Source organism: Arctopsyche grandis, chromosome 3, assembly GCF_051622035.1.
Source record: "Arctopsyche grandis isolate Sample6627 chromosome 3, ASM5162203v2, whole genome shotgun sequence".
NCBI lineage: Eukaryota > Metazoa > Arthropoda > Insecta > Trichoptera > Hydropsychidae > Arctopsyche > Arctopsyche grandis.
This window is the reverse complement of record NC_135357.1, coordinates 32,664,170-32,736,258: the sequence shown is the minus strand read 5'-3', so window position 1 is coordinate 32,736,258 and position 72,089 is coordinate 32,664,170. Positions and strand designations below refer to the sequence as shown.

General features: G+C 36.4%; 5 protein-coding genes and 1 long non-coding RNA gene across 8 annotated transcripts; 1 reads left to right on the top strand and 5 right to left on the bottom strand.

Moving 5' to 3' along the window:
* Positions 1 to 4,206: 4,206 nt before the first annotated feature.
* Positions 4,207 to 6,177, bottom strand: LOC143909202 (uncharacterized). Its single transcript, XR_013260325.1, has 2 exons — positions 6,023 to 6,177; positions 4,207 to 5,933 (listed from the first exon to the last, which is right to left on the bottom strand). It is a non-coding gene; the product is annotated as an uncharacterized LOC143909202 (long non-coding RNA).
* A 20,997-nt stretch (positions 6,178 to 27,174) lies between these two features.
* Positions 27,175 to 32,826, top strand: LOC143909628 (uncharacterized). 2 transcript variants are annotated; one of them, XR_013260353.1, is made up of 4 exons: positions 27,175 to 27,337; positions 27,431 to 27,724; positions 29,195 to 31,140; positions 32,526 to 32,826. XR_013260353.1 is itself a non-coding variant. In XM_077427708.1 (3 exons), the coding sequence occupies exons 1-3, from the start codon at positions 27,230 to 27,232 to the stop codon at positions 31,082 to 31,084; spliced, it is 2,292 nt and encodes a 763-aa protein (XP_077283834.1). In that variant the 5' UTR covers positions 27,205 to 27,229; the 3' UTR covers positions 31,085 to 32,820. The 2 variants fall into 2 exon arrangements, 1 of the variants encoding a protein (XP_077283834.1); XM_077427708.1 differs by having other exon boundaries at positions 27,205 to 27,337; positions 29,195 to 32,820.
* Positions 32,827 to 34,359: 1,533 nt separating this feature from the next.
* VGAT (vesicular GABA transporter) lies at positions 34,360 to 39,729 on the bottom strand. The gene is made up of 4 exons (XM_077426859.1): positions 39,543 to 39,729; positions 39,300 to 39,471; positions 38,809 to 38,938; positions 34,360 to 37,198 (listed from the first exon to the last, which is right to left on the bottom strand). Exons 1-4 carry the CDS (start codon positions 39,670 to 39,672, stop codon positions 36,014 to 36,016), a joined length of 1,617 nt encoding a protein of 538 aa, XP_077282985.1. The 5' UTR covers positions 39,673 to 39,729; the 3' UTR covers positions 34,360 to 36,013.
* Positions 39,730 to 42,007: 2,278 nt separating this feature from the next.
* Positions 42,008 to 42,943, bottom strand: LOC143909627 (uncharacterized). Its single transcript, XM_077427706.1, has 2 exons — positions 42,476 to 42,943; positions 42,008 to 42,303 (listed from the first exon to the last, which is right to left on the bottom strand). Exon 1 carries the CDS (start codon positions 42,907 to 42,909, stop codon positions 42,586 to 42,588), a length of 324 nt encoding a protein of 107 aa, XP_077283832.1. The 5' UTR covers positions 42,910 to 42,943; the 3' UTR covers positions 42,008 to 42,303; positions 42,476 to 42,585.
* Positions 42,944 to 43,593: 650 nt separating this feature from the next.
* LOC143909624 (uncharacterized) lies at positions 43,594 to 45,905 on the bottom strand. Its single transcript, XM_077427703.1, has one exon. The coding sequence runs from the start codon at positions 45,862 to 45,864 to the stop codon at positions 44,269 to 44,271; it is 1,596 nt and encodes a 531-aa protein (XP_077283829.1). The 5' UTR covers positions 45,865 to 45,905; the 3' UTR covers positions 43,594 to 44,268.
* A 2,523-nt stretch (positions 45,906 to 48,428) lies between these two features.
* LOC143909626 (uncharacterized) lies at positions 48,429 to 60,341 on the bottom strand. Of its 2 annotated transcripts, none has more exons than XM_077427705.1 (8): positions 60,198 to 60,341; positions 56,791 to 56,947; positions 56,525 to 56,641; positions 54,304 to 54,361; positions 53,196 to 53,293; positions 52,915 to 53,123; positions 52,583 to 52,833; positions 48,429 to 49,080 (listed from the first exon to the last, which is right to left on the bottom strand). In XM_077427705.1, the coding sequence occupies exons 2-8, from the start codon at positions 56,935 to 56,937 to the stop codon at positions 48,536 to 48,538; spliced, it is 1,425 nt and encodes a 474-aa protein (XP_077283831.1). In that variant the 5' UTR covers positions 56,938 to 56,947; positions 60,198 to 60,341; the 3' UTR covers positions 48,429 to 48,535. The 2 variants fall into 2 exon arrangements, with proteins under 2 accessions (XP_077283831.1, XP_077283830.1); XM_077427704.1 differs by lacking the exon at positions 60,198 to 60,341 and adding an exon at positions 58,643 to 59,116 and having other exon boundaries at positions 48,464 to 49,080; positions 52,550 to 52,833.
* Between the last annotated feature and the right edge of the window lie 11,748 nt (positions 60,342 to 72,089).

The window sequence follows — 72,089 nt, the reverse complement described above, 5'->3', positions numbered from 1 at the left end:
TTGACCACTATTGGTATTCCTTCTGCTCATTTTTTATTTTACTATACGAGTATAGTTGCAACCAAATCTTCGTATCTTGACATTTTCATACTTTTTCGTTTCGAAGGACCTGCAGAACTATCACAATCCTCTCAGGACATCTTCGACGTCTGATTTGTTTACCTATTGTTATGGCCACGTACTTGGATATGTATTTCCACGACATTCGGTCCCACGGTACCATGGTATCGGTCACTTCTGAGAAGGGACCAATAACGGCCATTGTTTAGCCTACATGCATTCAGAGTCTAGATATAATCCTTGAAACCAATTATAACGGTCACACAGTCTCTGGTCACCCGGCCTAATCCGATTGCAACTAACCGGCGGCTCTTTTTAGTATACGTAACAATAGCAAAGAAAATAATTTCACACAAAGTATTATAATTGATAATAATTAAAAATACGTATGTTCGAAAAAATCTGCTCGGAATACACGCACTTGTTACTTCTTCGATGAGAAAATGCGACTGAAAGAATTGACGCCATAGTAAAATACATTTAATGGTCTGTTCATACTCAACAGCACTGCACGACTCCGTTTCAAAGATGTCATTTTATTACATTTCTATTCATATCTACCTACACGTCACGGTCACGTCACGCTTATAGCAATTTGGCCGAGTGCAAGGCAAAATCGGCTTACTTATACATTACTGGCTATGACGATATGGCGCAATATTGCTTACGTTGCATTGTCGAGTACTTACAAAATGAATGCATACACGTGCATTCGTAGCTACGCGTCAGAATACAAGTCAGCAAAAATGTTTCGGCGTTTATCGAACGAAAAATTATGTATAATCGCGTTTTTGTTGGAAGAAGACACTCAAGAAGGCAATAAAAAAGCACGGAGGCGTTTTGATGTGCATCCCATGTTAAAAAATAGAAAAACCGAAGGAGAGTTTTGGACACTGTATAAGGAGCTTGTGGATGATGGACAAAAATTTTTTAAATATTTCCGTAAAAAATTTAAATTTTTTTTAAATATTTGCGCCAAAACCATGTCGAAAGATTGAACAGCTGTCAACTTTCACTATCGATAATTGGTCCAAAATAGCAAAGCTGCAGACTCATGGCACGTAACTAGCGTGTATGATGACCACGATGGCCAAAAAAACGGATACGATACGTTGACGAATGTTGCTGTTAAGGGTGCCATAGACGCTCCGGATTATTGGACCGGCCGTCGGTCCGGCGATCGATGTCGACGCAGGCCGGAACGTTTGTAGGTGAATTCATCGTCAGATTGAAACTTTTTCAGCTGGCCGGACGTCGAACGAAATTCTGTATTGTCGCCGGACGGTGGATACCCCCTCTCCCAGCCCAGCCCAGTGTGCGTGATTTGTTTTTTATTACATACCTCTTTTTTTACTATTGTTGTTGATGACCTTCTATGAAACTCTGTAAATAGCGTCACGGGTTTCTGGAACAATAGAGCCGAGAGACTGAGGTGATATAATAGTTGAAAATTTCAAATCTTCGTGCAGAATGTACAAACATGCAGAATGAATTTCTGGCAACGTCCCATTGGCTCCGAAGCTGAGAAACGAAAACGACCTTCTTTTTTAATATAATTAATATTGTAACAAGTAAACATAAATAAAGGATCCTCTTACAATCAGTGTTTTCATAGACCTCCCCGCGGTGAATTAGGATTAGTGATTTGACATTCGAACTGTCAAAGTGAAATGAACGCAAAAGCGATTGCCAACCTTCTCGGCGTGGCTAGAGGCTAGAGAGCGTCAGATGAGCTGTCACGAGGGCCTTTGGCTCGAACATATGTCTAGTCGATAGTAATAAAAATTTCGTAAATAAAAACTATTTGAGAATATTTTTGTTTGTGTGACCAATTTTAAATTTTTGGGTGTGACCAGTTTTCTCGTGACCAGTTTTATCGTGTGACCAATTTTCTCGTGACCAGTGTAGGCGGGGTACTGTGTGTTGACCGTATCCCAGCCTAACGAAACACTGTTGTGCTAGTTTTATAAAGTTTTATTGTTTGCCTATGGTTGTACAAAGGTATTATATTTGGGCAAAAGTATGGCGTTCAGCGGTCTCTGGATATGGTAGTGTCGCTGGCTCGGCATTCGTTTATGTTCAGAAGGTCTCTGGATGCGGCAGTGTGTTGTTGGCTCGTCGTTCGGCTATGTTCAGAAGGTCTCTGGATGCGGCAGTGTGTTGTTGGCTCGTTGTTCGGCTATGTTCAGAAGGTCTCTGGTCTGCTGCTGTGTGTCGACGCTTGCTGCTGTGGGTCGACTGGTCTGGTGCTGTGTGTCGACGCTTGATGCTGTGGGTCGACTGGTCTGGTGCTGTGTGTCGACTGGGGTTCGTTCCGCTCGAGTGTGAGGGGTGGAACATTCTCGAAGGATTTGGCACCGTTCCGCTTGAGTTGGATTTGGCACCGTTCCGCTTGAGTTTAATATAATGGCTGCAGGTGTGCGTCGTCTGGGTTTCGTTCCGCTCGAGTGTGAGGGGTGGAACATTCTCGAAGGAACTGGCGATTGATTCCAAGAAGTGCACGTGTTGTGTGGTGAGTTCTGCGAGGAATGTGGTTTGTTGTTGTGGAATATTCTCGAATGTTTCGATGACGATGACGATGACGAGATTCCTACACCAGTTTTAGCGTGACGGATGATCACGAGTGACCGATCTAGAGCGATCAGTTGTCCTGTGACAGGTTCACATTTGACTAGTAATAACCGAACCAATTCAAACTGTTTTCCGATTTTTAAACTTATTTATTAGAGAACTCGGTTTGGAATTAGCTATGTCCAATATTGTAAGGAGAAAAAAAATTACAGTAAAACTCCATAAACAACAACAGGATGGTATTGATATGGTTATATCGCAGTATAATCGACAATCACTAGAAGCACATTCCACCAACATTCCGCAAGAGGGCGTATCGGAGAGTACATCTACCATTTCTAGAGTGCAAACGAGAAACTGCAGATTCTGCCCTTATCCAATGATAAAAAAAAGGACTCGGCTATTGTGCCATATCTGTCAAAAACCTGTATGTATAACGCACAGAATTTTACAAAAAAATATTTCATGCTCTGATTGTTATGTAATGGACACAAATGTTTAATTTTATTTTTATTTGGTTTTCGTACATTTTTCATGTTTTTTACTTACATTTACATAAAATTTATATTTTTATCATTCATGTAAATTGTGTAATTGTCTACTTGTATTATAGCAAGGATGAATACTTATATTTATCAATTAATTTTCAACGTTTTCTTATTATCTTATATTTTTTTTTATTTACGTTTACTTCTCAAAAATTTTTTTTTTATCAATTTATGTATTAAAATTATTATTGTAAAAATAAATACTTTAAAAGTACATATGTACATATTTTATGAAAAAAATTAAATATACTTTTGCGCAGAGGCTTTGGGACATTGTATTTTTTTATGGCGTGAGTCGTCGGAGTGGGGGGTCAGAGTGCGTCATGAGTAGTCACCGGACCCAGAAGGTGCCGCGTATTGTTCAAAGGTTGTAAATGCATTGTTAAAGGTTTGACGAACCTTTTTTACAAAGGATTTACAACAATGGAACAGTGGATAGCACTGTGACTATCCTACCTCTAGTCATCAGTCAGAGGCGGAATACGCGCTGTTCTAGAGGCGTTGTGCGCGCGTCTTCGTTTTCATGGTATTTAGATCGTTTTTAGCAGTATATTACCAATATTGATACGGACTATTACTATAGTCATAAATAGAAGGAAAAATGGTTAAATATTCATATTTATCCGACTTTAAAATCACGAATTTCTAGAACGACGAATTCGACATCACCGCTGCAAGGGGATAATTTTTTAGCACCGTAAGGGAAAGGTTAAGAATGTTTATTTACATATAAGCTGTATGTTTCGTTCACATTTTGTAAATCTATCGCGTTACGGACAGATTTAAGAAACATTTAAGTACATACATACATATGTATGTTTTCATTGCATATACTTACTTATGTACTGAATAGCCGATTTGTAATAAAACAATAATTCAGATGTTCAATGAAAATGTTTGTATTGAAAGAATGAATATTTGGTTTGCCGACCCCTGGCTTAGGATGATGAAGAATGTTTGCCAAAATTATCTCAATTTCATCCAATAAATAAAAATTATAACATTTAAAATAAATAAAACAAGTAAGCAAACTAATAGATCTGTGTATTTAATTTTCAATTATAATTTCTCTTAAAATTATTTAAATAAACTGCAATGAGAAGAAATTTCATGAGAAGGGGGCACCAGAAACACCATGGCACGCATGCAGCCAAAATGTTGAAATTTTAACAGTATTTATATAATGACAATTTTTTACAAACCTCATGCAATTTTTTATGTTTCTTGAGGTAAGATTTAACAGAAAATGATTTTAAACAAATTTCACACTTGTAAAGCTTTTCCCCCGTGTGAATTCTTAAATTTCTGACAATTGTACTTTTTCGAAGAAATGATTTTAAACAAATATCACATTTGAACAGGTTTTCTCCTGTATGTGATTTTTTGTTAAACATAAGTTCGGATTTATTGGGAAATGGCTTTAAACAAATTTCACTATTCTTTCGGTGAATTGTTGGTAGTGAAGGCTCATCGTCCCATATTAAATCTTCTGTGGCGGCTCGCTTATACGACATGGCCGAGTTTGGTTGCCTTCCTGCGAGTGGGAACCAACTCGGCTGGGTTCGGAGAGCTACTACTCACTCTGTCTTCAGCTGTCATATAATAAATACGTGCATTAACATGCCAGTCGTCTCATTCGTTCATCCTCCATACTGGTGACCCCCGACATCGAGCCACGCAGCCTCGATCATTTCAACATGCCGCTCATCCCTGCCTCGCCGAGCCAGGCGGGGAAGCTACCCGCCGCGCCCCCATCGCCATCAACACAGCACGCCGCGGCCCGCGGGTGACAATAAACGAGCAGACACGGCTACCTACCTACCTACCTACCTACCGACGTCCAGCCACAACGTCGATGACAGGTGCTTACAAAATGGGGGAGCGAATGAGACGACGATCTTGACAGCTGGATGTGGAGTCATGCGCGATCCACTACACATAGAACGGTCATTCAGCACCACAAGACATACACCACCTCAGCACCATCATCATCATCATCATCATCATCATCATCAAGGCCCCGTCCGTCCCCACGAGCGTCGTCACGCCGAGACGGGCGGTAGCGCTACAACACCTCCACGAGCCACAACGACTCACAGTCCAGCTCGGAGTATCATCAACCACATCGATGCCCCTGCCGCCCCCGCCGCCCCACCAACCGACATCAGCCTCGGAAGAGCGGCGCCGCCGCAGCATCGCATCGCGCGACCATCGGACCACCCACCGTCCTGCTCGCGACGTCACCGCCCTCGAATCTACCGACCATTCAGGGCGGTACACCTATGTACACAGCGGATGACCCACGTCAACAATTTTTTTTCTCCCCACGTAATAATTTTTTCTCTTTCTTTGTGTAACAATATTTTTTTTTCTATTGTAAAATTTATTTCTTTGTAATTTTGGTATCGCTGATGCTGGGGGGGGAGTGATGTGGCGGCTCGCTTATACGACATGGCCGAGTTTGGTTGCCTTCCTGCGAGTGGGAACCAACTCGGCTGGGTTCGGAGAGCTACTACTCACTCTGTCTTCAGCTGTCATATAATAAACACGTGCATTAACATGCCAGTCGTCTCATTCGTTCATCCTCCATACTTCCAATAAAACTTCTTCAGTCTTGATCTTCAAGCAATCATCTAACCTCAGTTGAGACTTTTCGTTGCTTCGAAAACAAGCCTTTCGAAAGCTGATCAATAATTCCAGATTGGTTTTACACGAAAGACACACCGCGTCTGGAAACCCATCGCTTCTTTTAACCTGCAGATGAAAAAAGTAGGATCGAGCGGTGAGAAGAGTTAACCACAATAATTATAACCTGAATATTATAACCTATAAGCAGCACCGACCTGAATTTGACAGCAGGTCCGAATGCGTTGCTCCAGACGCTCTGGATGAGGATCTGGTGTGGAGCTGAAGATGGAGACGGAAGATTCGGCCGGAGCTGGTTCAAGACAAAGCCTGCACTCCAACGTCCCTGCACTCCATCGTCCCTGCACTCCATCAACTTTGACAGCGACGACTCGCCTACGCCTTGCAACTTATTTTTGGTCTAAATTTGGTACTATTTATACCAGAAAAATGGGTACTAAACGGACTACTAGTCAGATGTGAACCGGTCACACGTGATCACCCGTCACACTAAAGGTCTGTTCATACCTAGTCAGCACGTATCGACTTCAGCAAGTATCCGGCCGTACGAAAAGTATTCTTTGGTACATTTTGTATGGGTATATTCATACTAACCGTCACGTTTACGCCACGGCAGGCTTACAGCAGTACCCGACATTTCCTGTTCATACCTTACAGCAACATCCGTCAACGTATCGTATCCGTTTTTTTGGCCATCGTGGAAATATACACGCGAATTACGTGCCATGAGTCTGCCGCTTTGCTGTTTTGGACCAATCGATAGTGACAGTTGACAGCTGTTCAATCTTTCGATATAGTTTTGTCGCAAATATTTAAAAAAAAATTTCCATCATCCACAAGCTCCTTATACAGTGTCCAAAACTCTCCTTCGGTTTTTCTATTTTTTAACATGGGATGCACATCAAAACGCTTCCGTGCTTTTTTATTGCCTTCTCGAGCTTGTAGGCGGGGTAGGTATGTGTTGACCGTATCCCAGCCTAACGAAACACTGTTGTGCTAGTTTTATAAAGTTTTATTGTTTGCCTATGGTTGTACAAAGGTATGGTATTTGTGGGCAAAAGTATGTCGTTCAGCGGTCTCTGGATATGGTAGAGTGTCGCTGGCTCGGCATTCAGCTATGTTCAGAAGGTCTCTGGATGCGGCAGTGTGTTGCTGGCTCGGTGTTCGGCTATGTTCGGAAGGTCTCTGGATACGGCAGTGTGTTGCTGGCTCGTCCGGCTGGTTGATCTTCCAAGTCCGCGTAGTGTAGTGGTGGCTGGTCAGGAGCTGTATGTCGACGCTTGCTGCTGTGGGTCGACTGGCGTTGTTTGGGTTGTACCTCCTTTTATAGTGTTTCTGGAATCGCCTGACCGATGGTGGTGGTTTGTTGATGCGTAAGAAAGGAATGCACTGTTGTCGAGGCGTAGAATTTTCTGGAACGCTTGATGGAAGTGGTTATTGATGTGTGCAAGCATTTAGTTGTTGATGCGTACGAAAGGAATTTGCTTTCGTCGAGGCGTAGAATTTTCTGGAATGCTTGATGGAAGTGGTTATTGATGCGTACGAGAGGAATTTGCTTTCGTCGAGGCGTAGAATTTTCTGGAATGCTGGGCGCCGTTCCGCTCGATGTAATTTAATGGTGGCGGCGTGTTTCGACCGTTTTGGTTCCACTCGACTGGTAGGGGCGTTCCGCTTGAGTTTAATATAATGACTGCAGGTGCATGTCGTCTGGGTTTCGGGAATGTAGTTTGTTGTTGCGGAATATTCTCGAATGTTTCGATGACGATGACGACGACGAGATTCCTACAAGCTTCTTCTTCCAACAACAACGCGATTATACATACTTTTTCGTTCGATAAACACCGAAACATTTTTGTTGACTTGTATTCTGACGCGTAGCTACGAATGCACGTGTATGCATTCATATTGTAAGTACTCGACAATTCGACGTAAGCAATATTGCACCGTATCGTCATGGCCTCTAATGTATAAGTAAGCCGATTTTGCCTTGCACTCGGCTAAAGTGCCGTAAGCGTGACGTGACCGTGACGTGTAGGTAGATATGAATAGAAATGTAATAAAATGACACATTTGAAACGGAGTCGTGCAGTGCTGTTAAGTATGAACAGACCTAAAAAGGGAACGACAAGCATTTCTGTGTGACATAATTTGTTTCAAATAACACGTATGTTTACGGTCGCAATCAATCGGTACGTCTCATTATCATATAAGAACAAAATTTAATTAATTGAAAAAAAAATAATTAATATTTTTCAAGCACGGATAATCGAGAGTACACTGTACTTGTATATCCGCTGTAAAGTAATATCCTATGTCCGATCCCAAAAACTAGTCAACCATCGAAAGGATAAATTTACAGATGCAGTGCATGGCTGGAAATTGCGTTAATATAGGTCACATCTCGACAAGATTTTTTTGACAATTCCCGGCATTAGTTGTTTTGTTTATTACATATGTGAGCGTTTTGTTCAATTTGAGACATTGCTATCAGCAAGAAGTGAACGGTAAACTATGGAGTGCAGACTCTGTCTTTGTTCTGCTCCGGTCTCGTCTTCCGTCTCCATCCACGACAATCCTGAACCGCTGGCGCAACGTATTTGGACTTGTTGTCAGTTGAAGGTCTGCTACAATATATTTACCATAATCTACATGGGTTTTTTTCATTCATTTGCAACTACTTTCCGAACTAAAGCTTTTGTCTTGTTTTTCTAAAAAACCGTAATTTCCATCAAAATTTCAGCCTTTTTTATTTATGTAACTAAATATTAAAAAAAAATAATGACAAACTGTAGGTTATATTTCGCCGTGAACCTTCATTGAATACTGTATGTTGTATATTAATGTGCCAAGAAGAAACAATTTAATGTGAACAAGCGTTAAGTTAAATATTGGACTCATCGACAGAACTAGCCGATAAAAATATATCAATTTGTTGGTCTTATGAATTCGGAATGATTATCACATTTTATTTTTCAACGGTCTCATTTTGTCAAAAATGTTTTATTTTTGTTCTTTATTTCGTTAATTTTTGTATTTTTTTTCTTTTAGGGATGTAATATATGTACCTACGTAAGTATAGAACTTCTCAATCTTAAATAAGTGCAGTTATTTATTTATTTTTTTAAGAAGACAACAAAAAATCGTCGATGATAGACAAGAATAGAAAATCCGACGAACCAAGTGCGAAAAAAATGTAAAGTAACTTTAAATGTATCAACTAATAAATCAGGAATATATAATATTATCATTCAAAGTAATTCATTGAAATGTTTAATAATAAGGAATTGAAAGAAATCCACGTGAGAATAATACATACATGAGACAATGTAAAATGCTACATTTGTTTCTTCAAAAAATAATAATAAAAATTGCACCCTTTTTAGGATGAGATTTAATTATTCAGTTTTATGTATATACTACTTAATATTTCCAAAAGAACAAAAAACAAACAATGAAAACTATGAGAGTCTGCGTATTTTTTGCAAACGGCAGAAGTAATAGGTTTTGTAAATTCAATATAACTTCTGAACGTTTCCATCAATTAAATTAAAAATTGTAATAAAGTCTTTTGACGAAATGAACTTGTTATGGGCCAACGACGACTAGTGTTTACTGTTTTTAGTTGAGAAATAAATAAATCTAAATTTTTCAGTAAACTGATTACCATACAGATAATTCACTACTATCTTGATTATATTTTTCAGGTTACGAAAGAAGACGGACTGCCAGGTACGATATGCCTTACGTGTGAAAACAACCTGGAGTTGTTCTGCCGTTTTAGGGACATTTGCATTCAGAGTGAAGAGGCGTTGAAACTCCGGCAGTCCAAGTGTTTAGACATCAAAAAAGAAGACTCCTTTCTCAATGAAGTGCTATGGTTGGAAGTGAACGATAATAATTCGTTACCGGACGTTAATAATGATGTTATTGAATGTGAATCGAGCGCCTCGGAAGAAATCGAATCAAAGCCAGACATCCGCTTAATAAAAAATGAATATAATGACAAAGATGCATCGGTAAAGGTACTTAGATATGAATTATTTAGTATTATTTAGGAATACTTCTAATGCTGAATCCGTATTCGGACTACCATGGGCAGACATCGTTTATGGCCCGTGCGAATTCCTCTCTATCATGGGCAAGTCATGACCTGATGTTCCGGAGCCAAGTGAGCTTCTTTCTCCCAAGCCACTGTTTGCCTTCTAATTTCCCCTGTATGATTGTTTGTAGAAGGCGATATTTGAGGCCAAAGTATCTTACGGCGCTTTACTGTGTCAAGAAGCTCTCTCTCTCTGTTTATGAAGAAGCTGGACGACCGTTTCGCTCCTTACATGCTCCTTCCATGAGATCATTAGCATCCTCCGGTAACACCACATTTCAAAGGACTCTATCCTGTTCAGGAATGCCTCTACCAGCGTCCACGTTTCGCATCCGTACAGCAACACCGACCAAACATAAGAGTGCAGGATTCTTAACCGTTTGCCCGCGGCCGTCTTCTATGGAAGCTTTGGGCGACAAGTCTGTAGGGCGGCTGTCTTCCATAGAATCTCTGAACTTTGCACGGGATTTTGAGCCTTATATGCGCCTATTTCAACTGTTTTAAGGTTCAAAATTGGTTGAATATATTACTGAGAGTTGAATGCCATCTATTCAATTTGCTTAAAATGAATATATACCAGTCAAAATTAGTTTTTTGTTGAACCATACCGAAACCTCGTTTATGTGACGTCACGTCTGTTGAACAATGGCGACGATACGTCTCAATTGTATGAAGAATGATTATTTGACAATTAAGCCAAAACTACGAGATATATTATGTATTTTATTGTTTAAAATAATAGTTTATGTGTTAATTAACATATCTGGTTACTTGAGTAAATATTAAAATCTGTATTTAAGGTCGAAAACTCGATTGCCAAATTCGCGAAAAAGGTGCCACGTACAGGGCTTGTTCGCTATATTTATTGCCGCGGGCAAAGGGTTAAGCGCAATTTCATAGACAACATAAAACATTTTTCATGCTGCCGAAGGCATTTCTTGCTATTTCGATCCTTCTTCTTCTTATCTCCATTTCGGAACTGATATCCGTATTGATCATTGCTCCTAGGTTTGACCTGTTCAATCACTTGAGACTTTATGTTCCTAATAATTATGTGCGTGGTAGACATTATCATTTGATGGTTGTACCTCCTGCTCGCACAGTTCTTTTTCGAATGGCACCTATTCCATTTTTTTATACAGTACGTATATATTTTTTGTGCATTAATCATCTACGGAGAAAAATTTTTTACAGCGTTTTTGTATACAATGGGCGAACCATGAGACACTGAAAAACTCAAAGTTTTCGATAGAAATTGGGGAGGAATGCTAATGTTTACAGGAACCGTTTCAATTAAAATCAAAAAAATTGGCAAATTCTAATAAGAAACGATCGACCTTGACAAACGAATGCCAACAACGTGACTCTAGCGGGAATCGAACCCGTTAAAATTATTAATCTGTCATGTTCCACTCTATCGAATGCCTTTTCGAAGTCGATGAAACAGACCTCTTTTTGAATTCCCTACACTTCTGTAGTAGTTTAGTATTAGTCAAATTAGATAATATTTTTAGTATTAGTCAAATTCTTGCAGTGTCATCAGAGAATCTGTATGACGAATTTTTGCCAAAAATGTTAAAGTTCCCCTTTTTGCTTGCAGATTCACAGGGAAAATGTTCCTTTTTGTGACAACTTAGAAGAAATTGTAAAGAGCTTTAAAATTTCAAATACAGAAATAACATTGAGGAAAATTTCAAACGTCAACTCCGACAATTCTAAAGCGAACTACTTCAATGGCCCGAAAAAGCTCATCAGCAATTATAAAATATTACAATTGGACCAACCACAACACACCCAATACAAATGCGAAATTTGTTTGAATTCTTTCATTTCCAAATCGTACCTGGTGGCACACGTCAAGTCTCACTGTGCGGAAAAGCCGTACAAGTGCGATATCTGTTCAAAATCATACCAAAACAAATCCCTCCTCTCCAGTCACCTGAGATGGTGCGCCAAGCTAAAGATCCACCATTGCAAAATCTGCATGAAGTCGTTCACATTCAAATGCCACCTCGTGTACCACATGGTGTCTCACACCGACGAAAAACCGTACAACTGTCACATTTGTCTGAAAGCGTTCGCTTTGAAGTCCACCCTGACGATGCACGTGAGAGCTCACTCCGGGATGAAACCGCACGTGTGCAATGTTTGCTCGAAAGCATACTCGTGCAAATCGGCGCTCGCTATCCATATGAACTCCCACACTAGGGATAAACAGTACAAGTGTGAAACGTGTTCAAAGGTGTTCAATCGTATGGCGTGCCTTGAGAAACATTTGAAATCACACACAATGGAAAAACCGTACAAGTGCAACATTTGCTCGAGTGTGTTCACTCACAATTATTCCCTTTCGGATCATATGAAAACTCACAATTGGACTAAAACATTCCCATGTGAATAATACTTTAAAGTATTCACTACATATGAATCTAGTCTGAACAGTTGAAAGTCAAGTTCCTGAATTATGTGTATAATAGAAGTAGAGGGATTTGTCGGTGATCAAAACCACTTTGGGGCTGTATCTAGAGATCCTACTATGTAGGTTGTGATCTTCGTTACGCTCTTGGAGTCCTGCAATCTTTATGGAATGCAACTATCGACGTTTCTCGTGCCATTCGAATGTTATTTTGAGTATTTAGAGCAACATGTGAAGTCTCACGATGAGGAAAAACCTGCACTAGGGTGAGATTTGTTTGAAACAGGGCTGTGGAGCCGGAATCGCCGACTCTTAGCATTTCGAGCGGAGTCGGAGTCATAAAAAAAATCAACTGAATCGGACTCCTTTTTATTATTACAAGGCTCTTTTATTTATGTTTCACTTTGCAAACGATTGAGCTGAAATTCCTACAATCTTCCGATCGTTTTGAGACTTACGATGGATATTTTTATATTATTTTCTTTTTATAATTGTGTATAGGGCCGGACCTACATAGCTTACTCGTATTTAGTGCTCCAGGCAAAAATCTTAATTTGCGCCCCCCTATGTATGTATATATATGTTTTTTAATATTTCGCTTCGGTAACCCTTTGAGTGCTGACGTCTTTTCTGTTGAAAGCCCGCCACGCTGAAAATTTCGTCAACATTTGCAACTAGAATTGTTTAGAAATCCAATAGAAAGCAGGTATAAAAATTGTAGCTAACACAAACAAACCCTAGATAACTACTGCCGAGGATTTCGAGTTTTATAAAGGTGTGTATAGACTCTCTAATGTATCTTACAACAATATAAAATAAGCCAAAGAAGTCTATTAATGAATGTATTTTTCCAGAACTAGTTCAATTTTCTTCATTGTTGTTAAAATGTAATGCTCACAATCTAAATTCCAAGCCACAATAAATGCTGCTAGGGTTATAAATTCAGAAATTCTGGTGTAAACCAGTCTTTATAAACATTGGTACGGATTACACGACCCATTCTATGCCTTTTTTTCAATGCTACCTGGAAAGGCTTAGCGGTTAGTGTTCTTGTCTACTTTTTACATACCCATAAAATAACGCCTATCGGCGTATTTCAAACTCATGGACTAGTTGGCAAAACGCCGATCGGCGCTGGTCAGCATCCAAAGGGTTAATGTAAAATTATTATATACATATAGTATACTAGTGGTTTTACCCGGCTTCGCTCGGTATTTGTGATATAAACTGCTTAAACATGACTAATCTTATAGTAAACATTTTATTAAATTTATTTGAATAGCTTTATTTCATATAAATTTATTTGAATATTCATTTGTTTTTTTATTAAATAGACTGTCACGAACAAATAAACATATATACTGTCTCGTTCGAAATTATATGTAGACCAGAATCCGGCGCCGGCGTCTGAGCCTTCGCTGCCGGGGGCGAATTTATTTGAATCGAAAAGAAAATATATCGTCATAGAAACTTACCTGTTTACAAAGTTCCCAACGACAGTTACATATATATACATATATACAGTCTCTTTCGAAATTATATATAAGATTTTAAAAATGTGTTAAAAAATTAGTATATGTTGCAATTTTAAACATAAATAAAACAACTATTTCTGTGATGTTAAGCTATTTAAGATTATAAGATTATTTTTATATATAAATTTTGCCATCAGACAATTTCAATTATACTGAATAATTTATCATAATTTGACAAATTTTGGTTTTTAGCGCCCCCCTGCCTGCCTGCCTCTCGGGCTGGCCCTGATAATTTATCATGTTTTTATTATTTTTAATATTTTTATGTAAATCCACTAATAAATTGATATTTAATAATTTCTTTATAAAAATCATGAATTTAAATTATATTATGAAATTAATTAGTTGAATTGCTTGTACATATGTTGGGGTTTTGTGGCCATAATACATTGCTTCCCGAGTCTCATACTATTTTTTATTAAATTGATTTGTTTGTGTATTTAATTCATACACATACACTATGAATGCACTTAATTTTTATTTTAATGATTTTTTTAATTCCTCAAATTTTTTTATATTTAGAAAATCGATATTATTTTATTATTAACAATTTTATACGTTGGCGAGAAAAGTAAGATCAAGTCGGAGTCGGAGTCGGTGAATTCTGAAGTGACTCCACAGCCCTGGTTTCAAAGTACTTATTACCAGAGACCGACAAACACGATGCTTGACGGCTAAAAAAAGATGGTTCACTATTGTCAACCATTTTTTTTACTCTCTTGCTTTCTCGGATAATGAAGAGATCTATTGTTATTTTATGGCAGCATCCTCACCCTCCAAGTCTGCTTATTATACACCTGTTTGTACTTAGTGGATTTTGTTGATCACGGATGAGCTAAAATTTACTGTATATATACTTATAGACTGTCCTACATAAAAGGCCCTTTTTACAAGCTTTTTATTAGCTCCACTCTGTTAGTTGGTGTTTAAGTTGATTGAATGTGATGTTATGTGTTACCGGGTATTCATTTATATAGATGCGAGTTACCCGGATTATTGTAAAAAAGTATTTTATCATATATGTATAAACGAATCGTTGAATATGTGCAATTTTAATATTATATACTGTTCATTTGTCTGCAATTGTATTTGTCGAAAATATGTATTTAAAAATATATGAAGTAAAAAAATAAACTTGAACAAACAAACCCTAATTTTCACAAACACATTTTGCGCATATGTTTAAGCCACCCTTCTTCCCCCCTTCTAAAAAAAATCCTGGCTACGGCCGTGGTATATTTACTTATTTATTGTACTGTAGTGTGTAATTTTTATTAAAATAAAGAGCATTGCTGAGACATTACTAGCTAATTTAGCTAAAATTAACTACATACATTAATACAGTCGAGGTCACGAAAAGTGGAACACCGAGATTGTGCGTGAAATTTTAACATTAAATGTGTAACGTACTTAAAATCAACACCCAAAGTCGTTAAAATAGTAGATGATATCGCAGTGCACTGTTTAAATAAAAAGAAGAATTAAAAATATATTAAAGAAAAGGGCCGAGACAAGTTTTATGGCTATTTGATTTTAACGACGATGTGCAAGAATGATATTTGGAATTAAAATAACAGTTTACATGTATGTACATTTTAAATTTTATTTCGATCATATAAACTATTTAAAAATTAATATTTGGTTCTGGCTCCTTTTGATTTTATCACAGCTTTTATTCTAGTAGGCATGGAATCTATAAAAACTCTCAGAATTTCAATCGGGAATTCATCGTACCACATTTTTTCTATCGTTTCCTTAAATGAGGGTAAAGATGTTATGTTATGTTTGTTAATCCGGCACTTAATGGCCATCCAGAGGTTTTCTATCGGGTTCAAATCGGCACTGTTTTTTGGCCAAGTTAATGTGGAAACTCCCAGTTGGTGCAAATAATCCTGTACCTGCACAGAAAAGTCACGAAAATACTTCAGTATTTTGCTCGAAATCTTATTAATGACATTAAAAAAATAATGATAATTACCGTTTTAGATCCATGACAAGGCGCGGAGTCATCTTGAAGAATAATATCATCAAAATGTGAAAGGTGGTCTTCCATCGATGGAATGAAACATTCTTCCAAAATTTTTTGATACATTAGTCCGTTGACTAAACCTTGGACGAACTTCATGCGACCAATTCCTGAATAAGAAACGCACCCCCAGACCATTTGACTTTGACAATGCTTCACTGTTTTCCGAGTGCAATTTGGTTTGTATTTTTCACCAACTTTGCGTCGATCATATTGAAATCCACCAGAGCTGGACAGGTTAAATTTGGATTCATACGAAAACATCACTCGTCGCCAATCCAATGCCGTCCATTTTTTATGCCTCTTCGCCCATTCTAATCGAGTCACCATCATTTCTTTCGTTAGAGGAGGATTAATCGCGGGTCTCCGACGTCCTGCTTCTCGAAGTCGACTTCTTATGGTTTCGACACTTAATTCGATCGAAAATTCACTGGAGAGATCTCTTCTTATCTCTACAGCAGTTTTAAACTGCTGCTGTAAAGATAAACGTGTTATCAATCGATCTTGTTTCTCATTTGTGCCTCGCTTCGGTCCCGATCCTTTCTTCCGAGCTAACGTTCCCGATTCTCGGGTTTTCTTTAATATTCTTGACACTGTTGATACCGAACATCCAATTTGATCAGCGATTGATCGCATTGGAAGTCCGCAACCCGCCAAACTCACGATTTTCACTATCTCTTCGGACGATCTTTGGACGTACGAACTCATGTTTTAAAATTGTGATCCTTCCAAGACGAAGTGTCGAACGAAAATAACCTCAAACCTTCTAATACATCCATATTTTTTAAAGACACGGTCGTTAAAAACCCAACACATTAAAATTTACGTGCGATCTCGCTCGCACGCGTTAAATCCATATAGTGCTGCATATTCCCATAAATGATACGAGAATCACCACTCATATACACCTCTCACTCGTGCACATAGTGAGGTATATCCGTAACCTCCACGGAATTGTCATGCTACTACTCGCCACCGGTGTCGCGTCGATAGCTCACACACACACACTAACAGACATTTGTTTACGTTTTTACATTTGACATTTGACGTGTGTGCATTCATACCTACCGCGACATATATAATCCATTCATGACTCAGTCAGTCAGTCAGTCACTTTTCTTCGAAGCCGCTGATATAGCTGAACGCATATCTAACATCTACTGCCCCTCCTCTATCATCTCCAACTTTTATAAAGAATACAAACATAACCCCCTGGGTTCCACATCAGATGACGGCTTATCCATAAAGCTTTTTGCCGGGATGGATTTCATTGTATGCTGGTCTAACAAATTCAAGGTGGATCGTTTCCAAGTGATTTCAATGCTATTTTCATAGTATAGTGGATGTGGTGGAGGCAGTTCAACAGCATGCTGCATTTTTATATGAAAGAGGTGGAAAAATGACTAGTATGATCAAGGTAATGAATATTATGACAATGAACATTTTATAAAGCTACATATGTACATAATAAATTTAAAATAATTTTCTTACAGAAAATATACATTCAATGTATAGGGAGAATAGGAGGCGCCAAAATTAAATTTATAGAAAATCCCTTTACTGTAATAATCACAACTCCGCTAATGAAGAGAGACCAAACCATAATAACATTATATTTATTGACTCAACGTCATCCTGTGATTTGCAACCACACACTATAACTTTTGTTCTGACAGAAAGTATAGCCAGCGCTGTTCCATTAGCAGTTATCACTACTAAAGTCTAACAACTTTTGAGAATTTTTCAGCATTTGCTCTTTTGAAAGATTTCTGGGGAACATAAATCCAAAATATATAGTGACTGCCGATTCTCATGCCGAACGCTTAGCTCTCACTAATGTTGTTAAGGATTTGGAGATGGATCTATGATTGGAGTTTTAATAGTGGATAGACAGATATTATATAGATTATTTAAAAATATAATTATTTCCAACTCATCCCATCTCATGAAGCAGAAATAAACTTTATTATATTTAATAGTTCAGAGGTATGCAGAAAATACTTAGACTGGTTTAAACTTTTGTTTTCCATAAAAATATTGTTTATTTATGGTTCCAAACTGACTTAAATATCACGATTAGATTATAACCTTGTTTTCACATTGTTCTACCAGAACTTAAAATTGATACATACATTTTTTTTGTATATATGTATGTATCTTCATGTTTTTTAAATTATGTATATATGTTTTTAACTTTTCTAAATAATTAATGTTTTACATATATTGTTTGTTTATAATGTTTTACCTTTATTACTTATTTATATTGTTAAAAGCAATTTTTCTTAAGATTCTTTTCTTAATTCTGTTATTCTCATAATTACATATATGACTTTAATATTAATCAGCCAATCACTCACCATATAAAGTTTATCTCTTTTAATTCAAATAATTTAATAGTTGTAATCATTGTCTTTTACCTATTCTCTTGCGAAAAGTCCATTATCGATATTGTGTCTTAAAACTCATGAAAAGAATTCACCGAAGAACGGAGATATCTGATTTTTTTTTATTTGGTGATTCTTCAATGATTCAATGTTGAAATCACTTATTTCATGTGTCTTTTTTGTGTTTTACATTAATGAATATATATTTTTTGTTACGATTGTTTTAAATGTTATTAAAATTATATTTTAATGCTTTTATATGAATAAATGCTATTCTGTTGCTTGAGTGGCCCATATATAAACCCAATTACCTGACTCTTATATCAATTTAAAACCGAAAAATCAAGGTGGACGAGAAATGGTCAAGCATCAAAAAAAAAAAAAAAAAATAGCCAATGTTTGGGAATTCCGAGTCATATTGTATTTACACGATCAATCATAAATTGGGATTTATTTCAATGAATTAAGATTTCGAAACATACCTAAGTAATTATAACTCTATAAAATTGCATTATGATACAGTTATTTTCTTTCTTAAATATAACATGTAAATTAAAAAGCAGAAATAGTAGATTGTAAGCAGAATATACTACGATGACAATTCATGTGTGTAGCGGCTGGCGAGCTTTTCTGAAATAAAATTATTTTGTGGAGCGAATAGCTTGTTACAGGGAGGAGGAAGAGATGATAAAAATTATAACAATTATTCTCAAATGCTTATATTATATTTTCCAAATAGCAGTTTTGTGTAAACAAGATTTAGGTAGACAAGTTTTGAAATTTTGAAAGGAGTATCTATACAATCAGAATGATATTTGACAGTTTAGATTTGAATAGGATGTGTGATTGTAGAGTGTTGAAACAATAAAGGTTTTATTTGTTTATTTAAGATATAGCCAAGCTTAATAACTAATTATATTCAATCACACAAATAATAATGTATTAATATATACACATACATTCACATATGTACATAGATACATACACACTGTTTGAGATGTTACCTTACAGCTACCATAAGTTTATCAATATTACAAGTATATTTGTAATTTCATCTGGCAGCTTATTATAAGTAACAACACTTCCATACATACACATTTTTCCTACTCTTATTTAATTTTAAATTCTGTGATTTATTGCTACCTCTAATGCTATATTTATATAAATGTAACCCTCTGTGGTGACCGCCGGGGTTCTGGCAGTACCAATGCGATGCACGGTCAGTCACCGTTTTGCGGGAAGCATTCTCTTCGTCAGAATAAACAACACCGTCACTGTTGCACTCGCCTTCCCCCATACCTCTAATAAAATATCTATCGAAATACCTAGGTAACATTTTCTTATCTAACTTATAAATAAAAACCGACATATATATTTTCAGAGTATCATCAAATTTATAAAATACTTTAACAAGGATCTTATACTAATATACCTATTTATGTGCATCTAAGATACTCTTCGTGGCTCTATTCTGTAATGTTTGTAGCCTATCTTAGCCTAGCCTACAGAAAAGATCCACAACACATAAAATGTGGTCGGACAATTGCATTATATATGATAACTGCCTCCACCATATGTTATGTTTGTATTCTTTATAAAAGTTGGACATGATAGAGGAGGGGCAGTAGATGTTAGATATGCGTTCAGCTATATCAGCGGCTTCGAAGAAAAGTGACTGACTGACTGACTGAGTCATGAATGGATTATATATGTCGCGGTAGGTATGAATGCACACACGTCAAATGTGAAATGTAAAAACGTAAACAAATGTCTGTTAGTGTGTGTGTGTGAGCTATCGACGCGACACCGGTGGCGAGTAGTAGCATGACAATTCCGTGGAGGTTACGGATATATGCCATAGTGAGAGTGAGATGCGTTATATGCGTTTCCGCTATTCGCCACAGACATTCTAGTGGCGCTGTCGGCTACTTTTGCCGCCTTGTCATCTGTCACTGTCACATTGTAGGGGAAGTCAGAGATATGTAAGGCGGGTTGTTGCATATTCGTCCCTTTGTTAACCAACCTCAACGTGCAAATATAGCCATGCATTTATATGCGGTGGTGTAGGGTGTAATAACCACCACACTGGGTGGTGGTTATTTTATAGCATTCAACCGTTTGAGGTTTGTTTTGGTGCGAGAACTGTGCCAAATGTTTATTTTGCGATTTGGCCATTAGCATGAACTGTCGGCTTCAATCAATACTCTCACGATGTCCATATGTATGCTCGTTCTATTCCACAGTATGTTTATAGAACAACTTTAGCTGCTAATCGAAATTTAAAAGGATGAGCGCTTCTATCAACATTAATATGCAGCATGTTTACTTAGTTAAAGGGAATGACATTAGCCTGCAGATTTTTAGACAAATATTATCCAACGTAATGCTGTCATTTTTTTAGCTATGAGGATAAATTTTGCACAGCTTCTTCTTCTTCTTAATGCCTTGTCCGCATCCGGACGTTGGCGACCACCTCGTCGATTATTTGAATATATCCGCATCGGTCTTCAGCGGCTCGGAACAGCTCTTCGGCGCTCATATCGGTCCACATGCGCATGTTTCGAAGCCAAGATAACTTTTTCCTGCCAATCCATTTTTTTCCTTCTATTTTCCCCATGGTTATCAAACGGAGAAATTCGTATTTTTGACCCCGTATCATGTGTCCGAGGTACTCCATCTTTCTCCGCTTGATGACAGAAACATTAGTTGAATTCACCATTAATTTATCATCATCCCTAAATTCTTCTTTAAAAAATGTAGCATGCTCTCGAATTGCTTCTGCCACACCCATTTTGCTGTGAAAATAGCATTGAAATCTATCAAATGTGGCAGAAGACGGAGCTAACGAAGTGAGAGCTTCGGCACTCTCCGTATCATGGGAATGATGTAAATTAGTGGTTATTATGGCAGGCAAATTATCCTAAAATAAACAAAAAAGTAATATAAATAATTTTTTTTTAATAAAAGTATTAAATATTTTGTATTTTTTACCTTCACGTGTTGGTATCGATATCTAGTATATTTATTAGTATATTTCACTATAATTTTAATAGACACTGAACAGTCAAAAAATTTTTTTTTCTACTGCTGAATTGGCATTTATAATGTTTTCTGTAAGAAAATTTCTAGTCGATAATAGTAAAAATTTCGTAAATAAAAAGTATTTGAGAATATTTTTGTTTGTGTGACCAATTTTAAATTTTTGGGTGTGACCAGTTTTCCCGTGACCAATTTGAGCGTGTGACCAGTTTTCCCGTGACCAGTTTTAGCGTGTGACCAATTTTCTCGTGACCAGTTTTAGCGTGTGACCAGTTTTCTCGTGACCAGTTTTAGCGTGTGACCAGTTTTCCCGTGACCAATTTGAGCGTGTGACCAGTTTTCCCGTGACCAGTTTTAGCGTGTGACCAATTTTCTCGTGACCAGTTTTAGCGTGTGACCAGTTTTCTCGTGACCAGTTTTAGCGTGTGACCAGTTTTCTCGTGACCAGTTTTAGCGTGTGACTAGTTTTCTCGTGACCAGTTTTAGCGTGTGACTAGTTTTCTCGTGACCAGTTTTAGCGTGACGGATGATCACGAGTGACCGATCTAGAGCGAACAGTTGTCCTGTGACAGGTTCACATTTGACTAGTAGTCCGTTTACCGTCAAATGACCGACAGCGCGCCACTAGAACGCCTGTTGGTGAATAGCGGAACGCATATAGCGCATCTCACTCTCTCACTATGTGCACGAGTGAGAGGTGTATATGAGTGGTGATTCTCGTATCACTTATGGGAATATGCTATAGTGCTATACGCTTCTATGCTGCCACGGCATTCACTTTACGATGCTCTGCATCAGCGGCTCGCAACCTTTTTTGACTCGCGTACCACTTGGTTAACGCTAAATTGTACCACTATATAAAAATGATTGTATTTCATGAAATTTGTTTTTGCAAGTATAATTATTATATTTTTATTTTAACATATTAGCCACAGTGACATTACAGAGAGCTCCAACGCGTCACTGTGGCCAGTCATTCAATAATAATAACATGATAACAATAATAATAACAATATTAACACAACACCATTAAAATCATAAAAAATAACAATCATTCATATTAATCAAATCAACCACTGGCATTCCTCAACAACCACTCAACCAGATTAGCATATTTTATATCGAAGAGGTCAATTTCACCAGCAATCCGGTTGAGCAGATATATCGCCCTAGATATAGGAGCCGTTCCCAACATATTTGTGCGAGCCACAGGAGGAACAAAGAAATCACGATTCCTCAAGTCCCTGAATTTACTAGGTGCATAAAACCTAAATTCATTAAGAACCTGAGGATTGTGTATTATCCCATTCAACAGCTTAAAAAAGTGCCTTCCCAGTAACATATTCCGACGAGACTCCAATGAGTTGAAACCTAACGCCCCTAATAGGAATGCACTAGGATATAGCCAAGGATAATAACCATACCGTTTCATATGAAGATATCTGAGAAACCGTTTTTGGATTCTCTCAATCTTCAATGAATGAGTTATATGGGTAGGATTCCATATAATGGAAGAAAATTCTAGAATGCTATATAGTATTAGCATTGTAAGGAATGTGAAAACAGGATACACGCAATACGTAGATCTGCTTTGGTAAGAAATTTTGTGGAAAAAAGTTATTTGCGGAGTCATAATTATAATATGCTCAAATTTTAATATATTTATCTACTATTTTGTCATACTTCTGCGGCGGCTCGTTATACGACATGGTCGAGTTTGGTCACCTTCCTGCGAGTGGGGACCAACTCGATTGTGTTCGGAGCTAGCTACCTCACTCTGCCTTCAGTTGTCATAAATAAAACTCGTGCATTAACATGCCAGTCGTCTCATTCGTTCATCCCCCATACTTATATTATTGATAAATGGTTTTAATAAAAACACAAAATTACAAAGTACATATAATATATTTTCTTTTCATTAATTAAATCTCATTACAAAATAAATTTAATGAGATCCTTGTACTTGTTTCGAGGAGTATAGTTTTTTAAAATTTGGTTCAAATGATGCGAGATGTACCCTTAAATCTGGAACTGCATTCAATCTATTTATATATTTGTCTTATTAAAATATATGAAGAGAAAGCTCTCTCAACCAGTTCAGTGCTAGTAAACGGCGACAGAAACTTAAGCGCTATGTCAGAAAGCTGTTCATATTCTTCACTAATACCTAGCCAAAAATTAATAACCTTATTTATTTCGAATTCGGTTTTTAAATGCTATAATTTGAAAGTTATATCTAGTTCACCTTTTCCTTGGTAGCTGTCCGAAAATGTTCGTTATCAAAGGGGTTTGAAATCCAATTATTTGCTTCTTAAAGTTTGGAGAAGCACTGTGTAAAAAACGATTTCATCCCTATTAAATGTTCAATTATTTTTCACATATTCTTGTTTTCAGATAAGAAATTATGTAAAGTTCCAAATACTTCAGTTTGATCATTTTCGATACATATGTATGTATGTAGATGCCAAAAATCTAATTTTCTAATCATACTTTCAATTTTATCTGCAACATTAAAGATCATTATCGAGCTGTTCTCAAGTGTCAAATTCAAGTTATTTATTTATTGGAGCTTTAACGCGATAAATTTTAAAATACAGTTCAAAAACTATGCCGGATCTGAGGAAAACGTATCGATTGCCAGATTTTCGATCATCAACTGTACATATTGACGTCGACGATGTCTAATTAAGATACTGTTTATTAATTATATAAAAAATATTTCTATTCCTGCATGTCCGCCATTACTGATTTTTTTTCGCGTATCACCAAGTGGTACGCGTACCACAGGTAGGGAAACGCTGCTCTGCATCAAAGCACATAAATTTTATTGCCCAAAAGTCGTAAAATGGACTATGTTCCACTTTCCGTGTCGCGTTCATGGAAAGTGGAACACCGAGATTATGTATGCCCAGGGACGGCGCGTGGCCTTTGCAAACGGTGCTTGGCACAGAGGCGTTCTTAACATATTGTTAAAAAAAAGTGTTAATTTTAAATGGACCGAGATTTGCGCGCCGTCTATACGTTAAAGAGATCCAAGGAGCAAATTAACAACCAAAAAATGCTACATAATTTGTGGGATGGGCGCGAGAATGAAATTATATCTAATCGACGAGCAGTCCAGACATTTCAACAAATAAAGTGGAGACTACAGATTGTAATGATTTTGATAATATAACTACAGAATAATCAAATTGAAACTATAGTTTTGAAAGGACCAATACGAGTTTTAATTCATTATTACCCAAAAGACACTGTAGGGCGATCTATTAACAAAATATATTTGCAACGAAGAACAGCAAATGGTGAATTAGTGGATAGAACATGACTTGTTTATTCAACCAAAAAGATCGAGTGTACTGTTTTTGTTGCGAAATATTTAGTAAAGGCGAATTTTAAGATTGATTGAAGAACGATTGAAGACATATGACGCCTTTATTAAAGGGACACAAGGGAAGCAGTCATCATGTTGATTTTTATTAGAAGTGGTGTGATTTACCAAAGAGGCTTTAAACATATCAAACTATCGATTGTATAGTTTGATTTGTTCAAATCAAACTATCGATTGTATAAATAATTTATATTTGAGCGAGGTCAAACATTGGGATAAAAAAGAATAATTTAAATTATTTTAACGATGGCCTCAGAAAAAACTGCATTTAGAGGGTCTTCAGACAAACTATTCACCGAAAATAACGGTTATATTTTTAAAATATGATTCTTTTTGTTAAAAACGATTTTTTTTAATAAAAATTGAACCGCACATACAAGAAAAATATGACGCGCCGGTCCTGTGTGTAACATACTTAAAACCAGCACCCAAAGTCGTTAAAATAGTAGATGATATCGCAGTGCACTATTTAAAAAAGAGAAGTATTAAAAATATATTACAGAAAGGGGGCGAGACAAGTTTTATGGCTATTTGATTTTAAAGACGATGTGTCTATGTCGCGCAAGAATGATATTTGGAATTAAAATAACAGTTTACATGTACATTTTTAATTTTATTTCGATCAAATATACTATTTACAAATTAATATTTGGTTCCTTTTGCTTTTATCACAGCTTTTATTCCACTAGGCATGGAATCTATCAAAACTCTCAGAATTTCAATTGGCAATTCATAGTACCACACCTTTTCTATTGTTTTCTTTAATGAGTGTACAGATGTTATGTTATATTTATTAATCCGGCACTTAATGGCCATTCAGAGGTTTTCTATCGGGTTCGAATCGGGACTACTTTCTGGCCACTTATTTCGATCGGAAATTCACTGGAGAGGTCTCTTCTTATCTCTACAGCAGTTTTAAATCGCTGTTGTAAAGATAAACGTGTTATCAATCCATCTTGTCTATCGTATTTTGTGCCTCGATACATATGTATCGAGGCACAAAATAAACACAAAGGTTTGGTGATTATTCCGCACAAAGAGATCTCGCACACTCGCACACACGCATTAAAATATCTATCGCGGAACATCTGGCACCCGAATATTCCATCCATCGAGAGTTACAACGTGAACTATCATACTAACGAAAGCTCGAGTGCCAGATATTCCGTTTACGCGATTTTCGTGGCAACGAAAAATAGTAGAAGTAATAAATAAGTATTTATATTTAGGTCAAATAATAGATATGTTCGGTAGTAAAGAAGAAGAAATAAAGATGAGTGAAATTAGGATGGAGTGGATTTGGACGAATGAATGTTGTTTTTAAATCAAAAATGCCACTCTGCTTGAAGAAAAAGATCTTCGATGACGTATGGATGTGAAACTTGGACATTGAGCGCCAAGATTCTACATAAAGTCTAATGCACTCAAAGAAGTATTTAATGCTGTATGCTCGGCATAACGAGGAAAGACAGGAAGCGGAACACGTGGGTGAGAAGTATGATAAGGGTAGTGGACATAGTGAATAGAGTAAAGAGATTGAAATGGCAATGAGCGGGTCACGTGGCTAAAATAATGGACAAAAGAAGTGCTAGAATGGTACCCGAGAGAATATATAATAAAAAGGTTAAAGGAAGACCGCGGAAAAGATGGGTAGACGAAATCAAGAAAATGTATGGGGTGAGATGGACGAGAGTTGCGCAAAACAGAGACAAGTAGAAGTGTGTTGGAGAGATCTTCATCCATCAGTGTAGCGTCATAATCATCATCGAGCAGCTGTAGATGATGATTATGACGATTATCATGTGCGCGACACAATGTTGTAAATAAACCGTTTACCGTATGACGATAAATAAATTAAGAAAAAACATAAAGGTCTACCCAGGGCCGACGAGAGGTGGGAAGTTACAGGGCTCTGACTACTCGAAATCATTCCTGTTATATCGGTTATTGGATTATTAGTCACATTGCGAAGGTCACAAAGACAATTTTTGCTATGAAAACCGAATATTTGGCACTTGAGTTTTCGTTAGTACGATATTTATCGTTAGTATGATGCGACTTTTCGGCTGCCGGATATTCCGTTATAGAGATTTTAATGACTTTTGGGGGAGCGCTTTGTGATCAATAATCACCGAACCGTTATATCATACTTTCTTATTCAATTATTTAAAAAAAATAGCAATCAAAATAAAGGTATTTTTCTAATATCTTTGATTGATTTTTCGCATACTAAAAATGTCTTTTAATTTTAGTTTGTCTCAGGATTAGAATTTTTTTTCCCATGGCCCAGGATTTTTCTCGGTTGCCCTGGGTCCACTACGAATACATCAAATACTTGGATAGACCTAGTATATACATTTATACAAGAAATAATACTTCCGAATGGTCCGTTTTATTTACTGAAGAGTACCCAGAAAGAGCACATGGCTATAAACTGTGTTTAGCTAGGACCAAATCATAGCTTTGACGTTTGTTTACATTTTTTTAATCGCACTATTTAGTAGTGACAGCAGTACCATGGAGTGTAGGCTGTGTCTCTGTTTTGCTCCTGCCGATTCTTCCATCTCCATTCATGACATTCCTCATCCACTAGTTCAACGCATTTCGACCTGTTGTCATCTGCAAGTTCGTATCTACCTATGCACATACATATACATATAGTATTTCAATAATCGCTGATGCAATCAAGACTTCATGTCATCTATGTTTGTTTTGCAGATTAAAGAAGACGACCGTTTTCCAGAAATGATATGCTTAAAATGTGAAGACAATCTGAAATTGTTGTGCAATTTTAGGAGCATTTGTGTACAGAGTGACAGAACGCAAAAGCTGAGATTTGCCAAGTGTTCAGATTTGAAAGTGGAAGAAATTTTACTTGATGATTTAATATGGTCGAATGAAATTGATATCGACTCTTCCGCAAACGATGAAAGTAATATACGGAAGTCGACTGCATTAAAAGCCGAAAGTGATTCAAATCAAAATATCCATGTAATTGAAGATAATTCACAGGTTAATAATCTGTATTGTTAAAATGTTGATTGAATAAATTCAGTGGTGTCATTCCATTTTCATAGCAAAAATTTCCAACAGAAAAATTCTCACAATATATTTTGTAGTTATTTAAACCGTACAGCTAATTTTTTATTATAATTTAGAATTAAATCATAGCTAAATTTTATTGATATTACTATAATAATATTATATATAAATATCCTTGACAACCAAATTTATTTTACAGATGATGCTCCGTTTTCAATTGATTACATTGAGCGACAAATAAAAATCATGTTTTTTACTTACCGGAGTGGAAACAAATCAATTTATACCAAGTTTGACCCACTAAATTCGAATATGACAATGATTTTGTCGACTTAAAATAATGTGTAATTTTTACAGATTTTTGGTTTTTGCAGTGTTTAATTTAAAATCTAGAATTGCTGTACTAAAAGTGAGTATAGGAATCAATGGTTAAATGTTTTTGCTTTTGATTATGAGTTTTTATTGCTTTAAAATATGTATAATTAATTATCTATCGAATTATGATATATAATTAAGTTCAGCACACTTCCAATTAACCCTTTTAAACGAAAACAAAAAATAGTGTGGTCAGAACACTATCTCAATAAACATGTTTCAATAGAAAAAACTCAATATAAAATAGTATTAACAGTGGGAAAAAATCCCAAGTGAAAATACGTACTTTTGACTTTTGATTTGAACTGGATGACTACTTAGAGATATTTGAAAGCTGAAAAGTACTACAAATGGAAGATAAAATACCCGACTATAGATTCCAATATTCATTTTGAACAGGAAATTGACAGACTTTGAGACATCGACCGAACAACACCAAGATATAGAAAAATCGCGCGATTTAAAAAACACATATATCTCTGAATCTCGAGCCAATCAACATTTTTTATTACCAGATTCGTGTTTACTGGGCATAGATCTATAAGAAAAGTCATATCTCGTCTCTGAACCATTTTTCGTGTCGAACAGTGTAATCATTCTTCATAATTGCATGAAGACGTGACGTCACATAAACGAGGTTTCAGTATGGTTCCAAAAAAAACTAATTTTTGACTGGTATATATAAATTGAATAGATGGCATTCAACTCAGTAATATATTTAACAAATTTTGAACCTTAAACCAGTTGAAATAGGCGCATATAAGCCTCAAAATCCCGTGCAAAGTTCAGAAATTCTATGGAAGACAGCCGCGCTACAGACTTGTCGCCCAAAGCTTCCATAGAAACGGTTAAAAGGGAGCAAGACATCAAAGATTATTGTCATATTCGAATTCAGTGGGCGAAGCTTAGTAAAGTTTGATCAACCTCCGTTCGGATAATTTTTACGTTGCTAAGTGTTATTTAACATATCTTTACTGTGAAGAAATAAGTTTTTTGGAAACCTGTTGGATGACACTACTGTATTATGTACATTTGAAATTACATAACCGTCGCTTTATTTTGCAGATTCACGGAGGAAAATTTACACTGACGAAAAGCTTAGACGGCGAATCCAAATTGCGATCGTTCAAGTGTGAACTTTGTATGAAATCGTTCCCATTCAAATCCGAATTGGTAGTCCACGCGAAGACTCATACTCAACACGGTTGTAACATTTGCTCAAGATCGTTCACTCATGAATTCGGCCTGAAGAGACACATGAAAACGCACGCCGACAAGAAACCGCACACGTGCCAAATCTGCTCAAAGTCATTCGCACGCAAATTCAACCTCGGAAAACACTTGAATTTGCACACCGGAATCAGGCCGTATATGTGCGACACGTGCTCGAAATCCTTCAATTACAAATACGAGCTCGTTCTGCACATAAACACTCACGACGAAACCAAACCGTTCCAATGTAACGTGTGCTCGAAATCATTCCACAACAAATCTAACGTGAGGAAACACATCAAAACGCACACCGTCAACGACTGGTACAATTGCAAGACGTGTACAGAGTCGTTTTCAACCAAGTCCGCTCTAGCCGAACATGTAAAGAGTCATGCTTTGTATACGTGCGACATTTGTTCAAAGTCATTTTCGGTAAAGTTCGCCCTCACGGCACACATAAACTCTCACTACGGAATAAAACCGTACAAATGCAAGATTTGCTCGAAATCCTTCACCTATTTGTCTTCTCGTTCGGCACACTTGAGACATCACAACGGCATTAAATCGCACAAATGTAACGTTTGCACCGAGTCGTTCGCTAGCAAGTACAATCTCGTGAGACACTTGGATAGGCATTCGGGGGAGAAACTGCACACTTGTGACATTTGTTTCAAATCGTACACCCGCAGATCAAACCTTGCCGAGCATAAGAACTCACACAGCGGGATAAAACCGCACGAATGCAAGATCTGCTCAAAATCGTTCACGCACTATTCTACACTTGCGGCTCACTTGAAGTGTCACACCGTGGTGGAGTCGCACAAGTGTGACATTTGTCTGAAGGTGTTCGCTCAGAGGTGTCATCTGATGAAGCATGTGAAACGGCACGAAGGCCACAAGCCGTACAAGTGTGACATTTGCTCAAAGTCTTATGCGCTCAGGACTAGCCTTGACGATCATCTCAACTCTCACAACGGGACAAAACCGCATCAATGCAACGTTTGCTTGAAATCGTTCGAACTCAAGTGCAGTCTCGTGGCACACGTGAAAAGGCACTCGGGACAGAAACGGCACACTTGTGACATCTGTTTCAAGTCGTATAGGAGCAAATTATTCCTCGCGCAGCATATAAATTCACACAGCGGGATAAAACCGCACAAATGCAAAGTCTGTTCGAAATCGTTCACTTACTACTCGGCACTTTCTGTTCACTTGAAATGCCACGCCGAAATAAAACCGCACAAGTGCGGTGTTTGTTCGAGAGTGTTCACTCACAGGTGCTATCTGACGAAGCATATGGAGCGGCATGGCGACCAAAAACCTTACAAGTGTGAAATTTGCCCCAAGTCTTATGCTTTCAAGGCTAGCCTTGCAGATCATATCAACTCGCACAACGGGATCAAACCGTACCAATGTCACGTGTGCTTCAAATCGTTCGTCGATAAGTCAAATTTGAATAGACATGCTAAGTCTCACGGTGTGGATGACCGCTACGCATGTGGTGTCTGTTTCAGGAGGTTCACCAAGAAGTCTACGCTCTTGGTACATATGCAATGTCACGCTGGAGATGAACCGTACAAATGTGACGTTTGTTTGAAAGGGTATTCTCTCAAATCTTCTCTAAAGAGACACATAAGTAGTCACAATGGGACAAAATCACACCATTGCGATGTCTGCTTTAAGTCGTTCGCTTATAAGTGTAGCTTACAGAGACATTTATTAACTCATGCTACGATAAAATGACAAACTATTTCTTGAGGATGCTTTATCACTATATACCTAGACTAGCCAAAAGTTCTGTTACAAAGGTTTGCGATCGCTTTATTCGTAAATATGAATTTCCAGGAAGTTTTTTTTTTCGCTTTCTATTGGGGGTGTATCGGTGGATTAGTTTTGCGTCAATCTTTCGTGCGGTTAAGGGCGGTTTCAGACTAGCGTTTTATACGCGCGTATAATCTCGTTTTTTGAAGTGCATGTAGGCGCGTATAGGCGCGTCGTTTTCCATACGCGCAACTCGTACGAGCGTAGACGCGCTTATAAGCTCGTATTATCCATGTTGATACTAAATCACCACTACCGGTTGGAGCTAACACGCTGGAATAAGCCCGTGTACGTGAGTTCGGTTTTTTGAAACGCGCAGAAAAATACGCTAGTCTGAAACCGCCCTAAGATGGAGTGGGGCGACTACGAAAACCATGTGGCTGTGATTGCGTTGCACAAGGTGGGGCAGAGTGCGAGCGAAATTTTCAACACGCTTAATATTTCACGAATGTTTGTGCATCGAACTATCAAAAGGTTCACCACATCCAGCACATTACTTGACGCTGAAAGAAGTGGCCGTCCGAGATCAATTCGAACGTCAAATGCAATTCATGCAGTTCAAGAGCGAATTCGCAGAAATCCCCTTCGAAAACAGAAAATATTAGCACGAGAAATGGGAATATCACCGAGATCAATGTCTAGGATGATAAAAAGTGACCTTGGTCTCGGTGCTTATAAAAGATGCACAGGTCATCTCCTTACAACGTCTTACATCCTTACAACGGGTATATGCTAGAAGTGCCCGAGAAGCTCATCAGGTAGTCGAGAGAGTGCAGCGTGGACATCATCCCTCGTCAGTGATGGTGTGGTGGGGGGTGTCCTACGAAGGGATGACAAAGCTGCATTTCTGCGAAAAGGGGCTGAAAACGTTGGCCAAAGTTTACCAAGAAGATGTCCTGGAACGCGTCGTAAAGCCCCTCAACTCAGAATTGGTCAATAATCAGCATTGGATATTTCAACAAGATTCGGCAACGGGTCACAAAGCAAAACGGCGGCGAACGTTCCGGCGTTTATCAGCACGGCGGAATGGCCTTCTGGGAGCCCCGACCTTAATCCCCTGGACTATAAATTATGGTCACATCTGGAGTGCATGGCATGCTCTAAACGTCATTATTCGTTAGAAGCTTTAAAGATGTCCCTGAACAAAGCAGTTGACGAATTTCCAATGGAAGTTGTGTGTGATTCGATAGACGGTTACGGGAGTGCATTAAAAATAAGGGTGGACATTTTGAATAATTTTTAGTTTTATATTGTGTGTATGTATCTATCTATTAAATAAAATTTGTTTCGTGTCAATATGTCTTTTAGTTTTTGTTTTATGATAAAATATATTTGTAACAGAACTTATGGCAAGACTATGTAGTGTTTAAAGTTTTATAACTTTTCAATTTCATCACTCTGGAGTACCTCAAGAATCGATGTCTTTACCTTATAAATCAGCACTTTTCATCTGGGAATAATTTCTTATTTATTTATCTTACGACCAGACTTACTCCACATCGCCGAAATAAATGAGTGATTTGGAAGATCAATAAAATGAAATCTTCATACAAAGTGTGCACTACTGTAATTTTTATATTGTATGTACATAAATGTTTGTTTTGGGATAAAACTTGTAAAAACAAATGCTAACTAAATAAAAGCTTTAAAATATTGTTTTTGATACTTCTTATGGTATTATTTATGTTTCGCCTTGCATGTAATCCATTAATTTACACTGGGTTTAAAAAAAGTACTAACAATTCACATGACTGCAAACTTGTATAGTATTCTATTTTCTTAAAGGCTGTTTTTACGGTTCGGTGATTATTCCGCAAAAAGCGATCTCGCACACGTCACTAAAATCTCGATTACGGAACATCTGGCACCGAAAAATTCCATCAATCGAGATCGCATTTTGCGGAAAAATCCGTTTACCTTTTTTACAGTTCTTTCTCGTGAATAGTTTTTGAAAAAAAAAATTGAATAAAGTAACATTTTGTTTCAACAAGAATAATAAGATTTCAGTACTGTTTATTGATTTATTGTTTTCATTTCAAATAATTTGATCATTATTACTCTTTTTCACATCTAGATTTCATAAATATTATATATAACGTTTTTCATAAAACATTCACTTACAATTTCAACAACAACAATTTATTATTTATTTTAGTATAATAATTATTATTTAAATTAAAAAAAAAAACAATGAAACGTGAAAATATTTGAACAAAAATTCACACAATATTTACAATTATGGATTTGAAACTAAATTTATTGAATATTTGTGTGATTATTTTAGAAATAATTAAAATAAAATTGAATTCTGTTGAAATTTTTCTTTTTGTGATCAATGTTAGGGATAAATACATACATATATATATATATTTTTAAAATATTTATGATATGCAATTTGCAATTAACTTATACAAAAGTTTTTGGTAATGTTTTTTTTAATTGATTTACAGTATTAGCTAACAATTGTTTTTTTTTTTTTTTTATAATCACTACCTATAGTTTTTGGTTTAGATTCTTCTTTTATCCGTTCTATTATCACAAAAATAACCAACATCTCCAACTATTACAATCCTTATGTTAATTTCAAGCTTTTTGCCCTAATATTTTTTTATTTGTAAATAATTACATTTACAAATTTTCACGCGAACCTCTTACTCTCTATTTATTGTCTTTTCAAGCTAGTTATAAAAGCAATACATAATAGTAATATATTACTTACAAACTATTAGTCGAGCGATAACATTTCTTTCTCGTCATTACATTATGCGTTACATTTTGGAAGACTTCTTTTACCATATATGTAGATAATATGTATACGTAATATCATAACACTAAATTTTTTTTTTTTTTTTTGGAAGAAAAATTTACATCAATTGAAAATTTTCCATGGAAGACTTTTGACATAGTGATACGTAGTTCAATATCATTTTTTTTTTCACAAAGCAATAAGTTTATATGTATAATATAATAACAGACACTTATTGTGTTTTTGTGAGTACACTGTATAATATACGTATGATATTCAAAAATAATTTCAAAATAATTTACCTATAAAATACATTGTTACAATGATAATTTTATATTATATATTGTATTTTTTTTATACATGTATATATATTCATGGATCAAAGGCCAATTGGAAGACATGGTTATATAAGCTTAAATATAAATCAATCAACCATTTTTTTTTTATTTTTAGTAAACCAACTTAATTTGGTTTTGATTTTTCTACATACTAAATAACTATATGTATGTATATGTATAGAAATAGGAGTATATTTTTGTTTTGTATTTATTGCGGAATTTAGATATTATTCAAGGTAAAACTTAGCAAAAGCTTAAACCACCGACAAACAATCTGGGGGACGCGATCCGCACACAACAAATATATCATTTAAGTTTGATTTTGAACAAAATTTTAACAAATTGGAATCGTGCGTGGTTGACATTTAATTTTAAATATTTTCTTTAGTAAAATTTTGCACAGGAATTGACAAATTATGTTTTATAATAAAAAGTGCCGGCTTTACACCCAATGGCGCCCTCGGGCAATTTTTTCTAAACACCCTTAGAAACAAAATATAAAAAAAAATGGATTACCATCCTCCTTTTTCCGGGCTTGGGGCCTTGCTACAGTTTCAGGCAGTGTCAGCAAAAGCTTGGCAGCTCAAATGTTTGGATATAATTTTTGTAAATTATGCAGTTTTATAAAATTTAATACAATGAGTGGATTAATTTCACCTCGCCTTTATTTGAAAGAAAGGCTATTAAATTGATAATTTTTCATTGCTAATAATATCAGATTTTGAATTCTCGGTGAGCTTAATTTGAAGATCGGCTCTTTCCAGTAGATTGTTTACAAAATACAAAAAACCCCACATCTTTGAATATTCGTTTAACTGTTCGAATCTAATCAGTAATCAGTTAGAATCTTCCAGCGATATATAGAAGCTGAAAATAGTGTAAACAATCTTTGGAGAATATCGAAAAAAGTTTGCGATGTTACAGAAGATTTCGCAGCGTCGTATAACACAGGATTTAAATTGTGGCTGCCACAGGGAAACGTTAATTATAATACAAAAGGGATTGCGCCTTCACCCAATGAATACAATTTGCCAAATGTTTGAGTTTAGAAAGTACAGGCGCCTTTGGTGCTCTAAACTAAAATGTTGTAGGGTCGTTGGTGCTCTAATTTTAAATTTTAAAGCGCCTTTGGCACATCGAGCGGCGCCCTAACTTATTTGGTGCCCTCGTTAGCTACCCGAGCCAGCCCCCCCTAAAACCGGCACTGATAATAAATATAGTACACGATAATGCAAACTTTTAAACCATACTATTATTGTCATTCATTTTATAAAAAGAATAAATTTATAGTACTTAGAATCCAATTACCAATATAGTAGATTTATTTGGCTTCATAAAAGTTTGCCAACCACTGCACTATAACTACCATTGACATATTTTTAATATAATAGACACATTTCATTATCAGTAAAACTTATAAAATATAATTAGCAATAGAACGGCATACTTCAACGTACTGGAAGACGATTTGAATTGATAAAAACCACTTTCGTTGTAAAGCCCCACAGAATATGTAGTATTGGTTAAAATTGTAAATTTTAATATAAAAATCTTTTTTGTTTGGTAATTAAAATTTTAATTTTTCTTATGTACTATGTATTTATTGTGAGAATTATTTATACTAGGCAATATTATTTTTTATTATTTTCAACATGTGAAAAATCAAAGTGATTTTAAACGCAGTTCCCTTCCGTTTTGAAACAATAGCAATTTTAACAACGAATTACCAGGAAAAGGATTATACAAATAGTCTAAGACAATTTTTTTTTAAAATGGCAATCCTATCTCGAAGGCTTTGATCAGTGCCGAGCCGGAATCATACACGCCGATTACTCCGAACAGAACTCCAAGCCCTATTATGAAATAGTCGTAGGCTATCGTCTGGGTGCTCAGTAGGTTCTTCTTCAGACATAAGTGGAAATAGCAAGGCCAGATGAAGCTCAACATGGTGCCTGTAAAACTACCTATAAAGCCCATCAGGATTGAGAAGTGGGGGATGAAGATCGCCATCATTATTGTGAACACTATCACGCCCAGCCTCCAAGCGAGACCCCAAACTTTCAACTCACCGTCCAAAGCCCAAATCGTAGGAAATATAGTTTTGGGTTTGCCTTTGAACATAGCACGCTCTAACAACTCGCAAGCTGCATAGTAGGGTAAGGGGTAGCTCAGAATAGCTTTGACTACTAAACACAAATTTACCATGCCTTTGAATCCGGCCGAATGCAAATTGTTAGTGATGACTTGTTGGGTATCATTTTGGAAAGTAAGGAAGCAAATGTAACCGAAAAGAGATTTGAAAGCAGCTGCTGCTATGTGGGACCAGTTAAGCATCCAATCAAACTTGGATCTATCTTCCATGTTGCCTTCTAAAGTCGGTAAGAATATTTGAGACGTGTATGAAAATACTATAACGCCGAGACTTATAGGGAAGTTTTCAAAATCAATAGTCCATTTGACTTTAGCCCAGCCCCAATCACCTATCTCGAGGATGCAGTACCCTAAAATGACAGCGTTGATGAAAAGATGGCTCATCGTGCACCAGAAAGATAGCATGCTGACTGATTGGAGCGATTTCAAGAAGGCCAAGGGTATCAGGAAGACTCCTATCAGCATCATCCATGATCTGGTGTCTATGGCTCCGTCTGGGAATGTACCTATCATGAGATCTCCGCAGACCACCACGTATAGAATGCACGTCATGAGAAGTTCAATGATCTGGGCTATGTTGACGGCTCTTGCTCCGTATTTGGGGCCGAAGCATTCCTTGGCAAGGCTGACGTAGGAGTCTCGGACTCTGATCTTCTGTCCTGTGACCGGGTCATCCTCGTAAAGACATTCGACTAGTATTTTGCCTGTGTAGCAGCAGATATGCGCTATTCCTATCATGGCGGCTATAGCCCAGTATCCTCCGCGGAGCACGGCGAATGGCAAGGATACAATGAACATTCCCTGAAAATTAATTAGTGAGGTTTGGTTAGTTTGGAATGTTTATACATTAATAATAAAAAATGTACATATGTATTTAAACAAATAACAGAAATTTATGTAGAATTTAGTTTTCAAGCCCAAAATAGGGCATGCATTTATGATTAAGTTGGCATGATTGGGTCGAGTGTATGCTTAAGGTAGTATACTGCGTAACGACACGTTAAAAATCATTTCGGCGCATCGAGAACGAAACATGATTTAAGGCGCTGAATGAGTTTCATTGCTGCCTGTACCACGTATCCTTTCGCGAATCAAATCCTACATTTATATATGAATGTATTGGTTCGGTAATACACAATTCGCACAAAGTGATCTCGCACAATTCACTAAAATCTCAATCACGGAACATCTAGCACCCGAAACTCCATCCATCGTGAGTTAACCACGCGAACTATCATATTAACAAGAACTCGAGAGTCAGATATTCCATATTCGATTATTATAGTATAAACGATTGTCGTGTGCGAAATAATCCGTTTACCATATGTATTATATTATTGAATCTTCCGTATGATATACCTAGTATTTTTACCCAGCTTCACTCGGTATTTGTAATATAAACCGCTTAAACATGGCCAATCTAATAGTAAACATTTCATCAAATGTATTTGAATAGTTGTATTTTATTTTAATTTATTTGAATATTCATTTGTTTTTCTACGAACCAAAAACAGTTACAAAGTATGTTTCGAAATTATATTTATTTATTTATTTATTTAATAGTTTTGGACCATTGTGGCATTACAGGAAGAACCTAATGCGCCACAGTGGCTTACATTTGAAAAATATATAAAAACAAGTAAACTGTAAATAAAGGAAAAAAGCAAAAGCAGAAAACATGGTAAAATAAAATAATAAAAAAAAGTAACAAAAGGAAAATAATACATCATTCAGAGAGAAAAAAAAATAACAAAAGTGTAAAAATTAAAAATAAAATCCATAAATCCCATTCTTTGTTTACACTGAACAAAATTAAAATAGTATATAAAAATGTACAAAGGAGAAAGAAAAAGTAAAATAAAATAAAACAAAATATGAATAAAAAATAAAATCACAGCGAGGCCCAAATGGAAGAGAGTAGATTAAGATTCCACTCATTCATCACATTCAAATTAAGAAAGTAATGATGAGCGCAGGTTACCAGATAAATATGTTAAGATAATATCCGATAATCTACGCTCCCCAAGGTCGAAAATATCACATTCAGGGACAGCAGCAACGATTTCATTGAGAAGTCGAATAGCTCTTGGAATAGGAGCCATTCGAAAAAGAACTGTGCGAGCAGCAGGTACAACCATCAAATGATGATGTCTACCACGCACATAATTATTAGGGACATAAATTCCCAACTGTTCCAGCAACAACGGGCATGACGTATTACCACGCAATATATATTAGATAATAGTTTTTAAAGGATTTCTATGTTTTAAAACACCAACAAAAAAAATAGTTTGCAACTCAGATTGGGAAATCTTACTCTCGTTATATAATAAATACTTGTGTTGATTTGAAAATGTGTTGCAACAATTATGTAAGTAGTCAATGAAAATATTCATAAATGAAAAATATACCTGAATAGCATTTGTAACGTTCCAAGCAGCCTGATATTCATTAATTTTAGCTCCATGTCGACCTCCCCCTTCCCCCTCGCAACCTTCTTCAGAAGAAGCATAGAAATCAACACTCTGCATACTCGGTTGCCTGAAACATCATTTCATTATACAATTCATACCTAAATAGATACACTAAATGGACAAACTAACTGTCGAGCACTGATCCAGTATTGAGGGAGTCACCGAGGGATGTTCGCCAGTTAGTTTGGGTTTTAAGCATAGAAGTAGAATATATAGCTGGGCATTGTTAACAAAGGTATCGTCTAAAAGCGAGCCATCGAAGAGAGAGACGGAAAGTCAGAAGAGAGACAAGAGAGAGAGAGAGAGACGAAGTTTAGCAAACAATGAACCAACAACTCTGCCGCGCAGAGTTTTTGTAGCAACATTTTTGGAGGCTGAGAGCGATTCTATGCATTCTACTTCTATGGTTTTGGGCCATTAAAATGTACCTATTGTGTCCATTTTCGCCTTGCTGTTGATATCCTTGTTGTTGGTATCCTCCGATGAAGCTCTCTTCAGCTACGTTACCTTTGGCGAACGGATTGTTGGGATTGGTCGACTGGTAAGTGGGTGAACCACCTTCTTCGTACATGGCCGCCATCTCGCAACTTTCAGCCGTGCCTGAAAGCATACTGAATGAGTAAACCCCATTGTTTACGAGGTGAAATCGACATATGAAAAAGAAGACTCACTTTGCCTGGCGAATCGGACATTTTGTCTCTGTGGAGGAGCAGGTTTTACAGGAATCTGCTGCCTGACTGTCTGAAGGGCTACTTCCATGGCAGCCCTAGGGCTAGGTACTTTAAACCCACCCAAATTCATGATTACTTTCTTGTGTGTATATGTTTTATCTACTCAAATATACTAACTGCTCCTCCGCATCAGTTTTTGTTTCACTTTGTATATTTTTCGTGCATCATATTTTATTGTTATTGTATAATAAACTTTTTTTTTATATTTATATATTTGTATAATTGGAAGAACTTTTATCACGTACAAATGACCTTATAATTCTAATCTTTTAATTGCTGGCACAAAATGAAATCAAGTAAACTTTATGTTGGGTTTTCCAAAGATATTAAGTAGTATAGATATATGTGTTGTGTTATGTGTTATAATTAAGCCAAATTAGAAAAACAGTAAATATTTATATATGAATACTAAACAAGAATGAAAATTCAAGAAATGTGTGAATAATTGCAGTCATTTTTTAAAACATAAACATAATAATCAACAATTAAAGTAATCACTTTTTCCTGATTTCATCTGATGTATGAAAAAATACGTGTAACAATTTGAACAAAACTATAAACATCTGTGTAAGGTTACAGCGCTTTTATAAAATTATAATGACGACTAAGGGCGAAATCACACAGGAAGGAATGCGGCACATATTCTTGTAAAATTTTATCCTTGCTTGAAAGTGAATATATATTTAAAGAAATGTAGGAGAACCCCTACAGCGGGGAGCCAAGCACACGACGTGCCGTTCTTCCCTGTGTGATTTCGCACTAAACTTTGAATGGGTACCTTGCGTTTCTACCACTATTAAAAAAACAATAAAATAAATCTTAAATATTATGATAAAACCGTTTTACAACATGAGAGAAAAAATATTTTATGCTCCTGCTGAAAAAATATTGATTTATGGCCAATTTATGAACAAGAAAACGTTGAGTATATAAAAGACTAATTGTTAATAATAAAATCCTCGTGGCCAGAAACTGCCACGTTTTTCAAAATTAAATTAAAATTATTGCAATGTTACATCAAAATTTAAAAAATTATCGATTTCAAATTGTGTAAGTGTGTATGTGAGTGTATATATTAAAAATAATGTATTACCATAATATTTATAATATATATGTAATTATAACACCAACGAGTATTTAATGGAAGCACTCGGAAATAAAATTTAATCGACTAAATTGACAACAAGGAAGACTTCGATCACGCTCGATAGTACTAATTAATCTATTGAAATATTATCACATTCAACACTTTTTTTTTAAAACTACTAATGTTGATCTTCACATAATTTTCCGCCGAGATGGGTTCGCGATTGGAGACGTAAAAAAAATTGGCAAATGGCACCGTCGAAATCGATTCGCGACTTTTTTTCCCCGATCGAAAAACTACCGTTTATTTCGAAAATATAGAATTTTCTCCCCCCCCACGTCGTTGTCGCTTTTGAAAGGGGACGTTTTGTTTCCCCCGAGCGGAGGTGGTGGTCTAATGGAGGAGGCTCAGGCGGTTCCCATCTCGGCGGATTGTCTGTCGGTAAGATGGCCGACGTCAATGGGGGATGAAGGGATGGCAGGCAGCGGAGAGGGGGATGCTGGGAAGAGGGGCGCAAGCGCTGAATTACACCCCAGATCAATTGAGGCGCGCAAGCCCATCGAGACTACGAAGCGGCACCTTTCAAATTGGCAACGCTTAACAGTTGCAAGCCTGCTTTCGAAACCGGGCGATCTCATTTATAAAATGTCTGCTAAAATCATCCACATTGTCTGACAACCCACATTTTTTAATGCAAGATGAAATTTTAGTTTTTGGGTAGCAATTCCGACTCTACACATCGTCTGTGGTCAGGGCCAACGAGAGAGGGGGGGGGAAGTTGGAGTAAAGTCACAGGGCCCGGACAACTCGAGGGGCTCCATATCGGGATATTTAATAGATTGTGGCCATTTGCAGGTACTATATCTGCGACAGGCGCAAAGCCTTCTGCGCATGCGCGTGAACTTATAATCCTATTATAATTTCTTACATTTAATGTATGCTAGACTTTTTTAATCAATCGTTCATTATACATGAGGCAAATAAATTTCGCACGTTATTATAATAGATTTATATAATTTAGCTAGTTCGTGGCTTGTACTTGTATGTAGGTATTATATGTTGTATATGATAATAATTTTCTAACAATTAATAATATTAACTAATTTGGATTATATTTTTTACTCTACGAGTTCACTTTACGAGTTCGAACTAAATTTTAAGAAGTTAAAACAAAATTTTAACAGTAAACACGCTGACAGTGACGGTTCACGCGCATACGCAGAAGGCTTTGCGCCTGTCGCAGATATAGTACCTGCAAATAGCCACAACCAATAAATTATGTAAAGGTGGGATGTCAAATAAAAATAATATGCAATTTGAGTAATATCTAAATTATATTATGATTACGTAGTTTGGTATAAATTCGTTATAATTTTAGTCTGGAGAAGAAATACAATAAAATAGCCTTGTAATAAAATGGTACTATTGATATATAGCGAGACACAGGTGAAATGAGATCTCCATAATAAATTCAAGGTTCAAGTGTTTTCTCATAATATATGAAATCGCTCAGCTTGTATTTATTGACGGGCGACCGGTCGTCGTCGACTGTAATTTTTTTATTACATAGATATATACCAGGAAGGCTCGACAGGAAGACCCCAATGCGCCTTCCTGGACAATTAATTACAAACAATGCAACATTTTTATTACATAATTCACTGTATTTCGAGAAGCTGAAGGACACGAAATTAACAATTAACTAATTAATCCATTGAGACATCTATGGATTTTTAGACGTTTACATAAATTTTTACAAATTGTACATACATACATACATCAATACAGAAGATTTGTGACAGCAGGTAGGATGATTTTTTTGCCAATTTTCGGGAACCGTTTCAACAATGATCGGATAAAATTGGCAAACTTTGATAAGAAACGATCGACTTGGACTCACAAACATCCAAGTCTAACCAGCAGTATGTTAAAGATTAGCCCGGGATCGAACCCAATGGTGCTAAACATTTGGTTCGATCGAACTCTTGCTGACACAGCAATTCGCTGGTCGATCATGCGACCGGCGACCCAGTGCGTAAACACCCATCTAAAGGGCGCTACAGACGCTCTGGAATATCGGAGCGGTATGTCTTGCGGCGACCGATGTTGACGCAGACCGTAGCGTGTGTAGGAACATTCACCGTCAGGTCGAAGCGCATTCAGTACGCCGCACATCGAACCAAATTCTGTTCGTTCACCGCACGGTCTACTACAAGACATACCGCTCCGATATTCCAGAGCGTCTGTAGCGCCCTTAAGACTGTATAAATTACAGTCGACGACGACCGGTCGACAGTGCGCAATAGGCTTTATACATAGACCATTTTGGCCAAGAGGATTATTTCAAGAGACTTTTGGTCATTATCACATATATAACCAGCAGCATAGCTCGGTCGTTAAGCTTCTGCCTATCACCGAGAGGCGCCGGGTTCGATCCCATGAGCTGACCTCAAGTATATCTGTAGTGCTGCTGGTCAGACGGATATTAGTGACTCCAGGTAGATGGTTTCCTATCAGAGTTTGCCAATTATTCTGATTTCATTGTCGAAACGGTTCCCGATTAAAATTGGCTAAAAAACCTTCCTACCTACTATGTCACCACTATCTGAGTATGATTAATGTACAATTCATAGATGTCTCGTTAATTTGCGAGTTTTCAGTGTCTTGTACTTGTAATAAAAATGCTGCATTGTTTGTAATTGTCCAGGAAGGCGCATTGGAGTTTACCTGTAAGGCCTTACGATAATTAATATAATAATAGAAGGGCCCTTACGAATAAATAACTGTTGTCAATATTACGCGGTACGTCTCTATAAATACGCTACAACGCACGGAATACAATCGGATCGATTTACATACTTATAAAAATGTATCCCATGTTTTTTATTGTGTGTTTTTGAATGCATTGTGCAATTTTTACCGATGCTTGCCCATCTTGCGAGTAATAAAAACAGAGAAGTTTTTATCGGACATACGTCGAGCACCGAGCATCAAATACAACTGATGCTAAAGTTATTTAGGACTAGCTGAACCCCGGCATGCGTTGCAATGCCATAATAACGCATGCAATTCCCGTTCTCGTTCCCGTTCCCATTTGTCGGAAAAACGCAGGTAGCGAACACATTTGAAATTATTGCGTTGCAATGACACTCATTCCCGTTTTTCCCGTTTTTTTTTCACAGTAATCTTCCCGGACATGCACACAACAAATCCTGAAAGTTTCATCGTAATCGGTTCAGTGGTTTAGCAGCCTATTCGAGACACACACACACACACACACAGACATTCATTTTTATATATATATATATATATATATATATATATGTAGATAGTCTGTGGACAATCGTCACTTGACAACAATATGACGCCTAAAGCCACTTCTATTATTATAACATTTCTATGCTTCCTGGTATATATGTAAAAATAACAATGTTTTTAAAACAAAATCAGTCAGAAACCAGAAGTTGATGTTTTATACAAACCAAATAAATAAGTAGTAGTAAATTTCATACTGATTTTTATATATTAGAAAAGAAAATTAACTAACCTGAGAGTTAATGATACGTTAAATTAAAAATTTTAAACATTTTTCACTTGTTTGGAGAGACAAGCGTTCGAATAAATCCTGTGCGTATCCTCCCACTGTTTCAGGTCATCGGCGTTGATCGAATTATCACATACGGATGGACTGCTTCCGACGATGCAGGATATGAAGTTGCCGTCGGTGAAACCCACGTAATCGTAATCGAGGGCGTTCTTTTTGAAGTCAAGCAGGCGATTCAAACAGCCGCAGTTCCAAGGGTTGCCGTGCAGTTTCAATGTCTTATAGCCAGAGTCCACGTTGGCGAACAGCTTCTCCGGCAACGAGACGATGTTGTTGCAAGACAGCCACAGCTCGGAGATCGACACCATGTTCATAATTTGAGACGAAATGGTAGTCAAGCGGTTGTTGTCCAAGTCCAGCAAGATCAGATTATTCATTTTCTTGACCACGTCGTAGCTGAACGACTCTATCTGATTGTTCCTCAAGTACAAGAATCGCAACTCGATGTTCATGATGAAGATGAACTCGCTGATGGACTTAAATTGATTGTTGCTCAGATCTATCGTCCCTAAGGCAGTGTTCTTGACGAAGATAGAGTTCTGCAAAGTCGTAAGACGGTTGCCTTTCAAGTCTAAAACTTGCAACTTAGTCAAAGTATCAAAGGCGTTTGTCAGTAGTTTTACAATCATGTTGTATGATAGATTCAACGTTATGATTTCGACGTTTCTGCTGAAGATTTTATTAGGCAAAGTTTGCAATTTGTTATGGGAGAGGTCCAGGTCCATCAGGACAACGTTTTTGAAGAATAGATCACTGTCTAACTTAGAAAGCATATTGTTGGATATATTTAGAACTCGCAGACGGTTGTTATCCCTCAGCGAAGCCGACTCGATGATCTCAAGATTCGACCGGCATATCTTCAAGTGGATGAGATTGCCGCACGTCTGAAGCACGGTGCCTAAATATCCCGAGTCGAACAGGTTAACGTTGTTCGACAGGTCCAAGAAGGACAGGCTCGGTTGATCCAAAAGATACGCGTCGGGGAATTGCATATTGGTCGCCGACATGGTGAGTGTCCTCAAGTTTAGACCGAGGAATAGATCCGGTATGACGGCCACTTCGTTATTGTTCGACAGATCCAAGCCCCGGAGCATCGATAGGCCTTTGAACGGACTTTCGACGGAGTTGATCGTCAGCATGTTCGAAGACAGATCCAAGTCCCTCAGCTTCGTCAGCGATTTGAACATATCGGGGCTGATAGTCTCCAGCATGTTGGTCGACAAGTTCAAAGCTTGTAAATTGGTCAAGCTGTTGAAGACGTCTCCGTCGAGCATTTGTATAGAATTCGACGAGAGATCCAGCACTTGAGTGTCGGGGAAGGTTGAGAAAGCTCCTCGGTTGACGCTTATCAACTTGCAATTCTTCAAGTAGAGTGCGTTGACTTTGCCACCACCCTTGCTGCCGAAGACTTCAATAGTGGACAGACTGTTGAAGAGACCCCCAGTAGGCCTACATCTTATGGAGTTAGCTCTCCAGCTCTCCGATATGCATATCAGATCCGCATCGGCGTTTTGAAAGCTGATGGCTAAGAACGCGACGATAACAACTTGAACGACGGGCCACTTCATCATTCGATTATCATAGCCGTGCGGACGATTCCAAATATAATAGGCGACTAAATAAGTGCCGTTGAAGATAAACAAGCGAAATATACACGAGGTCAAAGATAGACGGGTCAAGACGAATTTCAACGGAAGCCACAATCAATCATCATCGGGTGAACTGCCAAAAATAAATCAACAATCATTGTATTAAATGATAATTATTATTGTAAAATACAAATATATCATTATAACAATCTTATGTACAAATTCTCTCAGTGAAAGCTTGCAATATATTATGTATGCGGTAAGCGATTCACATTAATAATATAATAATAATTTAAAAACTATAAATATATATATTATATATGTATATATAAAAGTCTAAATAATACAACAATACAATATGTGTTCTATAATATGTGTGTGTGTGTGTTTTATCATATCATTTTAGGCGTGTGTGCTATTTTGTATAATATATATTTATATACGAGCGGAAGTGTTGAAATTTGTCAAAAGTTTGAGATACAAAATCAAAGTTGAGCAATATTATTCAAAACAGTACATAGTCTTGAATGAAGCAGAATTTTACAGAACGGAATACAATCTAAAATACTGATGATCGGCAGTAGTTTAATGACAAATTTATATACTTCATATCATTTTTTGTTAAGTGTTAGTATTGGTATGCAAAAGAATGCATCATATGCGATAAAGAAAATATAATATTATTTTCGTTAAATTAGGTACTTTTTTTTTTTAAATTATTTATATATAATACATATGTATTATAAAATGGAAAAATAAAATAAAAGTACAAGTTGTGGAACTTACTTTAGGTTGACTATATTAAAGCAGTTTTTTTTTTGTTATTAATTTTATATCATAAGTAGATATTATTAGCATTTACATTATTAAATAAGTAAATTGAAAATGTTTATATGTAAATCTGGAAAAATTTCGAGTGTTAATATGTAAATAAATGCTTCAATTTTATACATACGTACATTTCGTTATGCGAAATTTAAAATTTGATTACGTTAAATTGAAAGTCGATTCGATACAATTGAAATATATATTAATAAGGACAATCACAAAATGTTCTAAATATTTATTATATCTTATCTTACGCAGATAGAATGTTATATGTTTCTATTTAGTTTTTACAAACGAATTATTTTCAATAGCATTTCAATTTTCTAATTTGCATTCAGATGTGTATATATTTATAATCTTACAGCAGAGCTCCACTTTAACACGGTTCACACAACAACCATCGAGGCCCCATAGCAACCATAATTCGTCTCGCATACATATTTTAACGTGGGAACACGAGCGAGAGAGAGTATCTACTGTCTAAATGCATTCATGGGTGAAAAATATAAGCCCCGGATCAGGCTAACGGGATTCAGTAAATGCCCGAACAAAGGTGACGCTGGAGTTCTCAAATACCAGGGCGATACCTTTACATAAATAGATACATAAATGGATCGGGGAAGCTGTGGTGGGCAACTTGCTCGAACTGCTCAAACAAAGGATACGCTGGAGTTCTCACAGATCTGGGCGAGTGCGTGCGTAAACAATAGACTCGCCAGGGTAGACCTTTACAATAGATACATTAACCGTTTGCCCGCGGCCGTCTTCTATGAAAGCTTTGGGCGACAAGTCTGTAGCGCGGCTGTCCTCCATATAATTTCTGAACTTTGCACGGGATTTTGAGGCTTATATGCGCCTATTTCAACTGTTTTAAGGTTCAAAATTGGTTGAATATATTACTGAGAGTTGAATGCTATCTATTCAATTTGCTTAAAATAAATATATACCAGTCAAAATTAGTTTTTTTGGAACCATACTGAAACCTCGTCTATGTGACGTCACATCTTCATACAATTATGAAGAATGATTATTTGACAATTAATCCAAAACTACGAGATATATTATGTATTTTATTGTTTAAAATAATACTTTATGTGTTAATTAACATATCTGGTTACTAGAGGAAATATTAAAATTTGTATTTAAGGTCGAAAACTCGATTGCCAAATTCGCGAAAAAGGTGCCGCGTACAGGGCTTGTTCGCTATATTTATTGCAGCGGGCAAAGGGTTAATGAATCGGGGAAGCTGCGCTGTGCAACTTGTCCTTTATAAGGAGGTACACACAGTTAATCAAATTATTCTGGAGTGAGCGGTGGTTCCGTGTGGACCTCCGGAATCGTTGAATAAACGACTTTGGCCTTTCATTTGGATCCTGAACCCACCCCTACGCAACAATATTTTCATCATCTTTTAGGCCTTACTTTGACATACATGGGTTTAACTTCATCATGAATATCAAGTGGTGCTCTACCGTAATGAGATTTAAAACGAGCAGTAAGTAAATAAAACCCATCCTTAAGCAAAAACGAAATCATTATCTTCCAATTTGACTAAAACATTAATTTAATTTAATAAAGAAAAAATGTAAACGTAATCAAATACAGTCAAGGTTGTAGCAATGTATAAAAAAAAAACCAATATTCAAAGGTGTAACAAATTAAAAACCTATACATCTCTCAATACATTGATACCTTGACGTAAAGAACAAACAAACATTCACCATGGACGCTCATATATAATATATATATATATATAATATCTGTATAATTTAGATATAACATTAAAGAATATACATTAACTTTACGTACGACCTAACACCGTAAATCACTTGGAACTTATATGCAAATCGTCTATTTCGAACTCCTTCTCCCAACTCTCGTCCGAGTTGTTGCTCGCACTGTCGGAAATGATTTTCGGATCATTCTCGGCGATCTCCTCCGACAGACTCTTGACTTTGGTCTTCTTGACCGTCTTGGAATCGGCGACGAAGTGATCCTCCTTCATGTTGCTCGTCACCTCGTTCAGCTTCTTCGACGCGGCGTCCTTTTTAGTGACGGTCTTCTTCGACGCGGACTTTTGCGCGGCACTCGATATGGTATCGGAGCTTTTGGAGCGCGTGCTCGCGATGGCTTTCTTAGTCTTGTCGACTTTGGTGGTGGCTTTGATCTGCGGCGCCGATTTGTTCGATTTGAGGGACGCCGGCGATTGAATCTGGGGTGTGGTCGGAGCCGAGTCCTGCGGCGAGTCGAGCGAGCCAGAGTCCTCGAACAGGCGTTTGTTCTTTTCGTTGGCGGCTATTTCATTTTCATACTCCTGAAGCAACTTGATCTGTTGCTCTTCAGTCAGTTCGATGTTGCTGGCGAAGTCTTCTGGAAACAAAAGGACGACACGTCAAAAAACCACTGCTTCGAAGCTTGGTAATTGTGCCACTCGTGAACCAAGTTTCCCTCTAAGTCGTTCCACCGATATGATGGGCAGGGGCGAATGGGTCTAATAAGGGACAAGTTTCAATCGATGACAACAAAAAAATCACTTTTCTTTCTTTCCAGGGCGGAGACTAATCAAACTGTACTAAGTTTGGCCCACTGAATTCGAATATGACAATGATTTTTAATCATTTATGAGATATGAGCGTATGAAAAAATGCTTTTGCAGTATTTAATTCAAAATCTATGTATGTAGTATTGCTGTGGCAAAAGTGAGTATTGAAAATCAATCCTTGTAAACGTAGTGAAATATAAAACTGACCCAATAAATGTAATATGTGTAAAAAATATATATCTAGGTGTGTTTGAGCAACAAAATCATTACCAGAGCGGAGACAATATTTATCAATATCAGTATTAACTAAATTTGACCCGTTGAGGTCGAATATGATAATGGTTTTTGTTAGTTTTTCTCATTTATATAGATATGAACGTTTAAAAAAATACGCAATTTTTACAGATTTTTGACTTTTGCAGTATTGACTCAAAATCTAGTATGTCTGTGCCAAAAGTAAGGGTTGGAATCAAGTTTTATTGTTATAATTAATTACCTAGTGAATTCTAAAAGTTAAAATATACTATTTTTGTTAAATATTTTTATCTCTAGGTATTATGAATCTATTGAGCTAGTTTTATATAAAACCACGTTTACGAGAATTGATTTTCAATATTTTTTTAATAATAATATTTTTTTTCATCAAAACATACTAACTCGAGCGGTAAATGATTTTAAATTGAGTTAAAAATGCTGTTGTTGATGACCGTATGCAGTGAGGTGAAGAATGTAGTTTCCTACTCTAGAGATGTGCGCACTCGTGAGCGATGGCATTACATAATGTAATTTAAAATCATTTGCCGCTCGAATTAGTACGTTCAAATAAAACATATATGTACGAGTATACAATTGAGGTTGAAAACCAATCTTTTTAAATGTGGTGAAATATAAAACTGGCCCAATAATTGCATAACCAGTAGCGTGGTCTAGTGGTGAATGTTGAATTATCTCGTACTTGATGTTACGAGTTCGATTCCCGCTAAGTCTCGCTATTGGCCAGACCTTGATTTGTCAAGGTCGATCGTTTCTTATCAGAATTTGTCAATTTTTCTGATTTTCATTGAAACGATTCCTGTAAAATTGGCGTTTCCTTCCCAATTTTCTGTTGCGAACCTTTAGTTATTGTTATATCTTAGGTTTCGCCATATTGCTCACCATAGATGTCTCTGTGGTTGTTTATCAAATATAAAATTCGTATTGTTACATGAAAGTTATTCATCGTTATTTATCGTATTAATACGATATTTGTAATATCTGACGATAGATGTCAGATATTAATTAGATTTACATGTATCTAAGTAATAATTATGTGGACCAGGAAGGCGCATTTGGGGTTTACCTGTTAAGCCTTCCTGGTATATTTGTATGTAAAATAAATAAATAAATTACGGCTCGAGAAAAAAAAATATTTTTGACTTTTAAAATTCGCTAGATAATTAATTATAAATATGTTAAAGCAATCGCAATCAATAGAAAAAAATCTTACTGTAGATTCCAATCCTCACTTTTGACACAGGCATTCTAGATATTGAGTTAAGACTTCAAAAGTCAAAAATCTGTAAAAACTGCACACTTTTCTAAACGTTCATTTGGAAATATCAAACTTAGTATGAATTGATATTGATAAATATTGTCTCCGCTCTGGTAATACTTTTTTTGCTCAGTGTTATCTAGCAAATTTTAAAAGTCAAACATACATTTTTACACATTTTTTTCTCGAGCATTTATTGGGCCAGTTTTATATTTCACCACGATTACAAGGATTGATTTTCAATCTCAATATTTTTTTGGAGCAAAGCAACAAAAAATCATTGTCACATTCGAATTCAGTGGATCAAACGTAGTAGATTGAATAATCTCGGCTGCGGTAAAATTTTTCATTGCCAATCGTTATTTAGTCAAAATTTTCTTATGAAACGGCGAAAGCTCTAAGATGCGGGTCAAACATGCGAACTCAAATCACTTGTAAACATGCGAATTCAAATCACAAATAAAATTGGCTCACAATTACCCGTTGCCAGCCTGATTACGATTTAAATTTGAACTTTTATACAGTACAAGTTCGACTAGTGTCGATTTGGGGCAACCTATCCCATCACTATCCTAAAAATATTATTAAAAAAATTAATAATGAGATTCCTATATTGGTTGCCACTTTAGTATGTGGTCTACCTCCACACATCTACTTTACATAGTATGCGATCTACCTTCACGTTTTTACTTTAATATGCGGTCTCACTGTCTCAGTTCTCGCGAGTGACAGTGAAACTGAATGATACCGACCCTAACAACCGAATCTTAAATGAATAGGGCCAACCCTAACTTAACCTGACCCTTAAATAAATAGGTGTTGGCTGTTAATATATGTTTTTTTTGTGAAAATATTGATGAAATAAAACTTATCTTAGCAGCCAACACCTTTTTATATAAGGGTCAGGTTAGGTTAGGTTAAGCTAGGGTTGGCCCTATTCATTTAAGATTAGGTTGGTAGGGTCGGTATTTTCTTCGCTGCTGACGATATTTTGATAAAAAATGCTTCAACAACATTATGGGGCGGCAGGAAAAAACAAAAATTATAATAAACAGGCCGTTGCTACGATACAAACAAAAATAATACTAAGTTTCAGTTCGACAGGACTAACGGTGTTCAAAAAATATAATATCTGGCTGATAAGATATCTTAGCAGCCAACACCTATTTATTTAAGGGTCAGGTTAGGTTAGGTTAAGTTTGGGTTGGCCCTATAAAAAAACAAAAATTATAATAAACAGGTCGTTGCTCCGATACAAATAAAATAAAATAGTCGACTGCGATTCAAAAAATATCATATCTTAGCAGCCAACACCTATTTATTTAAGGATCAGGTTAGGTTAGGTTAAGTTAGGGTTGGTCCTATAAAAAAACAAAAATTATAATAAACAGGTCGTTGCTCCGATACAAATAAAATAAAACAGTCGACTGCGATTCAAAGGTAGATCGCATGCTAAGATAGACCGCATACTAAAGTGGCACCCTTATATGTATGTATTTCTTTTTAAAACAGCATACTCAAATGAAAAATTAATCTAAATATTAATCCAATTAAAGTAGTTTCAATGTGATTTCAAATATTATATAATAACAAATTCTTCGATGGGATCCCAAATTCTTTGGGGTTGATTTAAACGCCGATCCGCCCCCGCCGATGCGTCCAACAAACACATACACGAGTTTTCGTTCAACGAGTGGCCGTCACAGGGCGTCCGTAAATTTTAGAGGGAAAATTGCTCCTAATTTATATGATTTGATTGTGTTTACCATTCTCCCATACAACACCATCAATGTAATCACCTATTTTGTCTAAATCTTTCGTGGTGGACGGTTCAAAGTCCATAGATCTGCTCTTGGACGAGCCGTAATTAGAGCGTGCGCTATCGCCCGAGCTCACGCTACTGTGAGACGGGGATTCGTGAGAAGCCGGCGGGGACTTTTCCTCCACCGACAGCGCGATACTGTTCACGATGGAGTCCGAACAAGTCTCCGGACTGTTCCTGTTCGTCTGCGCCAACCTGTCCTCGAGCAGGGCCCTGCGGAACAGGTATCTGAAATGCAAAAAAACGACGACAATCAGCACCCGTTCACAAAAAAAAAAAACGTCTCCGTCGGCAAGGGGAAATCCTGACCTTTCCCAAAAGTCGTCTCTGGACACGGCATGCGGTACTAAACGTTCTAGTTTCTCCTGCAATACCGGAGAGGAACGTATGTGCTTTTCGAGGATCGTCGGCGACGGACGAGTCGTCGCCTCCAACCAAGCGAGCATACTAGCCAAAGCCGGTCCTTCCGGAGCTATCAGATATGTAGCGTCGAGCTTTTGAAGCGACAGCAGATCTCTCTATAAACAAAAACAATAAATAAAGCAAAAAATTCAAAACATTTAAGCAATCATTGCACGTATGAAACTAACCTGAAAATTTGTAAGTGTGACAGAATCACCGTCAATTATTAAAATAGCTTCAGCGTCATCGTCATCCGGCGATGGATTTAAAACAGTATTGACTTGATCTGAAAATTGACGAAAATAAAATATTTTTTTTTTATTATATACATACATACATATATACCAGGAAGTCCTAACAGGAATTACGAGACATGTGTATATGAATTGTACATTAAAGGGTGCGATTTATCTGTACATTGATAAAAAATACTTTGCATCTTTAAAAAAAATGTTTGTGCATTGTTTTCGGTGCATTGAATAAAATATTTTGGCATTATAAAGTGACCATTAAAAAAATGCGAGACGATCATTCGAAAAAATAGATTTTAGCATTAGAATAGATACAACAAAAAAGTGGCAACGTTGCGTCTTCTGCTATTGACAACTGTCAACTGTCAAAAGTGATTACGTATGAATATGAATGATGATGTCAGGTCGTAGAGTGGAAGCCAAGGTCGTAGGTGTCGAAGGTCGTAAGCCGAAGAGTAAAAAAGAAGGAATCCAGTAGAGAGAAGCGTTGATCGTTGTAGGTATTCGCCGCGTTTCGATACAGTTCATCTGGTTTTTTTTTTTAATACACATTTCATCCGCTTTGTAAGTAGCAAATATTTTTTTCAATGATCAAAGCAAAGTTTCTAATGCAATCTGCAATCGTCGTTTAGAAATGCACACAATTTTTTTGTAATGTACAGAAACTTTTTTTAATGTACAATTTTTTTTTAAAATGATATGATATGATTAATGTAGGGAGCGTTTAAATTGTTCCCTACATTAATCATACTCAAATAGTGGTGACATTGTAGGTTGGAAGGTTTTTTAGCCAATTTAATCGAGGAACCGTTTTAACAATGAAATCTGAAAAATTGGTAAACTCTGATAGGAAACGATCGACCTGGAGTCACAAATATCCAAGTCTGACCAGCAGCATTAAAGATATACTCGGAATAAATTCTTTTCAATCGAGGTCAACTCACGGGATCGAACCCGGCGCCTCTTGGTGCTAGGCTGCTGGCTGATATAAAAGGTTGTAAAGTTTTGATCTTTTAAATGATAGCAAAATACACACGACGTTTACCTAAAAATGTGCTGAAGCTCTTTTTCATTACATTAGCCGTCGATTCCGGTTCATCAAGCTAAAAAAATAAAATAAAATATAGCATATTTAACTTATTCATACGCAATTATAATGTATTTGACAAACATTCCCACACACACACACACACACACATCAATGTAAATCAGGCAGTGTAGAATAAAAATAAACGTGGAAAATATAAGTATGTAAAAATCAGTTAAATCACATTGGACAACAATACCGGATTCATTGAGCAAGAATTTATGTTATAATAGATGAAAAACGATTTATAATTATAGTCTAATATTAAGAACGCGTTGAAAAGTGCGGCACGGGACGCATACGTGGACTCCAAATGTGATAGGCGTGTCTTCATGTAATTTTTAATTCGTACGATTTTATTATTTCGACAAGTTTCATCAACATTTCTATAAATAAGTCAAAACAAGTATAAAATATTACTCAAAACACTCCAGAGGGTGAGCTTTTCGAAGGGACACAATGTTATAGATTTGGCGGACCAGCTATTTTGCATGTGCAAAACTCTGTGTGTCTGCAAAAAGACACGGAGAGTAAAAAACATGTAAAAAAACGCTAGCACGCCTGATGTATGTTTTGGCACGCAGGTCAAAACTCATCCCCGGGAGTGTTTTCGGTGATCTTTTATCCTTGTATTGACACAGGTTTGACAGTGATCGATAACGATGATTTCCATATTTGAAGAAATATAAGAGATATCTGTCGAAATAATAAGATCATACGAATTAACAATGACATGAGGATACGCCCATCACATATGGAGTCTACCTAAGCAAGCTGTGCCACACAATTCAGTGTGTCTGCGCCTTAAAGGTATCCTAAAGGCCCATTTCAACGAATACAATTTTTTCCAACTTTCACTCGAACGAGAAACTCCAGACAATTCAGTAAGTTGCATATGAATGAAAGAATTGTGTAATTTATTATAATATATCATATTGTTGAATTAATTTTAATATTGTAACGTGGGAATATGACAGAGGGTGTCCACTGCCTAAGTGCATTCGTGGGTGAACAATAGAGACCCCCGATTAGGCTAACGGGACTCAGTAAGTGCTTGAACAAAGGATACGCTGGACTTCTCACAGACCTGGGCCAGTGCGTGCGTAAACAATAGACTCGCCAGGATAGACCTTTAAGTGCCTAGACAAAAGAGACATTAATGGATCGGGGAAGCTGTGCTGTGTAACTTGTCCTTTATAAATATGTACACACAGTAGATAAGATTATTCCTGAGTGAGCGGTGGTTCCGTGGATCGTTGAATAAATGCTGTGAAGCGACTTTGGCCTTTAGTTTAGATCCTGAACCTAACCCTACGCAACAATATCATATTTGTACCCGGTGGACCAAAAATTTTATGTCACATTTAATACATACTTCTTAACCCTTTGAATGCTGACCAACGCCGATCGGCGTTTTGACAACAAGTCCATGAGCCCGAAATACGCCAATAGACGTTGTATTTTGAGTATGTAATAAAAAATAAACAAGAATACTATCCGTTAAGCCTTTCCAGGTAGCATTGAAAAAAAAAAATGCATTGAACATGGGTCGTGTAATCTGTGTAAACGTTTATAAAGACACCGGAATTTCTGAATTTATAACCATAGCAGAATTTCTCGATGGAAATCCCTAACTGCCGAGTATTTTAGATTGTGGCTTGGCATTTAGATTGTGAGCATTACATTTTAACAACAATGAAGAAGATGGAACTATTTTTGGAAAAATACATTCATTAATAGACATATTAAGTTTATTTTATATTGTTGCAAGATATATTAGTGCGTCTAAACACACCTTTACAAAACTCAAAATCCTCAGTGGTAGTTATCTAGGGTTTGTTTGAATTATCTACAATTTTAATACCTGCTTTCTATTAGATTTCTAAATGTTGGCGAAATTTTCAGCATGGCGGGCTTTCAACAGAAAAGACGTCAGCACTCAAAGGGTTCGTATTTGCTGTCCAATGCTATTTATGTGAGTGTAATTAATATAAATGAATATTTTAAGATACCTCAATTGCCTATTGATTACATTTTACTCGAATTACAATGAGAAATAAATATCTACAAATTAAATACACATATAAACACTCTAATCTCTAACAATACAATATATAATATAATATAATAAAAAGTGACAAATAAAACAATGTATACGAAAAATTAAAAATAAAAATACTTTAAAAGTTTTTCCTATAGCGGAAGATGTAGTGTTGATGACATGCGAAGCTTCACTTTTTACAGCCGTACTTAATTCGTCCAGATCCTTTTTTACCATTCCCAAAACTTCGACAGACTGTAAAATCAATCAAACATGAATTAACCGAAAGTGAACAATGTATTACACAAAACCAAAAACGGAATTGAACGCAAAAATCAAACGTCATAAAATATTCAAGCGATATACTCGGAGGATTTTCTCACTCTAGTGCTCGTGTGTCATACCTTTGACTTGGCCGCTGTGATCCATGATCCCCACCAGCCGCTGTCGGGGAGGTCCGTCGACTCGGAAGCCTCGACCGCCTCGTCCACGTCTATGTTGTCAACGGGACTGGCCTTCTCCGATGTCTGACTGCGCTTTTCTTCGTCCATATTGTCATACCTATAAAATAAATTCAATCATACAACACTTCCATAAAGCGTAACCTCATACATATGTACGAACAGTTAAAATAATGAATCATTTAATTGCGTTAATGGTTTGATATTGAATTACGTAAACGTTTCGACACACTCGGTCATCATTACTTATAAACATGTGAAAAAAAAAAAAAGTATTATCTATGTTTTTGTTTTTTTTCTTCAATTATGTCAACATTCTCTAACTTTGACAAATTGTAAATTAAAATCTGTACGTAAATAGGTTTTTGAGCTCTTTTTCCTATTATGCTGTACATTAACATTAGAATAATATTAAGCTGTTCGACACGAAAAATGGTTCAGAGACGAGATATGACTTTTCTTATAGATCTATGCCCAGTAAACACGAATCTGGTTATAAAAAATGTTGATTGGCTCGAGATTCGGAGATGTGTTTTTTAAATCGCGCGATTTTTTCTATATCTTGGTGTTGTTCGGTCGATGTCTCAAAATCTGTTAATTTCCTGTTCAAAATGAATATTGGAATCTATAGTCGGGTATTTTATCTTTCATTTGTAGTACATTTCAGCTTTCAATTCTCTCTAAGTAGTCGTCCAGTTCAAATCAAAAGTCAAAAGTACGTATTTTCACTTTGGATTTTTTCCCCACTGTTAATACTATTTTATATTGAGTATTTTCTATTGAAACATGTTTATTGGGATAGTGTTCTGGCCACACTATTTTTTGTTTTCGTTTAAAAGGGTTAATTGGAAGTGTGCTGAATTTTAAATCGGTAAAATTGCGAGCTAAAAGCTCGTACTAGTATTTACACGAATCTGAATTGAATTAACAAGGATAATATATTAAATTGTCTTTAAATGAGAATTAAATAAAATTCCACTTATAAAAATTATATTTCGACTATTCTTGTGGATTAATAACAAAAATTCGTTTATTTTATCGAGGTAAGCCAGTTATCAATAGAATTTTGGTTATTAATCCATAAGAATAGTCGAAATGTGATTTTTCTAAGTGGAATTTTATTTAATTCTTATATAAAGACAGTTTAATATAATATCCCTATTAAGCTAAGCCTTTCCGGGTAGCATTGAACATGGGTCGTGTAATCCGCGTCAATGTTTATAAAGACTGGTTTACTAGGGTTTGTTTGGATTAGCTACAATTTTTATGCCTGCTTTCTATATTGGATTTCTAAATAATTATAATTGGAAATGTTGGCGAAATTTTCAGCGTGGCGAGCATTCAACAGAACAGACGTCAGCAAATGGTTAATAAAAACGAATTATCTTTAAAAAAATCCATTAAGAACGAGTAAAAAAAAATTGATTGGTATCAGTTTTGTTTCAGAACTGCTATGAGTTTGATTTAAATTTATTATATGTTTTTAAAAAATTCACATAAATAGTAACATTCACATAACATCCCCAATTTTGATCGAGCATAAAAAACGGCCCCGTGACTCATAAATGGCAATATTTTTTATAATTATTTTTGCAATCAACACCATGATAATGATCCAACTATTATTCTTTGATCATCAATCAATAATTTTTGACATAAAACCTATAGAATAACAACAAATTCAAATAAAACATTTGAAAAATGAGGACACATTCACTACAAAAGATAAATATCACAAACACAAAGACAAATATAGTTGAAAATCAAAATTTTCAATTGGAATAAAAAAAATTACGGCGAAAACACACTGAGTGGTATGCGACATCACTGGCTTGTAAACAGTGGGTGTTTCCCAAACCGAATTCGGGCGTAGTTGCACGTGCAGAATGCATATGTTTGTGAGGTCACACGTGTATGCATATCCATATGCAACCGACGAGTTTCTCCAACATTTCTTCAAATATGGGATTCACCGTTCAATTTTAATTTTATTTCACGATTCAATTTTATACCGTTATCGACCACTGTCAAGCAAGTACGAATATAATGATAAAATATCACCGAAAACACTCCAGGGGGTGATTTTTGAGACTGTGTACCGTGTATGTGGGCTAGGGGTGCTGCGCTTTTTTCGCATGCGTACCACTCAGTGTGTTTTCACCCTCACTAGTATATACGGCTTAACATATGGCTCAAAATACCGAAAATCCTCGTTTGAACGCGAAAATTGCAATGTGACATTATATATAGGCAATTTCTTATCAGAACTAATCGCGGGAAATTAAAGATAAATGTCCCGTTAATGCGTCGTAATTGTAAATAAATAAACATTAAACGATAATTACGAGGATGACGTATCATTCAAACGAAATATATGTATATATGTATATAGGTACTCGATATAATCAATTTTTCATAAAAAGCAATACCAAAATGTGGTGTAATAACAAAATCAATACCACATTTGCCACAAGGGAAGATGCAGATCCTGCTATACATTATTCACGTGACCTACTTATTACAATCTTGAACTAGAAACAGCAAATCAAGCAAATCTTGACGATGACTCGCTTACCAGCTTCATAATAGCCATATTTGAAGCAATTTTTGAATATTTTTTATTCACCACAGACTGTCATATGAAGGTGCATTTTCTTGATCTCTCCTATATGTATATGTAAATAAAGTAAAAACATGAATCGTATAATGATTCGACATATGAACATGTTCATATGCAAATTTTTTTCATACAAAGGCAGTTCAATAATATAATGAAATTTTAATATTTTATATATGTATGCACATAACAATGAAAAAACAATGGGGGGAGTAGGTTTTTTTTGCATATATAATTCTATATATGTATGACAGGTCAACATAAATTGACATTACGGCTCTCACTGTGTGCATATATCCAAACATATACAGTGTAGATATATACAGATATTAATTACAAACCGCAAGCATATGTATGTCTTATAACAATCAACAAATTCAAAATAGTCCAATTTGCGGGGGGAAGGGGGAGAGGAGGGGGGATGCGATTTTTAGATAATCTGTTAATCAGTGAGTTGCGCTGTGGCTTAGATAGATAACGAAACATGTATTGTTAGATACAAAAACATGCCAAACATGTATTTGATACGGTCGTTAATAATGGACACGATTAGTATTGTTTTGTTTTGATTTTCAATTTGGACGCACGCATACATTAGCATAGTGCCTGCATGTACACAAAAACAAGTGGAGCAAGTTGTATGTTGTATCGTGTGTGTGTGTGTGTGTGTGTGTGTGTATCGAAAAGTGTCGCATATGCGGGGAGGTGAGGGTGGGGTGGGGTGGGGTCTTACGAGGCGAAGTGGCGGGCGAGGGGGCCGCGGGGGCTGCGGCTGTCGAGGGGCGCAGCTCCGCCTACAGCTGTCTCTTGTTGACACTACACGTTTGGCCGACGCGCTCTCCGCCACGACCATGCGCGCTCTGCGCTTCGATATTATGTCACACTTTGTTCGCGGCCTCCCGCTAATTCGAATTACGTAATTGTGTGCCGATTCAGTTTCATTTTTCGAATGGTTTTCAAGACGGAGCAATTTTGTAAGCGTTTGTTACCATTTTTAAACGTGTTGGAAGGTTTTTCTAAAAGAGGTGGTGAATATTGTAATTCTGTGTATATGTCACAGTCAAATTATATTTCAAGGGAAAATATATTTTCACTGACGTTTCATTGAAATCATAGCCAGTTACATATTCATGGTTGGTTTTATAGGGGGTGTCCGAGCCAAAAACCCTCATGGCCGTTGGTTGTCCTCTTACGGCTTCGGCTTTTGTTTTCTTTCTTTTACACTGACCATCGGTCAGTCGCTCTAGATTCTCCCGTGGGTCAGATGCAGCGTCCCTCGTAAAAGCCGGCCTCGAACTAAGGCAGGCTGGCCCCGTGATCCACCCAAGCGATCACGGCGAGCGCTCATTGGCATCATAGAAGCCCTCCGAGGAGTATGGCTTCTTCCATAGTCGTGCCTCACCGACTATGTCTACCGACTATACTCGACCACGTGTTCGACCCAAGCCTCGAACACGGCGAGCTCTAAGACGCTCGTGAGACGCCGTCCGAGAAGGTCTTGGCGTGGCTGGTCTACCCTTCCTGACCAGCCACAGCCTACTCAATCCACAGCCTCCGCCATAAAGGGGCACAGGCGCCGAGAAACTCCCCGGCGCGCCATCTACTCATCAATAAAAACGAGATCATAACCGTTACTCTTTTGTATAATTCCCCCACCCCGCACCGTTCCAGAACAAGCTGATCGAGACGACGACACATCCACAGCCACTGGTCACCCATACGTATACACACATTACAGCTCCTGCAGCTATCGTTCAGGGGGGTTGAAGGTTTTGGACCGTTTCCCGGCCTATGGAAATTCAGTTGAATTTTGAAGAGGATCTTTATTACTCGATTAATACAGGTGTATTTGTATGTACAGCGAAGTATGTAGGTAAAGGATTCACTGGAACGAGCTAGGTCGAGTTCCTGAAGCTCACTGGCATCTGGGGACGATGCACTGGTTTATAAAGGTGTTGATTGAGCAACGCGTAGCTGGGCTGGTGAGATCACGTTCTGGAAGATTCCGACGGGGTCGAGGTCTTCCTTTGGGTTCGATGTTTGATGCGTAGTTGCGTAGCTCCTTGGGATTTCCCGTGTACTCGTGATTGCGTATCTGGAGTGAGTCGAATCGCCTTTATGGGTAAGCTGGACGAAGTATTTCGGCCACGGCTAACTTTCGTGTACGAGAAGAGGACGCGAATATGTCATTTGTACAGATTAAGTTCGATGAGGGAAATAGGTGATATCACATGTCGTGCTATATCTCTATAACGTTAGGGCCGGGCCGCACCGTGCAACTTTGTCGGCCGACTAGTTGTACGACACGAAAAAATGTATGGAAATGTGTGCGACAAACAAGTTGACGGGTGTGTCATGTCCCATCTACCTGCATGTATTGGTCTGGTCGCCCTCAAGTAAGTCGCTCGCAAGTCGCACGGTGCGGCCCGGCCCTTATACTGTTAGGGTTGGTATTATTTAAGGTTTAGGATAGGTTAGGTTAGGTAAGGGTTGGCCCTATTCATTTAAGATTGGGTTGTTAGGGTTAAATTTATTGAGTTGTAACGTTGTAAATTCATTGTTTGATACATTTTCACTGCTTGAATTGTTGAAAATATATTTTCACTTGAAATATGCTTTCACTGTAACACAGCGGTTTCCAAACTGGGAGGCGCGGACTATTGTCAGGGGAGTAATTTTCATACCATAATATCTACAAACAGTGGCGGACTGGCCATACAAGCGTACATGCCCGATGGCATGTGGGCCCCACTATCCGTTAGAAAATATGGGCCCTCAGTAAAATTAAATAACTTTTTAACTATTTCACGTATGTAAAATTTATAGGATATTACACTTTGGGACCTAGAGTCTGGGTATTTCAATAAAACAAATTTCTTACGATATACACAAACAACTAATACCTGCTTTAACAGCCCAAGGATCGGTTAACTTTTTTTACAAGGCTCGAAATGTAAGTTTCAACATTTGCATAGGACTATTCATCATCAACCAGCGATTTAAATTTACTTCATACATACTTTCAAAATAGCATTTTATTATACTTCGACGATATAGTAAGATTTAAATACACAATTTTAAACAGTTTCCGAATATAAAATCTATTCCTAATCTAGACACATCCATGTATATAGAAACATAGGATAGGGGCCCCCTCCCCAAAATCCCGATTTTTGATTAACATTAATTGAAAATATGCATTTTTTGATTTCAGGGACGTAATTTAGGGGGGGGGGGCATAGGGGGCACTCGCCCCCCTAAATTAAGGAATTGTGTGAATTTAGAAAATATTATGAATTTAATGATTAATGAGATACTATGGATCTATGACTGCTGCGTTTATTTCTTATGTATGTTACTTTTGGGTAACTAATAAAATAATCGCAGCTATGTGCTTTGAAAAAAAAGATTTTATTATTTTGAAGCAAGTATATTTTGGTTTTTAAGTGGTATGCTTTGGGTAACATTCTTAGAAATTGTTCATCCCATGGAGCGAATCGTTAGAAAGGTCCCCTTTACTTTTTTTTCTCAAAAACAGATGTATATCGTTTATTTTTCCGAAAGTTCGTATATTTTTTGATATAGTGATAAATTTTGTTGGTCGATTTTTATTAATCATGTGAAGATTTTTGGAAAAAAATTTTCGCCTGCGGCCCTTTTTTCGCTTTTTACATAATATTTTTTTATAATTCTTTTTCCAAAAATAAACTTATTTTTTCAAATTCAATTTGACCAATCTTTGCCTGCCCCCCCAAGAAAAAGCTGAAATGACGTCCCTGATTGTTTTCTACCGAAAGTAAAAGCCGCTTTTATGTCGCATTTTTTTATGATGCATTCTATTTACCTAGGAAAAGGGTTAAAACGAAATATACAATATAATTTATGGATCTATTTTGCTTTTGCCTAAATTTGTTTATTCCCATTTTTGAAAATTTTATTTATTTTTTGCTCTTGATTTTTAGCGTGATGGAAAGAAGAAAATTTTGTTATATGGGGGGGGGGGGGGGACAAATTTTTTTAACCCTGGGTGGGCCCCCTTTGACTCCTGGCATGCACTGATTTCAGTCCCAGTCCGCCACTGTCTACAAATAAATAAAACTTCATATCGTAGCTATATTATTATATCTATTAAAACGTGTCTATATTATTATTGAGTATATTATTTTCGTTATGTATTAATTTATGTTTAATTGTTATTTTGTTTTTTTTTTGTTATATTTTTTGACCATTGTGGCGCTTTAGGAATTTCTGTTATGCCACAATGGTCTGTTTAGAATAAATAAATAAATTATTATGGTAAACGGACTACTAGTCATATGTGAACCAGTCACAGGACAACCTGTCGCTCTAGATCGGTCACACGTGATCACCCGTCACACTAAAACTGGTCACGATAAAACTGGTCACACCCTAAAATCGATCACGAGAAAACTGGTTGACCGATTTTAGGGTGTGACCAGTTTTCTTGTAATCATGTAAGTATCTTTGGTTGGGAACTTCGTAATCAAAAGAAAGTTTATATGTCGACAATTCAATCGGTTGAATATTATATTTTTTTCGATTCAAATAAATTTAATAAAAAAACAAATGAACATTTACTATTAGATTCACCATGTTTACGCTGTTTATATTATGAATACTGAGCGAAGCCGGGTAAAACAACATGTATATTAATTTTACCGAACCGAAAAAAATATCGGTTCGGTTTCGATTTTCGTTCCGTCAAAAATAACGGCTTTTTCGGTTCGGGTCCCTGCTTTATCCCATACGACGATAATCTTTATAAAGCAGAACATAAAACAAATATAATGAATAGTGTTACCTATGGAGAGACATCTCTTAAGACCAAATTAAAACTTCTTCATTTACGAAAAATTTTACACAAGAAAAATAGATGACATCCCCTCACCATACAAACCTACGAATTAATATTTGTATTATGAAATAATTTTTAAAAATATTCTTATATGGCAAAAAATAAATAAATGAATAAAACAAACACCAGGTCATTGAACTATCCCGATACGGTGCATAACAATCTTATCACCGAAGCGGGCGAGCGATGCAATTCGATCACATTCCCGTCGCTCGCTCGCAGATCGAATTGCGCAATACCGTCAGGACTTGTTATTTATTCGCTTTAATAATAATGACTTCCAGAGTGTGTAAGGCGACACTTCAAATCAACCGAGTAAGAAACGACACTGAGGTAAATAAATGTTTTATCGTTGAGTAATGCGCTACGTGCGTGACTTTCGAGCTTTTCGCATGCGCCGTAAATAAAATATTATAATAATAAATATGTATCTGGAATATCGCACATCGCTCGATAAAGGGCACCGAGGACGTGCAAAGTTTTGTAATAATTAATTTATATTCAAATTATATAATATACTATTGGTTTTACCCGGCTTCGCTCGGTATTTGTAATATAAACCGCTCACACACGGCTAATCTAATAAACTAATAATCTAATAAAATAGTAAACATTTTATTAAATTTATTTAATTTGAATATTCATTTGTTTGTTTTATTAAATTTAACGTCACGGATTTCACGGAAAACAAAACTTACATACAAAGTCTTTATCGAAATTACATATACAGATATTAGACTAGTGTTTTTACCCGGCTTCGCTCGGTATTTGTAATGTAAACCACTCAAACACGGCTAATCTAATAGTAAACATTTTATTAAATTTATTTGAATAGTTTTATTTAATTTGAATATTCATTAGTTTGTTTTATTAAATTTAACATCAAGGATTCTTCGAACCAAAACTTACATATGTACATACATACATACAAAGTCTTTTGCGAAATTATATATTAGACTAGTGTTTTTACCCAGCTTCGCTCGGTATTTGAAATATAATATAAACCGCTTAAACATGGCCAATCTAATAGTAAACATTTTATTAGATTTATTTTATTTAAATTTCTTTGAATATTTATTTGTTTTTTTATTAAATTGAACGTCACGGATTTTACGAACCAAACAAACATACACACATTCAAAGTCTTTTTCGAAATTATATATTGGATTTATTTTTTAACCTAATCATTATATCCCCAATAATTTTATTTTGTTATATCCCCAAACTTTTTATTTGCGGTGTTCAAATTCCAAAAATGTAGACGGAATTTAATCACTTGTCACAAATCATTAAAAATTATATCGGAATTATCCGTCAGATCGACATGGTGCCAGTTGGCTATCCAGACGCGTCTTTCTGCCACCCCTACGTATCTCCCAGCTTAACAGTCATACACATATCGATTGCCTTTCAATTGTAAGAGACGTTTATATTTTTTTGCTCAGTTGGTCGCCCAGGCAACGCCGTGCGACTTTGTTGGATGTTGAGTCTGGAAATTGGGTCCAAAATTAGTACCCATTTTAATTCCATTTAATAGTTAGGGGTAATTTCAATTCAAAATGGCAAATAACTGGGATAAAAATGTGCATGTTAATAATTGTATTCTTTCTGATAAGCCGATGTGCATGTTCTACGTTCATAACATTGACAGTATAAAAATCAATTTCCTTTCGAGTTGTTAAACAAGTCATTATTGCTAACTTTGTTTTGTCTGTCGTTCGATATACATTTTACATGTTGATGTTTAAGACGTTGTTTGTTTTATAAACATTATAAATAAATCGATGTTAATATATTGAGTTTAATTTGATAATTTTTGCGGTGTATAATTTAGTAATTGCCGATGGCGAATCTGCGAGCGATATTACATAGGTATGAACTTACCTGTGCATATAACCTGTAGAGCGCGCGAGCAACGTTGCGGTAATAAATGTTTATTTTTCGTATTTGCAATAAATCAAATGTTATTTTAAGGCGAGAAACGTCATTATTGATTTCTCAGAGTTTAATATATGACGGTGCTTGGTGCATTTTATTTATTTTTTAACTTGCGGTTTAACGTTTCAAAAATGTCATTCACTCCCTTTCTACAAATGTCAGTTCAAAATAATGCTCGACAGGATTTTTGGAGGAAAATACACTTATTTTCATAGAATTTTATATCTGGATCGCAATTTGAAACTATGTTTTGTAGTGGTATTCAGTGGTATTCAGTGGAAAACGCGATGATTGAGGAAAAAAATTGGTACACAGCGTATTTTTATGCTAACAATAGATACATAGTAAGCACTTTTATTGGAAAACAAATGACTTTTTTTATTTAAAAATTGTATATACATACATATATTACATTTTTATACCAGGAAGGCCTTACAGGTAAACCCAAATGCGCCTTCCTGGTCAATTACAAACAATACAGCATTTTTTATTATACAAGTCGCTGAATTACGAGACACTGAAAACTCGCAAATTAACGACACATCTATAAATTGTACATACATTTTATTATACATTAATCATACTCAAATAGTGGTGACACGGTTGGTAGGAAGGATTTATAGCCAATGTATTTGTGACTCCAAATCGATCGTTTCTTATCAGAGTTTGCCAATTTTATCTGATCATTGTTGAAACGGTTCATCAACATTGGCGAAAAATCATATTTCCTGTTGTTACAAATCTTCTGTATTTATTGTGTGTGTAATTTGTAAAAATTATGTACAAAAATCTAAACATCCATAGATGTCTCAATGGATTAATTCTATAATTAATTGTTATGTCGTGTTCTTCACAGTGATCTTCGAAATACAGTGATTTATTTAATAATGAAATGCTGCATTGTTTGTGATTAATTGTCCAGGAAGGCGCATTGGGGTCTTCCTGTCAAGACTTTCTGGTATACATATATCTATGTAAAAATAAAATACTATTTGAATATGATTTCAAATACTTTGTGTAGTTTAATACCAAAGATGTTGCTCAGTGCCAAATACGGTATCTTGGGAAAATATAAATATTGGATCCTGCGGATATGTCGACTTTCTTAATGTATAAATAAATATTGTCCATATATTTAAATGAAGGAAACTACAATTGTTGTTACTGAGAACTTGTTCATAACTATTTATTACTATTTAGCGAATGTTTCAGTTCAATTGGCAAATAGCTATACACTGGCAAACAGCTGTAGCATTTCTCCTGCATACTTCTATCAACTAGTACGGTGTTGAAGTTGGTAGTACTGATGCAGTTGACTCAACCCTGACACGCTAATTTAGGCTAAATTTAACGAATTCACAACAAAAACAAAGCCCATTACGATCAAAGCATACGAGGTGAAATTTATGATGGTTCTGAATCAAGAATGTTGAATAATGGATTTGAGATTTTCCAATGTCCCTCCACCGTTTTGGCGCGATTTTATTTGTGCAAATTATTTTGCTCCTTTTATGTGTGACGTTAGACGTTATTTTGAATGCCTTTTTATATAGGGAATGTGCTGAAGAACGAGCGAAGACATAAATTTAGATGAAAAACTGGCAGTGGACCAGTTGAGAAGGCTGAGATTGGACGAGTTGACGCGTCAACGTGCGTCATTGCATCAAATGAATACCCATTATTGCGGCACGGCTATAAAATTCCGATCCAAAATACCATAAGTGATATAAAATTCAAAAATCGCATTCAAATAAAAAATATTTCTAAACAAAAGAGGCGGCTGTAAAATTCGTTGCTTTTTAAGTTCCAATTTGTTAGTCAGTAGATAATTTGACGCACGAACTGCTTCATAGTATTACGTATTGCTAGTATGTACATATGTATTATATGTATATTGCTTTCATTTATATTGTGTAATAGATGGGGTGTTTCTAATCATTATCCCCGAAGGTTTTACTTATGTAGACCGCTTGCTCCATTCGACGCGTACACGGCGTTGTGTTATAGTTTTAATTGAATTTAAAAGGATTCAAAAGCCATCCTTTCCTTGAGATCTATGCGCAGAAGTTAGTGTGTCATTGATTGATGTCAGAGCACGGATCAGTGTTGCCACATTGATTTTTTATTCTGTTCAATATTCTTTTTGATGAAATCAAAATGAAGGTAAAAATTAAAAAAAAAACGTGAACTGATTTTCATTTGTTTGTTTAGTCAAAACAAAGGGATCAAGAAGCTCAATTAATATATTCCAGAATTATTAACAGATGCGTACATATTATATAGCTTCTATTCCTTGCAGTTCTCTGAATTTTCTTGGGTAGTGTACTTTGTTCATTTACCAAATAATTATCAGCTCATCTGAAGATCTTAGACTTCTTTCTATTACTGCCTGTTTTGAGCAACTTTTTCAAATGAAGGCATCGTTGATTTTTTTCTATAACTGCTTAAGGTAATTAAGTACATACTATAGCAACTTCCAACCACTGTATTATTAGGTTTTTGAGCTTTTTTTTACGATTATACCATAAACATTAACATTGAAATAAGATAATTTTATAAATAATAAAAGGCTGTCAAAAGCGACCTCGAGGTTCTGGGAAGAAAAATTGTGGTGGGAGGGAGTGGGGGAATTACATATTTTAAAAATTTGAAAATAATACACACCTATTTTTCGATGTGTTAATAATTATGAAATATAAAGTATGTGCCGCAGACAAAAGTTCTAAACTTTCTAAAGTTCATTTTTACATTAAAAATTGTGTAATTTTTAATGTGGGAGTAATTTTGGGTCATTTTTTTTCTATAAATATATTTTTGCTATGATTTTCTCTCAGCGTCAATTAAATAGCACGAGCCCTGGAAATTTGCCCCTCCCCCTCGTCAGCCTTGCTAACGAGAAAAATAGCGTATAAAATAGATAATGATCAATGAATTAGTAGCTATTGAAAAATACTTAACCCTTACCTCACGGATGACCGCTATAGACGTAATGGCGTGTTTCACCGTGTAAACAAAGTACTATAAGGCGTGATTCATTATTTAAAAAAATATAGACTTTTAAGGCGTCAATTGACATAGTTCATTTAAATAACAGTCAAAAACTCAATTTGAAAAATCACTAAAACAAGTATGCGAGCAAAGAGTTAAGATATATGTACATACATATGTAAATATTGTGAAGATAATATAGTATATGGACAACAAAAAGCATTAAAAAAAATCAAAAATCAACCACCGTATGCTGCAGTTCGTTCACTCTTGTTTTTACTCCTAATTATTTGTTCAATCAATTTTTAATTTCTAAATCTAAAATCGTTACCAATCTTTACAATTATCACTTTAAGTTTTTGCACCGTTGTTAAATCTTACAAATCCTTATTTATTTTATTTCAATCGAACATGTACACTCTCCTTTACAGATCGCTCCAAAGCGACAAGTGTACTAATACAGATACAATACAATTGAAACAAGCATTTTTTAAACAATGCGAATTCATACAAACATCATCCACAGTGGCATATGTACGAGCATATGGAGAAATTTTTGCAGGATTTTTATTATAGAAATAAGTGAACCTCAAAACGCGGAATAACTTGAGATTTGCAAGAGACATTGGAAAAGAAATGCTAATTTACAGGAACTGTTTCAATGAAAATCAGAAAAATTGTCAAACTCTGAAAGAAAACGATCGACCTGTAGTCACAAACCAAGGTCTGGCCAACAGCTACTAGTGAGAGTCGAACCGTGATAGCTCCGTTCGAAAGCATTATATGCTTACTGTTAGTCCACGCTGCTGGTTGAATTATATACATATGTAGCTAATAATAATAAGATCTAAGAATCCGCATCGAGATGGCTAGAACAGCATTTATCATAATTAAGGCGGCGCTTACAAACAAGCATCTCAATCTTCGTACTCGGTTGAGATTCGCGAAGAGCTACGTCTGGACAGTATTACTAGACGGATGTGAGACGTGGACTCTGAAGACCAAGATGATCAGCTGCATCGAAGCTTTTGAGATGTGGGTCCACAGGCTGTTGAAGATTCCGTGGACCAAAAAGATATCAAACGAAGCTGTCCTCGGCATGATGGAGAGGGGTTTGGTGCATCCGCTCTAAAATCGCCAGATTAACAGAACGGTAGCTTTAAACGTAATTCTCGTTTTCTCGAATGATAGATTGCACATCAAATGACGAGTAACCTTTCGATGTGCACAGATGCAATTATTAAAATTGAGTTGGATCTTTCTGGCGAGTTTAATAAGGCAAGATTCGGAACTTTGCCTTATTAAACTCGCCTGAAAGATCTAACTCAATTTTAATAATTACCATTTGCATCTGTGCACATCGAAAGGTTACCCGTCATCTGATGTGCAATCTATTATTCGAGAAGATGAGAATTGCATTTAAAGCAGCCGTCCGTTAATCTGTCGTTCAATTTGTCTGGCGATTTTAGAGCGGATGCACCGCATCCGATGGAGAGAGGCAGGGAATTTGTTTCTGTCATCAAGCGGAGAAAGATGGAGTACCTCGGACACATGATACGGGGTCCAAAATATGAATTTCTCCGTTTGATAACCATGGGGAAAATGGATTGGCAGGATAAAGTTATCTTGGCTTTGAGACATGCGCATGTGGACCGATATGAGCGCCGAAGAGATGTTCCGAGCCGCTGAAGACCGATGCGGATATCTTCAAATAATCGACGAGGTGGTCGCCAACGTCCGGATGCGGACAAGGCATTAACAAGAAGAAGAAGAAGGCTAATATATCTAGTTCTAGAACTTCTTAGTGAGTTACAGTGTTACAGAAAATTCAATATACTATATAGTCTATATATATGTACATACAAGCGATCAAAATATAAGCAGTTAAAATATACGAACTTGCACATGTGCATAGGTATGGTGCATTCGTGGATAACGAGAAATGAAGCTGGGGGGTGGGGGGTGGGGATGGAGAATTAAATTTTATAAGCATGTTCGTTTTCCGCGGTATATAAACTTGTCGGCCTGGCAGCACCGAGCGTTTGTACACGGTGGCCTAAAATACGTTTCGAGATGTCCGTCCGTCTGTCTTTGTTTACGTTTTTTCGCAATAAATCGTCCGTTTCTTATGCAGCCTCGCGGACCCGCTGCCTCCCCCCCTCCTCCCCCCTCCCGTCTACTTCTTCTGCTGCTTCTGCTTCTTTAACTTCAATTTTTTCCCCCGCGCGGGAAAAAAACGAAGACACTCTCTCGGGGGGAATAAAAAACGCACCTTTCGCAGAGAGCGAACTTTCAACAAGGCGGAGAAGGACAAAAAGACGACAGAAAACAAACAAAACAAAACGAAGTGAAAATAATACAAAAAAAGCACGCACGCGCGCGCTCGGTAGATATAGGCGAATTCTTACTCTCGGCTTATTCCTGTTTTCATTTAGAATGTGACAGTAGACTCGACAGATATATTAAACGATGATCGGGAATAAATTTCGTAATGGATCTACCTGTCTGAGAGAGTTTTTGACCTGAGAGCTGAAATACTAGCTACATACATACATACGTATGTGAATATGCATTGAAGATTTGAAGGAAGGAAGGCTTGACAGGAAGACCCCAATGCGCCTTCCTGGACAATTAATTACAAACAATGCAGCATTTTATTATTGCATAAATCATTGTATTTCCAGAAGCTGAAGAACACCAAACAACAATTAATTAATTACAGAATTAATCCATTGAGACATTTATGAATGTTTAGATTTGTACATAATTTACTTTTTTTTCTATTCAATGTTTTATTGTATCTCTCTATATCTTTCTTTCATC

Bases quoted from the DNA above. Each gene is read 5' to 3' on its own strand.
- LOC143909627 (XM_077427706.1), bottom strand. From the start codon at position 42,909: ATGTCTTGTAGTAGACCGTGCGGTGAACGAACAGAATTTGGTTCGATG.
- VGAT (XM_077426859.1), bottom strand. From the start codon at position 39,672: ATGAATTTGGGTGGGTTTAAAGTACCTAGCCCTAGGGCTGCCATGGAA. The intron at 38,939-39,299 runs GTACATTTTAAT...ATGATGTTTCAG, and splicing joins GGCGAAAATGGACACAATAG to GCAACCGAGTATGCAGAGTG. The intron at 37,199-38,808 runs GTATATTTTTCA...ATTAATTTTCAG, and splicing joins ACGTTACAAATGCTATTCAG to GGAATGTTCATTGTATCCTT.
- LOC143909626 (XM_077427704.1), bottom strand. From the start codon at position 56,937: ATGGACGAAGAAAAGCGCAGTCAGACATCGGAGAAGGCCAGTCCCGTT. The intron at 53,124-53,195 runs GTTAGTTTCATA...TTTTGTTTATAG, and splicing joins TCACACTTACAAATTTTCAG to AGAGATCTGCTGTCGCTTCA. The intron at 49,081-52,549 runs GTAAACACAATC...TTTTGTTTCCAG, and splicing joins TGGTGTTGTATGGGAGAATG to AAGACTTCGCCAGCAACATC.
- LOC143909624 (XM_077427703.1), bottom strand. From the start codon at position 45,864: ATGATGAAGTGGCCCGTCGTTCAAGTTGTTATCGTCGCGTTCTTAGCC.
- LOC143909628 (XM_077427708.1), top strand. From the start codon at position 27,230: ATGGAGTGTAGGCTGTGTCTCTGTTTTGCTCCTGCCGATTCTTCCATC. The intron at 27,338-27,430 runs GTTCGTATCTAC...TTTGTTTTGCAG, and splicing joins CGACCTGTTGTCATCTGCAA to ATTAAAGAAGACGACCGTTT. The intron at 27,725-29,194 runs GTTAATAATCTG...TTTATTTTGCAG, and splicing joins TAATTGAAGATAATTCACAG to ATTCACGGAGGAAAATTTAC.